General features: G+C 36.7%; 1 protein-coding gene and 2 pseudogenes across 1 annotated transcript; all 3 read right to left on the bottom strand.

The window, feature by feature from the left end:
- Positions 1-23,646: 23,646 nt before the first annotated feature.
- LOC149220442 (cullin-1 pseudogene) lies at positions 23,647-24,253 on the bottom strand (annotated as a pseudogene).
- A 250-nt stretch (positions 24,254-24,503) lies between these two features.
- On the bottom strand, positions 24,504-25,277 carry LOC149220443 (cullin-1 pseudogene; annotated as a pseudogene).
- A 6,622-nt stretch (positions 25,278-31,899) lies between these two features.
- Positions 31,900-32,316, bottom strand: LOC149220444 (cullin-1-like). The gene has a single exon (XM_089387099.1). The coding sequence runs from the start codon at positions 32,314-32,316 to the stop codon at positions 31,900-31,902; it is 417 nt and encodes a 138-aa protein (XP_089243225.1).
- Positions 32,317-72,089: the final 39,773 nt, after the last annotated feature.

Consider the following 72,089-nt stretch of genomic DNA (forward strand, 5'->3'; position numbering starts at 1 on the left):
TGTTTTGCTTTGTTGTAATCATGTTGCACATAACATAAGTGTTCATCCCAAAGCTTAGGATGTTTGCTGCAATATCCTCTCAATAACTGGATCACTATCCTATTAACTACTTCTGTTTGGCCATCTGTTTGTGGATGAAAAGTTGTGCTTTTCTTCAGTTTGGTGTCCATCAGTTCCCACAGACTCGACCAAAACTTCCCCACAAATTGGGTGTCTCAATCAGATACAATGGAAGTGGGTAATCCAAAATGAACCCATACATGTTCAAAGAACAATTTTGCAGTTTGTTCAACTATAATCTGTTTATTACAAGGTATCAAAATACACATTTTGCTGAACCTATCCATAACAACATATAGATAATCATGACCTTTCATAGATTTAGGCAGTCCTCCAACAAAATCCATGGAAACACTTTCCCAAGGGTGAGAAGGAACTGGAAATGGAGTGTACAAGCCTAGTTTTCTATTGCTGGGCTTGCTTTTAGCACACATGGCACACCCTCTTACATATCTAGAAACTGTCTCATTCATTTTCAGCCAATAGCAGAACCTTTGTAGCTATGCAACTATTTTACTTACCCCAAAGTGACTTGATATTAGAGAAGTGTGTGCTTCCCTAATTATCTTTATCCTCTAAGTTTGTGGAATGCAGATTTTCTCACAATGATATAAGAGTCGGTCCTTCACACGGTAATCTAATTCTTCTACTCGTTTGCCTTGACTCAAAGTTGCATATACATCCTTAAAGTCCATATCCCGAGCATATTGTTTTATGTAGCTTTCATGTAGCACATAATTATGCTTAAGTATGGTAGATGCATTTATAATGGGTCTAGATAACATGTCTGCAACCTTGTTATGTATGCCCTTTTTATATCTGATGACTAAGTGAAGTTGTTGTAGAAACCCCATCCATCTGTAATGTCTTGATTGCTGCAACTTAGTTTGGGAATGTAGATATTGAAGTGGTTGATGACAGTATGTATTACTATCTCTTTGCCCATTAAGTAATCTTTCCACTTTTTCACACTTTGAACTAATGCATACAATTCTTTATCATAGGTGGGATAGTTAACTACTGCAGGATTAAAAGTCTCAGAATGATAACATATGGGTTTACCGTGCTGTGTCAACACTGCTCCCATGGCATAGTCATTAGCATCAGTTTGAATCTCAAATGGTCTTTGTAGATCTGTCAGTGCTAGTACAGGTGTCGTACTAATATTTTCTTTCAAGGTGTCGAAGGCTTTCTGATGTTTCCCTCCCCACTGAAACACCTTATTCAATCCCGTTAAAGCATGTAAGGGAGCTGAAATTGAGGAAAAGTTAGAAATGAACTTCCTCCAACATTGTGCTACTTCTAGGAAGATTCTCACTTCTGTAGTAGACCTGGGTTTAGGCCAGTTCACAATGACTGCCACTTTAGAGGGATCTATTTTCAATTCACCTCCCCCTACTATATGACCCAAGTAGTTTAGAGATGTTTTGCCAAATTCACATTTTGAGAGTTTAACATAATTTTTTTCTCTTTTCAAAACATCTAATGTCTGCTTAACATGCTTTAAATGTTCTTCCCACATTTTACTAAATATCAGAATGTCATCCAGGTGCATAATAACAAAATCATCAAGAAAAGGTCTGAGTACATCATTCATTAATCTCATGAAAGTAGTAGGAGCATTAGTTAAGCCAAAAGGCATAACCAGCCATTCATACAATCCCTGCTTTGTTTTGAAAGCAGTCTTCCATGCATCTTGCTCTGCAACTCTGACCTGATGGTATCCATTGTGCAAATCCAACTTGGTGAAATAAACAACTTCCTTTAATTGATCTAGAAGATCATCTATGCGAGGAAGGGGATAACAATTTTTGATTGTTATCTTATTCAGTGCTCGGTAATCAATGCACATTCTCCACGAGCCATCTTTCTTTCTCACCAAAACGATTGGTGACCCACATGGTGATGTGCTAGGCCTGATGAACCCTTTCTTGAGCAACTCCTGCACCTGCTTCTTGATCTCACCATTCTCTAAAGCAGACAACATGTACATCCAAATGTTAGGCAATGGAACATCTTGCTGCAAAATAATACTATTCCATTTTTGGGTGGCATACCTTTAGGTTCTTGAAACAAGACATCATACTCTGAAACAACCTTTTCTATATCAGCTTTCTATTCAGCATTACAGCCCTCAAATACATTGGTTTTATCAGGTTTCTTTTCCTTTACAACCATTAGTAAAAATTGTTTGCATGAATTTATCATTCTTTTCATCGGACCTGAGTTTATGAGAGTATAATTATTCTTGAGCTTATGAGCTCTTACAAAGTATTCAATTCCATCTTTAACAAGTAGATACTTGTTCTCATCTCTATAGAACATAGCCTTTCTATCATACAAGTAAGGACTCCCTAAAACAATTCCACATATATACAAAGGAATTATGTCTAACTCAACCACATCTACAAATGCTGACCCAAAAGAAAACTTGAGTTTGCACTGTCTAGTCACTTGTAGTTGTGCTTTATCATTCAACCATCCTAATGGGTATGGTTTCTTGTGAGGTGTAGTTGCTAATCCCAATCTCTTTACAATTTCTTCAGAAATTATATTTACTTGTGAGCCACTATCAAACAAAGTATCAATCTTTTAATTTTTGGAAATAACTCAAATATGGAAAAGCTCATGTCTTTTTCTCTCATTTTCTTCATCAATAACATATTGAGCATAATTACTAATATATGCTTCAGAATTCTTACCTTTTATACTTGTGGCTGCTATAGTTGTTTCATCTCCTGAGTCCGACCCTAAATCTTTCTGAATAGATGCAGCAATCTTATTCTTCTTGCTGTCTGACTTCTTAGGTCTCATCTCTGGATGTAGAATCCAACAATGCTAATCATCATGCCCATCCTTTTTACAGTGAGTGCATGAAGCTTTGATTTTCTGTGCAGTGTTAGCCTTCCTTGCTTTCCACTTCTGCTTTCTTTTCTCCTTGCTCTTGCTTACAGTGGGTTGGGATGTTCCCCCAACTTTTGGATTTCCATTTTTTCCTCTAGCTTCTAGATGAGTAGCCTGTACAGATACCTCATCTATACTAGTGGGATTAAACATGAGGATGGTATGCCTCATGTAGCTGTTTAGACCACCAATGTACTTCAAAAGAGTCTCTGGTGAGTCTAATGAGATACCCAACACCAATGCTCTCTTTCTGAATTCTTGAGTATACCATTGCACACTTTGCCCTTTCAACTGTCAAAGAGTTTGCCAACTCATCATGGCTTGTTGCATGTAGGCCAATGGATAGAACTACTTTTTGATTGCAACAACAAATTCACTCTAGACATAGATGATCTTACCATGTCTTTTCATATCAACTTGGGTTCTGCCTTCCCACCAAACCAAGGCATTGCCTCCTAGGCATAGGCTTGTTGGCTGAATCTTACTCTTGTCTGAATCTATGTTCTATACCCTGCAATACACATCAATTTGTCTAATCCAATTGTCCAACTTTTTAGCATTTAGCTCTCCATCATATATAGGAAAATCAAATTTAACATCTAGGTTAATCAAAGATGCTTTCTTATTATGCACAGGGATATTAGGAGGTGTGAGAAAGCTTTCCTCATTCCCCTTTCCTTTGGAGTGGTCATGGAAGTGAGACTCATATTCTTCTTTATCTTGCACAGAACCTGATGAATCTTCAACCTTATTCTTTCTAAAGTCCCTATACATTTCTTCTACCATAGAATTTATAGCTAGGAAACTTTCTATGAATTGAGGGTCTGACCCAACAGAACCTTCCTCTGACATTGTCTTCCGAGGATAGACTCTCCCAATTTCAGGATTAGCTTCCACCAACTCTTCTTCTCCTAATTTTAGCTTTGATCTAGTGGGCATTCACTACTAAACCAACATAAGCTTGTCTAACCTTACAACCTAGAGCTCTGATACGACTTGATCTGATAATCACCCTGTGAGTGACATCAGTTAAATTCAAAAAGAGTCAAGGGATCTCTACTTGAATGGTTCATGAGGCACAATACTTGCTAAGGTTTTGCAAATGGGGTAGCAAGCTAAGTGGGCTTGATTGTGGGGAAAACTCCACAGTTAAGCGCGCTTGAGCCAGAGGAGTTCTGGGATGGGTGACCTCCTGGGAAGTCCTGGTTACCGGGTGAAAGCCCCGGAAGTGATGATTGATGCTATGTGATTCATTTCACTAGTTTCAATCCCACTTCTTCACCCTTGTGAGCATCACCCGATGCAATGAGTGCTAAGTGAACTATTCAAAAATCATGAGAAATTAGTCAGTTACGACTACCTCTCATGGAAATGGTCATACGTGAATGACTTACTTAACGCAGTTGAATCCCAAAATGATATCTAATATAATGCACTGCGTAAACCCCCATACTTAAATTCAAAAAGAGTCAAGGGATCTCTACTTGAATGGTTCATGAGGCACAATACTTGCTAAGGTTTTGCAAATGGGGTAGCAAGCTAAGTGGGCTTGATTGTGGGGAAAACTCCACAGTTAAGCGCGCTTGAGCCAGAGGAGTTCTGGGATGGGTGACCTCCTGGGAAGTCCTGGTTACCGGGTGAAAGCCCCAGAAGTGATGATTGATGCTATGTGATTCATTTCACTAGTTTCAATCCCACTTCTTCACCCTTGTGAGCGTCACTCGATGCAATGAGTGCTAAGTGAACTATTCAAAAATCATGAGAAATTAGTCAGTTACGACTACCTCTCATGGAAATGGTCATACGTGAATGACTTACTTAACGCAGTTGAATCCCAAAATGATATCTAATATAATGCACTGTGTAAACCCCCATACTTAAGTTAAAGATTTGTTAAACAAAGGTATTATTGTATCATGTGCTGGTGTGTGTCTATGTTATTTGAGCAACAGATTGATCAGATTGACAATACATAGACATTTAAATGGAAATACAACAAAGAAATACAATAAGCAAACACAAAGACACAAGAAATTGATAAGGAGTTCACCTTATTCTCCAGGGCTACATCTTCGGTCTAGCTTTCAGTGGTGGCCTTGTTTTATTGTGTCTTAAGAAGAGAATTACAATGCAGGGACTCAATGTGAGTACTCCTGAAGCAAGTTTGATTGGCAAGGTGGTTCTTGGATTCCCCAAGCCACTTGAGTACACAAACTTCTTCTTCCTACCAGCTTTGTGACCTTCTGGTCTATAGTGGAGAGCCCAATGTGGTGCTCAGCTCGGACGAATCCTCTCTGGGATGGCTTGAATCTCTCAAGCTCTCTGGTGCTCGATCCTGCCTCTGGTCAGCTCGACACTATGTCCTCTTTCTTCTTTTCTTTACTGCCTTCTTTCTCTGTTTTCTGTATCTCTATGTTCAGTCCTCCTCTTGGGGTTCTCTGACTGACTGACTTCGCTTGACTCAACTGTATATTTTGTCTCTGTTCATGGCTTTGAAGCCATTCGTTTCCATGCCTGTTCGGTTCCTCTTCTGCCTCTGTTGATTCGCCTTTGCAGCTGCACTTGGAGTTCCCTGGATCGATGTCATCATCAGCTGTGTAGGGTGTGGCTACATGTCCTCCTATAAACAGCGCTAGCTTTCTTTGTTAGTTAATTTCTTCAGATACATCGTGGATGAATCTTTCCTCCATTGTGGCGGTCAAATGAACCTCAAATCTTTACAAATTGCGGCATATTCCCTCGTCGATTCCGCTTCCTCCATCGGGCGCAATCTCAGCCGTCCAATCTAGGGCCTCCAGATCTAATGCCATACGCACGTTTCGTGTGGTTGACTTGCTCAACCTTTAGTGCACGATCAACGATGGTTTTCTCTCACCTCCACTTGCCATGCGTTGATCGTTTATTGGAATCGCTCCGCTTTCGTCTAGAACCACTTACAGTTTGAGGGCACCCCAATCAATACCGCCAGTTTCCAGAGCGCGGGTCCTGCCTTTGTCCTTTTAGCGCTTTTGCCTTTTCGCCCACAGTTCTCCAACTCCCCATGTGTCCATGTGCTCGGGGCTTCCCCATTTCAGCCCTGTTCGCCCAGCGAAGTGCTAATCGCGCATCAAAAACCTCCTTATTTTCCCAATCTGGGGCTCCCAGGGGCTACTTTGACCTCCCGTGCAGTCTCCATGGGCCTCGGTCAGCGCAATTTGACCGAGGTCCTCGTCGTTCCATGCTGGCTGCCATTTCCACTGGTTCAGGGTGTTTTTGATCGCTGTTTTAGAATTCTTTGATGTTTGTCCCGACTTGATATTGTCATGGTTCTTTGACAGTTCTTTATGGATCCAATTCGGATCATGTATTGAATTCAATTGTGATCACACATTGAAATTCATGGATTCCAAGAGTTTATGAATGGCTCAAAAAATTTCACATGTCTCAGAATATGGGGAATTAATGGAAGAGTATAAAAACAAGCCAAGAAACGTCTATGTTCATCCCTTTTACACTGTGTTTCATGGTTTCATTAATCAAAATACATGAACCACAAACTCAAGTGCACTTGGATTTGTGAGTTCATGCTCCGCTGCAAATGCATCGACTCCCCGGTCCTCACATTTTGGTATCCTACCACTGTCCACCGATTTGCCTTCCCATACCACCAATTTTCATTTTAATACTGTGTGTGAGTAACATGGCCTGGCAACATAAATTCCTCACTGTTGAATATGAAAGGAAACGCTTCGATGAGCAGAGGAAACGCTTTCGACAGGAGAGAAGTGGAAATGATAACAAAATCGTCAGGGTGATCTTCTTCGTCCATATCATAATGAGAAAGGGGATGGGGCGGAGGCATACTCATCTCTATCTTTCTTGTTGGACCCTCAACCACTGACTTCGGATTTAGCACCACGACCGATGCATCCATTGTCACCTTACCTTGCCTTTCCATCGCAAAAGCCATAACAGAGCCAAGGTTGTCTTCACCAAAAGGAAATTTCCTCAAATAAACAAATTGAATGGTATTGTTAGTGCTAGTTTTGATGGTTGAATGTATTGGATTGCATACATTCTCAATATATTAAAGAGAGAACTCAGAGAGTTTTGAAGAGTTGGATTGTGAATGACGCAAAGCAATGCAAGTACTTATAAATTTGTGGCTGGTACGAGTAAATGTGTTCACTGTTCAATCCTCATTTCATCTCAATATCCATCATCCATAATTTTCATATGTGGAAGAAGTCAAGGGTTTGATTGGTATGCACATTGTTCACATGCTGCTGTGCATTGAACGATTTTTTTGAAGGCCAATATTTACACCACTTCATTGACTGAAAAGACTATGTAATGGCTTTGTATTAATGGCCATTGTGAGACCATTTTCACGAACAACCTACGAATGAAGCATTGCGTTGAAGAACCATGAATGCTATGACTAATTTAAATTGGTATCAAATTCGTGTGTTGAAATTCATTGACTGGAGAGATGTATTAATTGAATGTTGCGTATGAATGTTTGCATGGGGCATTGAGTTATTTTGAAGGCCGTTTCATATGTGTTCGTTGAGTTTTAAAAAAAAAAGGGCTGTATGGGATACAATGTAGATGGAATATATAATTCATTTGTTGAATTAGTGTTCATTGAATTTCTTAAAAAGGGGTAGCTCTCTATATTTTTATATCCCAGGCAATGATCTCTAGTGAAGATTGGCTATTCTTTTTCACAGTGTGAGTAGTTTGAATAATTTGAGTAGTAAGTGCATTGAAGAGGCGAGTTATTTGCTGCATTGAAATTGGTACTGCGTTGTCTACTATAGTGACTTGGTGATATTGGTATCCTGCTACTTATCTAATAGTTGCAACTATTTATCATTTTATAGGTCAATTTGTAGTTGAAGATAACATCATTTCTCTAATTATATTGGTTTGAAATTGATCGAATGGATGATGTATTGAAACTACTAAATAATTTAATACATTCCATTGTTAATGAGATGCTTAAGATCAACAAAACCCCTCTTTCCAATATTAAAATTTGTCTCCAAATGCACAGGAGAATATTGAGTTTTTGTAGCTTGAGACAAAGATACAACAAGAAGAGCTACAACATCGTAAGCATCATTATGTTCAGAACATTGAGATAGACTCCCATTAGCAGCAAGTCAATATTGTTGAAGTTCATTAAGATCCAGTACCTAATGAAGCAACATAATTACATGCAGATGCATAAATTCAAACTACACTTCCCAAGCAAATCATCAGACCTTGGGAAGAGCTTGTCCACAACAAGCACAAAACAAGTCTTGGATATGATAAGGAGGTGTCCTTTCACATTCCAGAATACTCCAAGCCAATCCAATTTCAAAGTGCTGGATTTCTTCAGGACGGTTCATCTTCACCTGCTCCTCCTCTAAAAAAACAAATTGTTAAATGCCAACATTGTGATCGAGTTGGCCATCTGAAATATCATTGTTTTGATCTTCATCCATGTGAGCACTTTCATAGAACCACTCATTCTTCAAACAAATGCTTAAAAAAAAAACCTCTGCATGAACAAAGATTCATCTGGGATGGATCGCTTCTTGGCAATGGGTTTCAACAACCAAGAAGATATTTCAATCATACAATAGGATTTGTTCTCAAATATTGAAAATTCTTGTAGTTGAGATCACTTCATCTTCTCACCTTGTATCTGAGGAGGGGGGGGGGGAAGTGATGGTCATCTACAAGCTTCAAAGCCACATCAAGTGAGCCTGAGCCACAACCTGCCATACCAGATTCAGAGCTGTAGCTAGAGACAAAGATGCCCCTGAGCATGCCTTCAATTGGTGATGCCTCTTCAAATAACTGGGGACACTTCCTCTAGTAGAAGACTTCAACTTCTTGCCATTTTTGGAAGAGTTCCATGAATTGCATTAAGAATTCCAGAGTTGGTGGTCATCCTTAAACCATCATAGGTTGAGACCTACCTTTTAAGGTTGAAGGTTTCCCTCTTCAAAACATGAAGAGCACTTACTCTAGCAGAAGACCTCAGCTTCTTGCCAGACCTGGAAGAGTTTTGGGAACTGCACTAAGCATTATAGTGTTGGTGGTGATCCTTAAACCACCCCCTTATACCAACATTTAAGAGAGCACATTCAACCTAGTGTTGCCATGCATTTTTACACGTTTTGTATTACAACTCTCTTCTTGGACTCATACATAACCCTTCGGATTAAGGGGTGGAATGTTGGACATCTAATCTAATGTTTATCTTTCATATTGCCTCTGCCATGTATGTGTTTAACAAATCAAGTAGTGAAGATAGTTTTTGGACTTGTTCCCTATTGTAGGAAGGCCTAAAATTGGTTGGCTCAAGGCATTTAATGCCTCCTCCTATTGTTGAGGGGTGTACCAAGAACAACATCCTCTTTTCTACAGCGTTTTCAAGGGAAATGCATTGATCCTTTGAAGGAGGATGCTAGGTATAAATAAAAGGGTTAAGTTAGTCAAAGGGAGAAGTAGAAAGTCAAATTAGAGTTTTCATATTTTCAAGAAAGTTTTGCAACCCTGAAATGTAAGAATCATTTTTCAGTTAATGGAAATAGTGTGTTATTTTAACTCTTAGCTTGGTTCTCCTTTGAGAACATTGAGCCATTAGAGAAATTTTGAGGTAAAAAATGAGCCTCAAAACAAAAATGTATAAGAAAATTCAACTTTATAAGAACTAATAAGATTCAAAATGGTAATGTCAACTATGGGGAACATTTGAGTAAAATAGTAAAGAGATAAATTGAAAATACAAAGTGTTAACAATTGTAAGTGATCTTATAATATTCATTTATATATAAAACCATTAAGTCTATACAATATTATTTTAACATCAAACCCTAATTTTATAGCATTAAGCTCATTAGAGTATGCATCTTTCACTCTAATTTTATAGCTTTACAGTATGCATCTTCAGGAAAAAGTTTAACCTTATAAGATTAAGGTCATTAGAATATGCATCTTCATATTTCTTTATTATTATTACTATTTTTATAATTATATTGTTACTTGAAAATGTTATTACAAATATAAAATTTAATTAAATATTACTCTATATAATTAAAAAAACACCCTAAAAATATGATAAATACAAATTAATTTTTTTCAATAAATAATAAATTTTAATAAAATAAATAAATTAATTAATAATATAAATTTCGATGGTAAAACTGATTTTTTTTTAACATAAAAATATCAATTATTTATTATTTTATAATCATCTTGCAATATTTTGAAAAACCCCAATTTTCCAATCTCACATTTTAAGTGTACCATCCTTTTCGCTACTACCTTCATAGGCTTCAAGGTATATATCTTAACAAATCAACTTCTGTTTTGTCTCATTCCAAGAACTCTCTTTCAATCAAATCTTCAATCCGCCTTTTAATTTCCATAAAATATAACTTAAATAGCCCTTCAAGTTCCTGAGCAAATTCACTCACAAGTATTTTGTAATGTAAAAACTTTTTGGCATTCATAATCCTTACTATCGATGCATCAATGTGAAAATGTTTATCCTTGTTAATATCCTTAGGTGATTTTTTCTTCTCATTCAGTAGTGGCATGGGAAGTTTTTTCTTCTGCCCAGAATGTGGCGAGCTTCTTCCTGCTGGCACTTGTCAATGCCATGGTCTTCTCATCAAGGTGTGAAAAAATGTAGTTGATGACATTTGCACAAGGGAAGGAGGGATACCTGCATGCAACCTTTTATAGCCATGATTGTCGAATGCTGAGATAAACCAGTCAGTCCTCTAAGTCTTCCTCAAATTCCTTTGCAAAATCATCTTTAATTTGTTGCCATGTTAGTGATGATCCTTTCTCTATAAACAATTGAGTATCTACATACACTGACAAATAAATTGATGTTTACTCAACTGCTTCCCTAGTACTGCTCTAAGTGGTTTCCTTTGATGCACCTCTCTTAGATGCCATGGTAACAATGACTGCTGGAGAGGTGCTCAACAACTTCTATACCTATAGGACAAAAGGATACTCATGGTAAGAAAATGTCAGTTTTAAGGAAAGCAACTTACAAGGCAAGCTCAGGTAGTAAACTGGGCACTAGATGGGGAGGATTGTGTAATTTTTTCTAAAAGGAGGGATTGGCTTCTTGTTTGAACTACTCACTGCGTAGTCCCAACAGCCAAGGTGGAATCCTGATGGTTGAAATTGCACAATGCGTAGTTCAGCCTAGGCAGGCCTTGGAGATACTGCACATTGCACAATCTCAATGTCCAAGCTGACAACCTGGCTCCTGAAAACTGTGAATTGTGTAGTTGGAGTCAACCTAGACTTTGAACTATGAAATTTTAGAGGCCAAGCTTGTGGCTTGAGCCTTAGGATTGTGCAGTGCCAACTGGGCAAAGTGAACACTAGCGAAGGGAAACCCATATTTTCCCAAGGGAAGTATGGAAAACGAGCAGATATGAGAGATAGTGTGAAGATCAGTGTAGGTATGACTAAGTGTAGATAAATTCATGTGGATCAAGTGCAACAATTAATCAAATGGAAGGAAAATGAAGGATGTGAGGAGAGTTGCCACAACGACGACCATTGGTGCAAAAATAGGAAAACTAATGTGACACTTGGGAAAGGAAATCTAAAACTTAAGAAAGCACTTCTACAAGTTGAAAAAAGTCAAAACAGTAGCAACTATGAAGATAAACAAGTGAAACAACACTCACACAAGCCAAACAACAAAAAGTGACAGAAAAACGACAAAAGAAAAACTCACCTGGAAAAGTTTCGATGATCACACTGAAGGTTCCTTGATCTCCTTAGGAATTCTAGAGCTTCAAGATTGAATGCGCAAATGAGCTCTAGAGGCATTAGTTAACTAGATTTGAGCAAATGAGGTTTTATGACACGCATGCCTAAAATCAAGGAAAAAGCGACACTTGGTAGAAACTTCTAAAAAAAACAATGTGCCACCTTCAGGAAAATAATAGTAGATCCATGCTTTATAGGGATGTTTTTATATTTTTTTAGCTTTTCTTCTTTTCCAGGAAACTATTCATGCACACTGTCGGGAAAGACTACGTAATTCTGGGGAACTGGGCATTTTTTTGGCTTGGTGCACTGTGCATTTTCTAAGCTTAGTGAGGGATGCACAATTTTTGGGCTCAGTGCTTGGATACCTTCCATGACTATGTAGTTTATGAGCTCAAGGTTGACTTCGAGTTAGGACTGCACAATTCCTATCATCAAGGTTGCTTGCCCTAAAGGATTGCATAGTTTTGGGAGGCAAGCCCATAACTAATGTGAGACGAAGTTGGGAGATCATCTTGTGACCTAGAAAGATAAGCCAAGTGAGTAAACACAAGAAAAAATGAAAAGGTAAGTCTCAATCAAAGCATGAATATCTGGATCAACGCAAGAGGAGATCCTACAGATAAGAAGGGAGACTGCAAAATCGAAGCATCAACAAACTTTTGGAGGGTGGTTGTAGTCACTACAACAAGTTCCTTAATATATCTAAAGGTTATGGTGTGCGCAATCACTTTCACTCTTACTCTTGGAATCATGATCCTTCTAGAGTTTTCGGTAATGATAATACAATTGTAGCTTATAGTACCATAAGTTATACACCCAATTTCCAATTGAAAAAAATATATTTATTAAGACAAAAAAATCATATGAATTGGAGCCCTTGATGTGCAGTTATTATTGATTTAAAATTATTTGTTTTAAGGGTTTTATAGTTATGGCCATATATATTGTAGATAAAAAATATTTTGATAGAGTGATTAAATTTTAATAAAACTAGTCCCAATAGATGCAAATTGGTTGTGGTGTTTCACAATTGGGGTCATAATAGATAGAAAATATTAATGCACTAAATTATGATTTTTTACATCATTTGTATCAAACCCTAAATCCATTGAAAAATAATTAAATTTTAAAAAAATCCTAATTTTTAATTTTTAATTTTTACAAGAAATATGAATATTATAGGAAAATATAATGGCCTTTTTATTGAAAATTTGTAAAGGATTTGAATTCCTTATGAAAATATATTTGGAAAATTTATCTACATGTTAATTTAAAATTCAATGTAGCCATGTGGTGGAATGTTCTTAGCCATGACACGATAAAAGCACTTTTAGGTCGAGAATATGAAAAGGCATTTTCAAAAAGTGGCAGCATGTTGGGAGCAAGAATAAAAGGAGCACCAAGAGATTTTTTTCATGCACAATATTTTTATTATAGGTTCATGAATGTATCCGGAAAGAAAGGGTTAAATTTTTTCTATTAACAATAGTTCCAAGATAAATTCCATCAATATTAACTTGGCTAAAATATTGCATGTTGCTACAAAACATAGTAATTGAGGGTAATGTTCAATTTTTTAAAGATTTGAAGCTTAACATGGATATTGTATGTTCCATTTAGATTTTCATGTTATACCTATATATGAAATATATCTAAGCTTTTCTTATATATTCTTGGTTTGAATATTTTAGTACATTCAATATTAATGCAAAAAAGGAATATATGATCTTTTGTATAAGAAAAAGGAAATAACACAACAAGGTATGTCTCTTAGTTAACAAGAAGGACCAAATGGGATCAAATGAGGCACATGGAGAAGAAATTACATAGATAATAATTTTAATACCTACTAACATATTATATGTAGAGTCCAAGGTTGAAATAAAAGAATAAATTGTAGAACAACATGAAGATAAGCTCTAGGAAGGCAATAAAAGGGAAGGAAAAAACAAAGGAGCTCAATTAGTCAAAGGGAACCTATGTTGAAAATTCAAGGAAAGAAGGCTTAGGAACTAAGTTTGAAGTATATCACGACCCACATCACTTGGAGAAACAAGAGTCATTTATGAAAAATCCTAACCACCCAAAAATTACTACGGACCAACACATAACTAGAAAGGAAATCAATTAGGAGGCACGTGGAAGACTACAAATATGCATAAATATATCGGAATTAGACAATTACAATATCAAGGTGAAAAAGAAGTAAATGGATCCTATGTTCATATTTCACTATGTTTGATGGATATTCATGCTTCGTATTGGTTGGATACATTACTTAATGGATGATATTTTATGGATTTATCCCATGTTTTGATGATGAAGCATATGAAAGGGGATGTAATTTAATGTACCTAGGGATGATGATATTATAAATTTTGGGAGGTACCTTGGAGGGGTAGTGATAGATATGTGGGTACATTGTATGAAAGAAATGATTGTATAGAGGCTTACTAGTAGGTTCCTTCACTAGAAATTTCCTAGGAGGTTAGATAAAACTAAATGGAAGAAATTTAATGAGAATTATTATGAAGAATATTATAATTCTAGAAAACATTGTTTATGGAATGATTTCCTTCCTTAAGGAATAATTAATGGTGTTACCCTACTTGAATAGATTTTTGTACAATTCCTATGTTTATTACTTCATTTTCTATTGTGTGGATTTTTCATTTTTTTCAAGTTAATGTCTATCTTCCTTTTTTAAACCAAGGGATACCCCAATGTAGGGATCCCACATCGAAATCATGTATTTCTCCAGATCTCCAAAACGTTTTGGACAATCATTCCAAGGTATTTGAGACTCCCAAAGGCCTTCCACCTATTCGTGATCATGATCATGCTATTCATTTGATTCCACGAAGTGTTCCTCCAATCATTAGGCCTTACATATATCCATATGCCCAAAGGAGTGGGAACTCATTCAAAAGTTGCAGAAGATCCTAATTCAAATAGTATTGCGAGAACTTGACAAGGAAGGAAAAATCATATTGGAACCTGAAGCAGTCACAGAACCGAGAAATCAAAAGCTACGAAATACATCAATTTCAGAGTATCTCTTCAAGTGGAAGAACTTACTCGCTGAAGATTCCAAATGGGAGGACAAGAATTTATACAGAAGAATCAAGAACTACTCAAGCGTTGAAGACAACACTTTTTGAAGGAGAGGGGCATGTTAGGTCCCTATACTACTAGTGTAACCCCTTATTGTTATTAGTACAACCCCCTTAGTATATTGTTGTGCCCATGTAGTCCCCATATTGTTATTATTGTGCCCCATAGAAGCCCACTATTATTATTATTATTGTGCCCTTACATTATTATTGTTATGTCGGCTCTGAGTATGTTATGACCCCTTAGACTCCTATATATAGAAAGGAGGTCTTGTCATTTGTATCATCCAAGAATTGTTCATTTGTGTAATATAAAGGACGTTTCCCCCTCGAAGAGGCTTATTTCTAAGGTGTTCATATATATTTTCTATCTTTTTGTGAGCTGGTTTCATAACAGGGGTTTAGGCAATCCTTCAAATGAAATGAATAAATAGATAGTTATATTTTTTGCTCTATTTATTTTTTTCTTAGATTTCAACAACAATAATATTCTAATGTATTAATCATTGTGATTCCATATATTTTATTTAGAACTGAAATTTTGGATATTTTGTAGGGGAAATATGTTTATTATTCATATCTATTTTTGGAAGCCAATATGCAGTTTATGTCTAAAACAACGTTCATATATAAGGTATAAAATTGGGATATGCTATAAAATAATCCCTTCATTTCCTTTCCAACATTTTTTATAAAACTATATTCATTTGAATTACTATATGTATGGCTAGAACAAACATATAAGGATTTCTAGATTTTATAAATAAGGGGTTTAAAATTGACTTGTACAAATTAAATAATTATAGTCAGAATATAAGTTTCATAATATAAGTTTCTTATGAAACATATAGGGCTCCCTTATATTCCTTCTTGATGGGCCTCCAAAATAGGTAAAAATTAAGGCCCACCAATATTCTCCTAAGCACATAAAACTATGTTTGAGTCCACCTTCTGCACTTAATGACATATTTGCCTAAGCTAATGGGTTCTTAGAAGAGTTCAATGCAATTTTCATATTTTATGTGCCTTAACATGTTTATTATGCAAGATTTGAAAAGATATTGAGGAGATTCCAAAAGATCAAGTAGTGAAGATATTTTTTGGACTTGTTCCCTATTGTAGGAATGCCTAAAATTGGTTGGCTCAAGGCATTTAATGCCTCCTCCTGTTGTTGAGGGGTGTACCAAGAACAACATCCTCTTTTCTACAACTTTTTCAAGGGAAATGCATTGATCTTTTGAAGGAGGATGCTAGGTATAAATAAAAGGCTCAAGTTAGTCAAAGGGAGAAATAGAAAGTCAAATTAGAGCTTTCATATTTTCAAGAAAGTTTTGCAACCCTGTAATGTAAGAATCATTTTTCAATTAATGGAAATAGTACGTTATTTTAACTATTAGCTTGGTTCTCCTTTAAGGACATTGAGCCATTAGAGACATTTGAAGTAAAAAATGAGCCTCAAAACAAAAATGTATAACAAAATTCTACTTTATAAGAACTAATAAGATTCAATATGATAATGTCAACAATGAGAAACATTTGGGTAAAATTCTAAAGAGAAATATTAAAAATACAAAATATTAACAATTGTAAATTATCGTATAATATTCATTAATATATAAAACCATTATGTCTATACAATGTTATTTTAACATCAAACACTATTATTTTAAATGAAAACTCTAATTTTATAGCTTTAGAGTATGCATCTTTAAAGAAAAAAGTTCAATTTTATAAAATTAAAGTCATTAGAATATGCATCTTCATATTTCTTTATTACTATTATTATTTTTATAATTATATTGTTACTTGAAAATGTTATTAAAAATATAAAATTTAATTAAATATTACTTTATATAATTAAAAAAAATACCCTAAAAATATGATAAATACAAATTATTTTTTTCAATAAATAATAAATTTTAATAAAATAAATAAATAACTTAATAATATAAATTTCGATGGTAAACTGATTTTTTTTTTTAACATAAAAATATCAATTATTTATTAATTTATAATTATCTTGCAACATTTTGAAAAACCCCAATTTTCCAATCTATAAGTGTACCATACTTTTCGCTAATCCTGAGCACATTCACTCACAAGTATTTTGTATTGTAAAGCCCTTTTTGCCTTCATAATGCGTACTGTCGATGCATCAATAACAAAACGTCTGTCCTTATGAATATGTTCCCTCTTTTATCTGCAAAATTACAATTGATTTTAAAGTCATCTGATGTCGTTACCGTAGTTGTGTCAGGAATCTTGAGAAGAATTTTATATTTGTCACAGGCCAATGAATATAGAAGTCCATCAATTTCTTCCTCGGCCAAATTCAACTGCTTTTTGATGTTGGAATAACTTAACTTTTCAGATGCATTGAACAACAATAATATTGCTGTTTGGCAAGTTGTTGCTATCATTTTTATTGATCTTCTATCAAACTTACCAATTATTGTACAGGATCCAAGGAATATATCCATTTAAGTTGTTGATGTTGGGCTTCTGCAGAATAATAGTCTTGAAATGCTTCAACACATCTAACCATTTCTGAAGGTAAATTAATCTGAGGACGGTTGTACGTTGGCCAAAATCTAGTGGTCAACACTGTAACATTAAACTCTATTCCTGCAAGATGGATATTTCTATTATTTTTATGATAATTTTAGAATTTACTTTATCCCTCGTGCGATCTTCTCCAATCCGTAAGCATGCCAGCAATCTTTGACGTTAATTGACTACCACATTTCTGTTTTAGCTTTGACAATATGCTCTGCTCATGACCAACGTTTGCACTTTTGCCGAACAGAATTCTACGAGTTAATTTTTCCCTGTAGAATTCAGCAAACAGATCTTTATCCCAGATATACTTTACAAATTCCACCATATTTTGGTGATTGTTTGAGGAGTTTGATTCAAGTGTGTAGATTGTACTTAGTTGATGGGATAATGTATTGTTTGAGGTTGTGTTACAGAGATTGTGTTGGAGAGCTTGCATTTAGTGTTGGACGTATGAGTAGGTGGATTGATTGTGATTCAGTGTGTTGAAGGGCTTTTATATGAAAATTGTGGATTGTAGGTGTTTGATTCAATTTCTGATGAGTTTAATGTATGATGAGCGTAGTGTTTGATTGTATTAGAAAGTTTGGGTTTCCACACTAGTGAATCAAATGCAAAAGCATTTTTACATAAAATAAAAGACAACCACAAACACTACAATATCTGAAGTTAAACAATTGAATGATGTATGATTTCAATAACCATTTTCATATGAAAAGAAGGAAAAACTAACATGTGTGACAATAACAACAATAAAATAGAATAGTTTGAGATTGATCACAATGAACACTATTTGTAATTGCCTAGATGATTATTATTCAGATTTGCTATCATCCATTCAAAAAATTTATTTCATCATTCAAGTTATTAAAAGCCTTGATCAAATTTAAAATTAAAATGACCATTATCCATATTTAACATATTTAAAATGATCAAAATAATTACATATTCAACAAATTTTGTATGACTGCACACAATTGAAACCAGTCTAGATCCATATTAACTCTGGATCTATCAAGCATCGATTATAACACGAATTATGAAATGCAACAATGTCTCTATTTCTAATGCCACAAAATCCTACTACAATATAATTCAAAGATAAAGAAATATGATGCCACAAGAGCTCCCCATGAGATTTTGAGTCACAAATTAAAATCAAGCATTGAATTTAAAATTCCATGACCACATTTTCTCTAATAATACTAACAACATATAATCATGGAAACTAGAAAACTGGATGGGAGAAATTATTTCCACATAGAAAATGAAAAAATAAAATAAAACAAAACAAAATAATAAATCGTTGTTGTTCTTTTTTATATTTCCTAATAATAAAATGAATAACACAAAAATTATCCAATAATATTATAACCTCATAATCCAATACAATTACAATATGTGATCTATGTGAATTACTCCATATAGCATTCTCATAAACATTAATAATATACCTACATAAAACTGTTTAGAAACCTTGAAAGAACACTAAATGATAGAAAAAAGAAACTATATCCAACCTTTTCCCTTCTACTTGCATAGGCTTCATGGTACATATATCAGCAAATCTACCTCTTCTTCATCTCGTTCCAAGAACTCCCTCTCAATCAAATCTTCAATCCGACCTTTTAAATTCCATGAAATCTAACTTGAATAGCCCTTCAAGTTCCTGAGCACATTCACTCACAACTATAATCTGTACTATTGATGCATCAATAAGAAAACGCCTGTCCTTGTGAATATCCTCACATGATTTTTTCTTCTCGTTCCGCAGTGGCATTGGAAGTTTTATCTTCCTTGTTCTATCTGTAAAATTAAAATTCTTTTTAAAATTATTTGATGTAATTATGGTGGTTGTATCTGGAATCTTCACACTCTTCATCAATAAGAACAATCGTTGCATTCTTCACATTCATTCACATTCCAAGAAAAACCAAATCTTGGAAGTACAGGATTCCAACTTTTCTTACTGAAATAACAAAGGGATTCCTTTGGGTGAACCAACGATCTAAATATTCGAAGAAAACGTCCATCCAATGTAGCATCATCGCCTTGTAAACTTTCAACCGTTTCCCAAGTTCTCTCAACAATAATTTGTCATCATCATTATGTTCCCTCAAAGCTGGTGAAACCTTTGAGGTGATGTACTCTTTAATGGAATCCCCGTATCTATCATAGATTTGTTCACAATGGGATGGTTTATTACTAAGGCGAAGGTATAGATAATAGACAATACTGTAACTAACCATTCTCTCTTCCAAAGTCACCTAAAAGTTGAGATCTCCCTCCAACCGGGTTCTTAGCTGTAGGATAGCTTTATAAATAAAAGCCCAACCTTCTTCCAGATCAACCCTATTGTCTTTCACGGCCCTTTTGACAATAGCGCATCCTTCCTCCACGTTCAAGATACTTCCACTGCTCCTCGTCATTTTGAAACCAAAGCCGCCAACTGTTTACTTAGTGATCTGAAGGTTTCACAACACTGCGCGCTGAACCCCAAATGATATGATACGATATAAAAGGCTGATCCCAACCTTCTTGTATTTATATTGTGTAAGGCTAGGTTCTGGGGCCGCGCATATGAATGCAGTGCTAGTTGGGAAAAGTGAAAACCAGCAAAGGGAACCCATATTTTCCAAAGGGAAGTATGGAAAATGAGAAGATATGAGAGATGGTGTGAAACTAAGTGCAAGTATGATTAGATAAATGCATGTGGATTAAGTGTAACAATTAATCAAATAGAAGGAAAATGAAGTATGTGAGGAGAGTCACCACAATGATGACTATTGGTGCAAAAACAAGAAAACTAATACGACACTTAGGAAAGGAAACACAAAACTTAAAAAAAGAAAACACTTCTACAAGTTGAAAAAAGTCAAAAGAGTAGCCACTATGAAAAGAAAGGAGTGAAACAACACTCACACAAGCCAAACAACAAAAAGCGACAGAAAAAGGACAAAAGAAAAAGTCACCTAGAAAAGCATCGACGATCACACCAAAGGTTACTTGATCCCCTCAAGAATGCTAGAGCTTCAGGATGGAATGCAAAAATGAGCTCTAAATGCATCAATTAACTAGATTTGAGCAAATGAGGTTTTATGATGCACATGCCTAAAATCAAGGAAAAAGCGACACTTGGTAGAAACTTCTAAAAATAACAGTGTGCCACCTTCAGGAAAATAATAATAGATCTTTTTTTTCTAGGCATGTTTTTACATTATTTAGCCTTTCTTCTTTTTCGGGAGATTGGCCATGCACACTCATGGGAAAGACTCTGTAATTATGGGGAACTGGGCATTTTTTTGGCTCAATGCACTGTGCATTTTCTGAGCTTAGTGAGGGATGCATAGTTTTTGGGCTAAGTGCTCGGCTACCTTCCATGACTGTGTAGTTTCTGAGCTCAAGGTTGAATTCCAGTGAGGACTGTGCAATTCTTGTCATCAAGGTTGCTTACCGTAAGGGATTGCACAATTTTAGAAGGCAACCCCAGAACTCCTGTGAAACTAAGTTGGGAGATTATCTTGTGACCTAGAAAGATAAGCCAAGTGAGCAAACACAAGAAAAAATGAAACGGTATGTCTCAATCAAAGCATGAGTACCTGGATCAAAGCAAGAAGAGCTCCTATAGGTAAGAAGGGAGGCTCCAAAATTGAAGCATAGGCAAAATTTTGGAGGGTGGTTATAGTCGCTACAACAAGTTCCCTAATATCTCTAGAGGTTATGGTGTGCACATTCACTTTCACTCTTAATCTTGGAGTCATGGCCCTTCTAGAGTTCATTGTAATGATAATATAATTGTAGCTTCTAGTACCATGCTACTTCCACATGTGGAGCCCCACAATAAATTTATAGTGATGAGGGAATCCTTGGGGTTTAGGAAATCCTTCAAATAAAATGAATAAATAAATAGTGATATTTTTTGTTCTATTTTTTTTCTTAGATTTCAACAACAATAGTCTTCCAATGTATTAATCATTGTGATTCCATATCTTTAATTTAGAACTGAAATTTTGGATATTTTGTAGGGGAAATATGCTTATTCTTCACATCTATTTTTGGAAGCCAATATGCAGTTTATGTCTAAAACAACATTCATATATAAGATCTAAAATTGGGACATGTTATAAAATAATCCCTTCTTTTCCTTTCCAACAATTTTTCTAAAACTATATTAATTAGAATTACTATATTTATGACTAGAACAAACATATAAGGATTTCTAGATTTTATAAATACAGGGTTTAAAATTGACTTGTACAAATTAACTAATTATAGTCAGAATATAAGTTTCTTATGAAACATATAGGGCTCCCTTATATACCTTGTCGATGGGCCTCGAAAATAGGTAAAAATTAAGGCCTATCAGCATCTGTCCACCTTCTGCAATTAATGACATATTTTCCTAAGCTAACAGGTTTTTAGAAGAGTTCAATGCAATTTTCATATATTATGTCATTAACATGTTTATTATGCAATATTTGAAAAGATATTGAGGAGATTCCAAAAGATAAAGTAGTAAAGATATTTTTGGACTTGCTTCCTATTGTAGGAAGGCATAAAATTAGTTGGCTCAAGGCATTTAATGCCTCCTCGTGTTGTTGAGGGGTGTACCAAGAACAACATCCTCTTTTCTACAATTTTTTTCAAGGGAAATGCATTGATCCTTTGAAGGAGGATGCTCTTGACTTTAGGTATAAATAAAAGGCTCAAGTTAGTCCAGTAGGAGATAGAGAGAAAAGGGAGAAGTAGAAAGTCAAATTAGGGTTTCATATTTTCAAGAGAGTTTTGCAACCCTACAATGTAAGAATCATTTATTAATGGAAGTAGTGTGTTATTTTAACTCTTAACTTGGTTCTCCTTTAAGGACATTAAGCCATTAGAGAATTATTGAGGTAAAAAATGAGCCTTAAAAGAAAAATGTATAAAAAAATTCAACTTTATAAGAACTAATAGGATTCAATATGATGATGTCAATTATAAGGGACATTTGAGTAAAAATGTAGAAAGATAAATTGAAAATACAAAATATTAACAATTGTAGGTGATCCTATAATATTCATTATTATATAAAACCATTAAGATAAAAAAACATCATACAACAATTTAATAATAAATAGTAAACCTAATGACCTGTCTCTTTAAGATAGAAACCTTCACACTCTAATAAAATAACAAACTTAATATATTCCATATAAAAAAATCCATTATTATTGATAGCTATCTCAAAAAACATATATATAACATTATTAATATAAGTTGATTAATAAAACTTCTTAATTGTATTAAATGACAACATTTTAGTAAACCTTAATTAACCTTTTGATACCACGAATTGCTTCATTGTTGGTAATGAAAACATACTTGATACTCACTATAAATAGCTATATTTTGAAGACTAAGATATTGAAATTTAGTTTAAAATAGTTTAAAATTTTTTTTCCAAATTTAATATTGCTCCATATACATATTTTAATATTTTAGTGTAATATGCATACTCTAATGAGCTTAATGCTATAAAATTTCATTGAAAATTTCAACAACCCTATACAATATTATCTTAACATCAGAAAAAATATTATTTTAAGTACAAACTCTAATTTTATAACATTAAGCTCATTAGATTATACATATTTCCATCTAATTTTATAGCTTTAGATTATGCATTTTGAAGAAAAAGTTTAATTTTATAAGATTAAGGTCATTAAAATATGCATTTTTTGAAAACTGGGGTGAAATAGTAAAATCATATTTTTTTATTATTATTACTATTTTTATAATTATGTTGTTACAAGAAAATGTTATTATAAATATAATATTTAATTAAATATTATTCTATAATTAAAATATATAGTAATTTTCATGAAAATAGGGGTGAAATGGTAAAATCATATATTTTTTAATTCTTAATGCTATTTTTATAATTATATTGTTATTTGAAAATGTTATTAAAAATATAAAATTTAATTAACTATTATTTTATATAATTAAAAAAATCCACTCTAAAAATGTGATAAATATAATTTTTTTTTAATAAATAATAAATTTTAATAAAATAAATAAATAACTTAATAATATAGATGTCGATAGTAAAGCTAAAATAATAAATTAACATAAAAATATCAATTATTCATTATTTTATAATCATCATGCAATATTTTGAAAAACCCAAATTTTCCATTCTCACATTTTAATCATACCATCCTTTTCGCTACTACCTTCATAAGCTTCAAGGTATATATCTTAACAAATCAACTTCTTTTTTGTCTCGTTCCAAGAACTTAATTTCCATCCAATCTAACTTGAATAGCCCTTCAAGTTCCTGAGCACATTCACTCACAAGTATTTTGTATTGTAAAGCCCTTTTTGCCTTCATAATGCGTACTATCGATGCATCAATAACAAAACGTCTGTCCTTATGAATATCCTCCTCCTCCGATGATTTTTTCTTCTCGCTCAGCAGTGGCATGGGAAGTTTTATCTTCCCTCTTTTATCTGCAAAATTACAATTGATTTTAAAGTCATCTGATGTCATTACCGTAATCAGGAATCTTGAGAAGAATTTTATACTTGTCACAGGCCAATGAATATAGAAGTCCATCAATTTCTTCCTCTGCCAAATTCAACTGCTTTTTGATATTGGAATAACTTAACTTTTCAGATGCATTGAACAACAATAATATTGCTGTTTGGCAAGTTGTTGCTATCATTTTTATTGATGTTCTATCAAACTTACCAATTACTGTACAGGATCCCAAGGAATATATCCATTTAAGTTGTTGATGTTGGGTTTCTGCAGAATAATAGTCTTGAAATGCTTCAACACATCTAACCATTTCTGGAGGTAAATTAATCTGAGGACGGTTGTACGTTGGCCAAAATCTAGTGGTCAATACTGTAACATTAAACTCTATTCTTGCAAGATGGATACTTCTATTATTTTTAAGATAATTTTCGAATTTACTTTGTCCCTCCTGCGATCTTGTCCAATCCGTAAGCATGCCAGCAATATGTAACGTTAATTGACTACCACATTTCTGTTTTAGCTTTGACAATATGCTCTGCTCACGACCAACGTTTGCACTTTTACCGAACAGAATTGTAGAATTCAGCAAACACATCTTTATCCCAGATATACTCTACAAATTCCACCACATTTTCAATTATATCGTCCCCTCTCAGCTTTTCGTTAGTACTATTTTCTTTAAGTACAGTATCACATAGTGTAGCCAGCCATTCTGCACTAGTGCCTCCTGCAATTCCTTTATTACAGAACACCTCAAATACTTCTTTCAAAACCCTGGAAAAAACAGTGTTCTGCTGAAAGAGATTAACAACATTTTTGGTATATTGGTCACGTACTTCTATAACCTTCCTCACAAATGCAGACACTTCCTTCACCAATAAACTTTTATCCATTCCCCCTGCATTCTGCTTTAGCACAGCATCTTCAACTTGTTTAACAGGCGGTGTTACTTCACTAATAACATGCTGCTTAAAAAAATTGGCAATTGTTTCCCAGCCATTGGGCACTCCATCCAGTAGCCTCCCCATCATCGAAAGATCGATATATCTATGTTCCCTTAGCAAGGCGAGGCATCCTGAATGTTCATCCTCAAGAAGATGTGTCATGTAATGGGAAAAGAGTACATTTTTCACTTTGTCTAATAACTTGTGCTCGCTGCTCCCATGCAAATATCTGGCAACTCTGTCCTTCTCGAGTATGAGAGATTCATCCACCCTTGACATATAGTACGTATAGCTGGAATCATCTAAACTCCATGAAGCAGCCTTCCGAGAGTAGAAATGTGCAGTATGTTCCAACATGGCCACTTCAAAGTCATTTGTATAGAAATCCATGTCAACCTCCACGAAAATGGCCTCAACATCCTTCAAAAGAGACTCATTCCTTGGCTCTCCTTCACGCGCTTCTGTTGAATTTGTAATTTCAACGCAGGCGAACAGCGCCCGAAACCGTTCAGCAAACCCCCCTGAAATATTTCGCACCAGCTTTTCGGCGAAGGGATATTCCGGCGATCAACTCCGATAAAATTTAGTGTTGACGCGTGGCTCTCCCCATATGTCAGCGAACGTAATATTTCGGGAGGTAAAGTTCAACTCAAAATTGGCTTCCGAAATTGATCTCCGTCGTCCGATCTGCTCCGCCGTCGATTGCCTGAAGCTGCATACGAGCCTGCATTGAATTAAATCATGCGTGAAGTAAAAGTCAAGTTTTGGGTTGACCGCTTTCAAGTAATTAAAATTATTTACTCCGGTTGGCAAAGCATTTAAGTTTTTTTTATACGGCCTATATTATAATCGTTTTCTTTTGTTAACATAGGTAAGATATATGTAATACGTTTTTTTTTGTTGTTATTGTGTGGTTGACCATTTTGAGAAACGCATTGTGGTGCCTGCGCGTGTTTTTTTTGTGGTATGTATTGAGCGCACAACAGTGCGAGAAATCATATACAACAGGGATGTATTGTATTGGTTTGCCATCGCAGAACCAAGAAATAGCATGAAATTGTTTTGTAATATCCACAGCAGTGGAAAACAAGAAGTGAAAGAGCGCATGGTGTGAGTTTGTTTTATATAAGTGAATGTAATGAAATTTTGACTGTGTATGTAAAAATTTGTTTTACAGCAGTAATTTAAAAAGGGTTTTACAGCAGTAAACCCAGCACAGTAAATTCTCAGGTGGAGAGAGAGTTGTTTTGGTTGAATGTTGTTTTTGGTAAATCCCTCTCAGTAAAAGAGGAAGAAATATGTTGTTTCAGGTATTTTTATTTTAAATGAATATCAATCATTTTATGGTGGTGAAATACTCTGTTTCTCAGTAAATTTTTTTTTAAGCTTCCCTGTGCACAAAAGATCCTGGAGTGAAGGAAACAGAGCATTGACTCTGTGGAGTTTATTTTCTGTGTTTTTGGGATTTTATTAGAAAAATCCCCAACAGTGGTATCAGAGCAGGTTTAGGCTCTTTGAAAGTGTTCAAGAAGCTGAAGGGAGGAGTCTTTTGTTGCAGCAATAGATCTTCTCCAGCAGAGTGAAGGCTCAGTCAGCAAAATACTCAGGTATTTCACAAAGTTTTTTTTATGTTTTGCTGAAAAAGCAGTCAGTTGTTTTAAAATACACAGTCAAGAAATTGAAGCATAGTTGAGGCTGCAAGAATGGCTGGCACAAGCACCAGTAATAGCATGGGAATGCAGCTCCCATTATTTGATGGTAAAAACTATGACTATTGGGCAATAACATTGAAAGTCTTGTTTGCTTCCCAAGACTTATGGTAAATAGTTTAGGAAGGTTTTGAACAACCAGCAGATGAAAATGAGTTTAATGCATTAACTCAAAGAGAGAAGGATCTGCTGAAGAGCTGCAAGAAGAAGGATTCAAATGCCCTTTTCTTCTTGTATCAAGCAGTGCATGGAAGCGTGTTTCCAAGATTAGCAGCAGCTAAGACATCCAATGAAGCATGGCAAACCCTCAAGACAGCCTATCAAGGCATGGAGAAAGTGAAGACAACAAAACTACAATTGCTGAGGAAGGATTTTGAGAATCTGTGCATGAAGGAGTCTGACAACATTGACTCATTCTTCACACATGTAATTGGTTTGGTCACACAGATAAGGACTCATGGAGAAACCCTTGAAGATAGGAGGATTGTGGAGAAAATATTGAGGGTCTTACCCTCAAAGTTTGATGCAATTGTCACCACCATTGAAGAGACAAAGGATCTCTCAAAATTTTTAGTTGATGAGCTTCATGCATCACTGATAACACATGAGCAGAGGTTGAGTAGGAATGAAAACTCATCTCTAGAGCAAGCCTTCAAGACCCAGATGTCCTTTGGAAGAGGAAGAGGTCAAGGCAAAGGAAACAAAAGAGGAAGAGGCAGAAGCCAGAACAGAGGTGGAAGGAACAGCCCAGCAAATGCACAAGGAAGAGGCAGCAATCCAAATCAGAACCAAGGCCAAGGCAGCAGCCAACAAGGAGGACAACATCATGTTCAAGGACAAAGGTATGAAAAATCCAATGTCCAATGCTATTATTGTAAAAGATATGGGCATTATGCCAGTGAATGTAGGAAGAAGCAACATGATATGAGTAATAGACAAAATGCAAATGTCACTAGAGAAAACATCAGCCAAAATAATGTGTTGTTAGCCTGTAACATGGCTGAAACAAACAGTGAGGACATTTGGTTTTTAGACTCAGGTTGCAGCAACCATATGACAGGAAACATAGCCTTCTTTTCTGCCCTAGATAAATATGTGAAATCAGAAGTTACACTAGGAACTGATAGCAAAATTTCTGTTATGGGAAAAGGAGAGGTAAAAATATTTACAAAGCAAGGAGAAAGGAAAACCATAGCAGATGTATACTATGTCCCCGGAATGAGATGTAACCTCTTGAGTATTGGACAGCTTGTCCATAAGGGGTACAATGTTTTCTTTAAAAATGATGTATGCACCATCATGGATATAGCACCCAGCAAAAGATGCATTGCTGAAGTAAAGATGACAAGGAACAGGATGTTCCCTCTCCGGATCAGGGCAGATTTGAAAAACAAAAATGAAATTGCAGCAGTCACCCAAGAGGCTTTCCAAAGCGTGCCAAAGGATGAAAATTGGTTGTGGCACTTGAGATTTGGACATCTCAATTTTGGAGGTCTAAACTTGTTGAGTAGGAAAAGAATGGTAAGAGGATTACCATTGATAGAGAAACCGGATAGCCTATGTGAAGGTTGCATTTTGGGGAAACAACATAGAGAAAGTTTTCCATCAAGTAAGAGCATAAGGGCAAAGGCACCCTTAGAGATCATCCACTCAGATTTATGTGGACCGATGCAAGCTCCATCATTAGCAGGCAGCCAATATTTCCTAACATTCATTGATGACTTTACAAGAAAAACTTGGGTATATTTTCTTAAAAACAAAAGTGAAGTGTTTGAGAAATTCCAAAATTTCAAGGCATTAGTGGAAAACCAAAGCGGGTTGCATATTAAAGTTTTGAGAACTGATAGAGGAGGTGAGTATATCTCCAAGGAGTTTCTACGATTTTGTAGAGAAAATGGAATTCACAAACAATTTACAGCTAGGTACACCCCACAGCAAAATGGAGTTGATGAAAGGAAGAATAGGACCATCATGGATATGGCGAGGAGCATGTTGAAGGCAAAGCATTTGCCAAATGATTATTGGGCTGAAGCTGTAAATTGTGCAATTTACATTTTGAACAGATGTCCTACAAAAGCAGTGATGAACAAAGTGCCGAAAGAAGCATGCAGTGGGAGAAAGCAAGGAGTCACCCACATGAGAGTTTTTGGATGTGTGGCCTATGCACACATACCAGATCAGCTAAGGAGGAAGTTGAACAGCAAAGGGGAGAAATGTATTTTCATTGGATACAGTGAGGAATCCAAAGCTTACAGGTTGTATATCCCATCTACCAAGAAGTTTTTTGTCAGCAGAGATGTTCAATTCATTGAAGAGGAAGCTTGGGATGGAAGCATAGAGAAAACAATGAATGTTAAAAACTGTTTGTCTCATGATGAAGATGATGAAGAGGTGGCTGAAATGCATCCCCAAACAGCAGCGCCAACACAAGGACAACAAGGGACACCATTGAGGATAAATGAGAGTGCTTCTCCAAGCACACCACAAGGAGGAAATTCAAGTGCATCTTCAAGCACTTGCACACCAAGTGAAAGAGGCAAGAAATTTAGAAATCTAAGTGATATTTATGATGAAGAAATGAATTCCTTATTTGCCTTGTATTGTCATGTTGATGATCCTATTCATTTCGAGGATGCAATCAAAGATAGGAAATGGATAGAAGCTATGGATGAAGAGATAAATGCCATAGAGAGAAACAAAACATGGGACTTGGTTGAGCTACCGAAAGGCAAAGAAGTTATTGGAGTCAAATGGGTTTACAAGACCAAGAGCAATGCTGAAGGCAAGATAGGAAGGCACAAGGCAACGCTGGTTGTCAAGGGGTACAAGCAGCAGTATGGGAGAGATTATGAGGAGACTTTCGCACCGGTTGCAAGAATGGAAACCGTGAGAGCAGTGCTGTCCATAGCAGCTCAAAACAAATGGAAAGTCTACCAAATGGACGTGAAGTCAGCATTCCTAAATGGAGTGTTAAAGGAAGAGGTTTATGTTGAACAACGTCTAGGCTATGAGAAGAAAGGTGAAGAGCACAAAGTGTGCAAATTGAAGAAGGCTCTTTATGGGCTGAAGCAAGCGCCAAGAGCATGGTACAGCAGGATAGATTCATATCTATTGGATAATGAATTCGACAAGTGTGAGGGAGAACCCACAGTCTACATCAAAGAAAAAGATGGTAAAATTTTAATTGTTGTCTTATATGTTGATGATGTTATTTTCACAGGTAATGATGATCAGCTTATTGAGAATTTTAAATCAGTCATGAAGGAGGAATTTGAAATGACTGACATGGGTTTCTTGAGATACTTCTTAGGCATAGAAGTAGATCAAAATGAAAAATGATTTTTTATCTCACAAACTAGATATGTAAATCAAGTGTTGGGCAGATTTAACATGCAAGAATGCAAAGCAGCGATCACTCCCACAGTAATGGGATTAAAACTCAGCAGAGAGGACAACATCAAGGATTTTGATCCTAGTTTGTACAAGAGCATTGTTGGCAGCCTTATGTATTTAACAGCTACTAGGTCTGACATTATGTTTGCTGTTAGTTTAATTTCCAGATTCATGGAGAGGCCAAAGGAGGCACATTGGCAGGCAGCAAAAAGAATTTTAAGGCATGTCAAAGGTACCAAAATGTTTGGAATTTTATATAATGTCTCAGAAATTTCAGATTTGGTTGGATACACTGATAGTGATTGGGCTGGAAGTGTAGATGATCGGAAAAGCACTTCTGGTTATATTTTTCATATGGGTTCAGGAGCCATTTCATGGGCTTCTAAGAAGCAATCCATTGTAGCATTGTCTACAACAGAGGCTGAATATGTGGCAGCTACAGCAGCAGCATGTCAAGCAGTGTGGATGAGAAGAATGTTGAGAAGCTTAGGCCAAGAGCAGATAAAAGCGACAGTGATCTTTTGTGACAATAGCTCAGCTATTGCATTGTCAAAGAATTCAGTGTTTCATAAGAGAACGAAACACATTGATACAAGGTTTCACTACATCAGAGAATTGGTGAACAATGGAGAAATTGTCCTAGAACATTGCAGGACTCAGGAATAGGTTGCAGACATCTTGACAAAGCCACTGGATCAGAAAAGCTTTGAATTCTTGAGGAAGTGTTTGGGTATGACCGAATGCCCAGCAGTTGAAATTAAAGGGGAGTGTTGAATTTGTAATTTCAACGCAGGCGAACAACGCCCGAAACCGTTCAGCAAACCCGCCTGAAATATTTCGCACCAGCTTTCCGGCGAAGGGATATTCCGGCGATCAACCCAGATAAAATTTAGTGTTGACGCGTGGCTCTCCCCATACGTCAGCCAACGTAATATTTCGGGAGGTAAAGTTCAACCCAAAATTGGCTTCCGAAATTGATCTCCGTCGTTCGATCTGCTCCCGCGCTCTCCGCCATCGATTGCCTGAAGCTGCATACGAGCCTGCATTGAATTAAATCATGCGTGAAGTAAAAGTCAAGTTTTGGGTTGACCACTGTCAAGTAATTAAAATTATTTACTCCGGTTGGCAAAGCATTTAAGTTTTTTTTATACGGCCTACATTATAATCGTTTTCTTTTGTTAACATAGATAAGATATATGTAATACGTTTTTTTTGTTGTTATTGTGTGGTTGACCATTTTGAGAAACGCAGTGTGGTGCCTGCGCATGTTTTTTTGTGGTATGTATTGAGCGCACAGCAGTGCGAGAAATCATATACAACAGGGATGTATTGTATTGGTTTGCCATCGCAGAATCAAGAAATAGCATGAAATTTTTTTGTAATATCCACAGTAGTGGAAAACAAGAAGTGAAAGAGCGCATGGTGTGAGTTTGTTTTATATAAGTGAATGTAATGAAATTTTTACTGTATGTAAAAATTTGTTTTACAGCAGTAATGTAAAAAGGGTTTTACAGCAGTAAACCGGTGGAGACAGAGTTGTTTTGGTTGAATGTTGTTTTTGGTAAATCCCTCTCAGTAAAAGAGGAAGAAATATGTTGTTTCAGGTATTTTTATTTTAAATGAATATCAATCATTTTATGGTGGTGAAATACTCTGTTTCTCAGTAAAATTTTTTTTAAGCTTCCCTGTGCACAAAAGATCCTGGAGTGAAGGAAACAGAGCATTGCCTCTGTGGAGTTTATTTTCTGTGTTTTTGGGATTTTATCAGAAAAATCCCCAACAGCTTCATCAATAACACCAATTACCGCATTCTTCAAATTCAGTTGCCGAAAAAACAGGTCTCGGAAGTACATGAATCCAGTTTCTGTGACTGAAGGAAAACCAAGCAGCAGCTCAAAGGTGGCAGAACGTTATAAACAACCGAGGAGAACGACCATCCAACGGAGCATCGCCTTGAAAATTTTCCAGCGTTTGACAAGTTCTCTCAACAACAGCTGATCATCATTTTGTTCCCTCAAAGCCGGTGAGACCATTAAGGTGATGTACTCTTTAACGGAGTCCCCGTATCTATTATAGAGTTCTTCACAACATGGTTTCTCCGGAAATTTTTGACTGCACAGATAGTAGACGATAGTGTAAATAACCACTCTCTCGTCGGTGTTCACCTGAAAGTTGATATCTCCCTCCAGCCGGCTCCTTAGCTGTAGGATAGCTTCGTAAATAAAAGCCCAACCTTCTTCCAGATCAACAATATCATCTTTCACGGCCCTATTGACAATAGCCCATCCTTCCGGAAGGTTTATGATATTTCCACTGCTCCTCGTCATTTTGAAACCAAAGTGGCCAACTGTGATGAGAAGCTTTGAGAAAACAGTGCCACCGCAAAACAACAAAAATTCAAATTTGATCCCTTTTATTAGATCCATAATAATAAAATTCAAAGTTCAATGAATATACACTTAAATGTTCATGATATTAGGTATCACGCTTTGATATATTTTTTCAATTATAATAAAACTGGTAAATTGAATAATAATAATAATGCAAACACAGACGTAAAAAGTGATGGCGTTATGTTTCTTTTAAACGTAGACGTAAACTATGATGGTGTTATTTTTCGTTTTCGTTTCCCCTCTTTTCATTTTTTTTAATCTATCTTTTTTAATGCTATTATGGGATTGTGTTTATTTTATTTTTGTGTAAATGAGATTATCTACACGGTATTATAACTCTAAGGAGTATTGAGTTGTGTTATAACTATGTAATTAATAAGGGGTTGCATTTTATTTTATAGTAATTAAGAGTGGATAGGGATACATAACATAGAGAGGGTTTGCGTATTATAGTAGCTTATAAGCCACAATTATCACTTCTTTGTACCTACACTCGTTTTTCATTCAGAGAAAGAGAATAGAGCAACCTCACTTTCTAGAAAGGGTATAATTCCTAGGTTATATGTTGTCTCAATTATGGTTTTTGAGTTTCATTTCACTCCTCTCTATGTTCTACATATTTTGTCTATTTCATAGATAAGCATAACAAAATAATAAACAAATCTAGAAATATAAGGAGAAATTAACCCTCATACCATAGATTTTGGATTTCAAGTATAATTACTTATGCAAATTTTTACAATTATTCATATTGTAAGATGAAATTTTCTAATAGAAATGTGTTTTTGAATTTAGTTTGTCCAATGTTTCAAGAAATTTGATTCATTTTCAATATTTTTTTAATAATTTACTCAAAATTTTTATAATGGCTAATTTCTTTCCCATTTTGTTTATTCTCCTCGCGACACCTATTCATGTAATCTCAAAGATTTGATGTCCCTAATGATGGGTTGAGTGTGAACCCAAAGCATTGGACAAACTAAACTAAAAAATGACAGTTCTCTTCCAAGAATTCATCTTAAAGTATAATTTCATTACATCTATTGTAATCAACTATCGAGTGGGATATCCACAACAATTTATAGATCATATTGGTTTGAGAGTGGGTTTCTTTAGGTATATTGTGGGGATTTGCAGGAAGTCCATATTGGCTAAGCTAAAATTGATAAAGTCCCATTGATGGCCAAATATCTATTAATAACCCTCAAGATCTCGCAAAGTAGAGGTTTGTGTGACTAGAAGGACAAGGTGTAGATATAAATTGTAATGCAATCCTCCTTATGTCAACCTTGAATATTTTTCTCAGGCTATTTGGAGAATATTGGGGCTTTAATACTAAGGTCAAATTGGAGTGGAAACCAATAGATCAAGAAGAACTAGAGAGGAAGTATAAGAAAAAACTTGAAAATAAGAAACCCAATTCAAGCATCACGAACCATTCATAGTCCCTATTTAAAGTGGAAGCAAAGGTTGACATAAAGCCATATTAAGGTGATATTGATTCCATAAAGTTAAATCACTAGTTGCAACAATTATAAGTTTATTTATGTGTTCATCATATAAGGGAAGAACACACAATTTTCTTTTCTCAATTAAAATTAGAATGTCATGCCCTAATCTAGTGGGAAATCAACACTGAGACCTTGAGATATTAGGGAGATCACTTAGTGGCTATGTGGGAGGAATTCAAAACCCTCATAAATTCCTAATTTTACCCTATGAAGTATGTATAATACCATTGGATCCAATGGCATTACTTAAGGCGAAGGCATGGGTAGAGTGTGTAGGAGTACACCACATAATTTACAAACATGGTCATAATAATAGGTATCTACTCAAAGAACCCATAGAAAATTCTCAACTATATTGGGAGTTTCCATAACCAATTATGAAAGGAAGTGATGATGTGGAAGCTCAGATCAATGGATATTGAGGCATGTGTACATGCAAAAGTCTTAGAGAACACAGGCCAAAAGAAAGGGAAATCAAGTGGGTCAAAGTGGAAAGAGCACCAACAAGCTTCCCGGGAGGGGGGAGAAAAAGTAGAAATGGGGGTAGGACAAAAGGATAATAGCCACTGAACACCAGTGTGAATATCATAGTGTCATTGCAACCATTGTAAGATTGACAATCGTACACAAGATAAGTGTTGGAAGTTGAATCTAGGATTTAACTTAAGAATGAAAATAAGGATACTAATATGAAAAATATCATGGCCACATATTTAAGTAATTCAATGGAAAGAAACTTGAACATGGATCAAAATATTGTCTATACATCAATATAGAAGGGATGGATTTGAGTAGCCTTTGGTAACATGAAGAGAACAAAAATACCAGACTCTTCCACATAGATATAAGTAAAGAAGACAAATATTGATGCTATGTTTCATTCAGTATCATAGCATAATCTCATTACAATAGAGCTAGTCAACAAATTGGGATTGGAAGTTCATGATCATCCATTCCCATATCCATTAGCATAGGTAAATAAGGATGTAGAAATAAAGGTAACCAAATAGTGGAAAATTATATTTTCCATTGATATTGATTTTATTAATGAAGTAGAACTAGATGTATTCCCTTTTGATGTATGTGGAGTGGTGTTTGGAAGTCCCTACATGTATATGTAAGATCCAATCTTCATGTAGAGAGACAACCCATAAAACCTCATCCAGGATGGAAAATCCTTCGCCATCAATTCACATAGGGGAAATTCCAAATTCTCATTGTTAAGTGCCAACCAAGTCAATAAACTATTCATTTCTTGAAAGAAGTATGTTTTACTATTTTGAAGAGAAATTCAGTCTATAGAAGAGTTAGTGAGAGAAAAATCATCCTTGGAGGGGTGTAATAAAGAATAGAAACAATAAATGGAAGGGATTCTATAGGTATAGATGGGTGTGTTCTAGGAGCCTTAAGGGATACCATCCAAGATGAAACTGAAGCACAAGATCCATATTTTTCTGGACTCCTCAAATGATGCCAGTGAGGTGAAGAAGAAGTTGCATCATTTGAAACAATGTGTCATTCAACCAAGTACCTCACCATGTGGCTCACCCATCATAATTGTGCCAAAGAAGGATGGGACTTGGTGGATGTATAGTGATTAAAAAGAATTAAACAAAATTATTCTCAGGAATAGGTACCCCATGCCTACGATAAATGATCTACTAGATCAATTGTAGCAATCTAAATACTTCACCAAGATTGACTCAAAGTCTAGATATCAAAAGGTTTTATTTTAAAAGGAAGATATTAGAAGACTTACTTTTTAAAATAGGAAAGATATGTAATAGTGGTTAGTCATGTTGTTTCACCAATATAATTCACTAGCTACATTTATGAGGTTATTGAATGATATATTGCGCCATTCTATAGATCCATTTATCGTTATATTTCTGGATGATATAATTCTATACAATGCTACCTGAGAGGAGTAAATACCACATTTGATATAGTTTCTAGAAACATTAAAGAAGCACCAACTACTAGAATATCTCATGAAGTGTGAGTTTACAAAATAATGTTTGGTGTATCTAGGGTGTGTGATAGGTGGATGAGAGCTAAATATATACCTTTCCAATATTGGGGCCATCATGCAGTGGTTAGTTCCTCTTAAATATTTTGAGGTTACGAGATTCATTGGGGAATTATAGTACCTGAGGGAATTCATATTGTCATTTTTAGTTGTATCGACACCAATCCACACCATCAAAATGATTGGAAATAGTTTCTATGAGGGACAGGGTGAGAAAATGACATTTGAGGAGTTGAAGAAGAAGATTAGTTAAGCACTAGTATTTGAAATTACAAAAATTGGATCATCCCTTCGAAGAAAAGATAGATGTGAGGGGGTATTCTATGGGAGTGTCCTTAATGTAGTGAGGAAAGCATGTCTGATATTATTCTAAGGTTTTTCATGGGGTGGTTCTCAACTACCCTACATGTGACAAGGAACTCTATGCCCTTGTGCAAGTTGTAAATGAGAGGAAACACAATAGGATGAGAAAGGGGATAGTAATCCACATAGAGCACCAACCCCTATGATACTTGCAGGCCAAGAGTATTTATAGAAAACTGAGAATTACAAGTGGATAGGGTTTCAACAATAGTTTCATTTAATGATCAAGTGTCAAAAGCGCAACACAAACAAGTTTGATGATATGCTTTTAAGGCCACCCAAATAAAAGAGCATAGCTTTGGAAACTCTGGTTCACATGGATCCATTCATTCATGATGCATACAAAGATGCATATTTACAGGATGCATACTTCAAGGAGGAGTTTCAATGGTTGTAGAGCTAAATTGATGCACATAATGGTGAGAACACAATAGACTACCATCTCTAGGATGGGTTACTATATAGCAAGGATATGTTATGTGTTCCTAATGGTGAGTGATTGTAGTTGATTAGAGAGTCTCACGCTTCCAAGGTGATAGGGCACATTGGTGCAGGGAAGATTTAGCGAACTTGCAGAGGTATACCTATTGGCCCAAGATGCAAGAACACATATCTAGGTTCATAAGAGGATGCATGCATTGTTATACTAGCAAGTCTAATAACATGAAACAAACTCTATATCATCACTTTCCTATAACCCACTCATCCTTGGGAAAAGTATTTCCATGGACATTATCGGAGGTTTACCAACAACTAGGAAGGGACATATCTACATATGTGTGTTAGTTGAAAGGTACAACAAGATGTGTATTATGATGTCTTATAAAAAGACCATTAGCAAAAAATAAGCAATGAATGTTGAAATATGGAAACATTAATATTCCAATTTAATTTGTCCTTGAATTAGATTGTGAATTAAAATCAAATTTAGTCTTAACAGCTACTTGGAAATAATTAATTAATTTATTTTAAATTAATTAGTTGGAGAAATTCAAGTTAGAAGTCTTTTTGAAGTCATGCAAGAGTTATCCCTTAAATTAAGGAGATAAGATTGAGTTATATTTGAGTTGTAATTAGTTAACTCAGTTTACTGAGTTAAGTCCAATTAAATTAGTTCCAAACTATTTGAGCAACTAATAGTGAGTTAATAGTCAGTTGATGCATTAATGCACTCAACTAGTGCTACTCTAGTTAAATAAAGATTCCCTCATCATAAACTCATGCATGTCTCTTTTGAGAAAGACCCAATTGAGATTAATGTTCAAGGATGGTGTACTATCAGTTGCATGTGTTTTCTCATGGAGAAAACTCATGCATGCAGTCAAGGATTCATCCTTGAGGATTGCACACTTTTGAAGGCTTGTTTTTCCACTTGGTAATAGGCTAATCATCCACAATGAACAACGCAAGGAAATAGGAGCTTGGAGGGCAGCGATGAAGGCTGGAGAGAATCCAATATCGCGTGTGAGCATCTGTGAGGATTGTACTGAGAGCTGGCTAGCTGTGAGAGCTAAGGCTTTGTATAATTCCTATGTATTTCCACCATGTATGATAATGCAATAGTGTGGGGTTTTTAGCTGAGGCTTTCCCCAAAGTATTTTCATGTGTATTGTGCCATTTATTCTTCCTCTTTTGGTTATATTGTTCAGCTCGATCTTTAAGCTTTCAAAAATTGATAGTAGAAGTAGATTATAGTATTCTGCTTTGATTTATGTTACATTATTAGGTTAACCTATCACATATTTTCTACATGGTATCCGAGTTGTGAACAATATACTGAGAAGAGAATTTGAAGTTTGAAGTTCGGGGTTGCAGGTGAAAATCGAATTCATATCATACTTCAAGGTTGGCCAATGGCGTTCTATGGCTTAAGACTCGAGTATGCCTTGGAAGGTAGCTCGAATTACATAGCATGGAAAGATAGAATGGAGGTTGTATTAGAAGACAATGGCTTGAAGGAATTCATTGATCAAGAAATCCCAAAGCCAACTTCAACTAATGCACAAGAGTTGGCTGAGTGGAAGAAGTGTGTGGCGAAGGCGAGATGGATCATCCTTGAGGGAGTTCGAGACCATATTGTCTCGAGTCTCCATGGGAAGGATACTCCATTTTCAATGTGGAAGACATTTAAGGACCTTTACGAGAACAGTAGTGACCAGAGGAAATTAGCACTCAAGGATAAGCTTCAAAGAATCAAGATGGAGAAGGGCGATACTATTTCCACATATCTAAACAAGCTCACCACCTGCAGAGATGAGCTTGGCAGTGTGGGAATAACTACTGTGATGATGATATGGTGAGCCTCGCTCTCTTTGGCCTTCCAAAGAGTTGGAATAGCTACCAAGACTCTCTAAATGGAAGGGAGAAACTACCAGATTGGGAACGACTATGGTTAGATCTTATGTAGGAGGAGATCAGGATGAGCACAAGAGATGGCTCTTCATCCAAGAATGACGATGAACAAAATCTAGCCTTAGCAAGTAAGGCAAGGAAAGGGAAGGGGAAGGCTTCCCATTTCAAATCGAATTCTTCTCATGGAGGGAAGAATGGTGACATGTCTAAAGTAAGACACTTTAATTGTCACAAGATGGGGAATTATGCAACTAATTGCCCATCGAAGAAGTCTAAGAAGGGATCTTCGAAAGGATCGGAAGGTGAGGCATTAGCCTCTTAGTTCGAAATGGACTTTACCCTCATCGCTTGCATGGTGTCATCAATGATGGGTTGTGTCTGGTATCTTGATAGTGGAGCCTCATTCCACATGACCGGTGATAAAATTTATTCAGTGAATTGGAGGAGAAATACCTCAAGATGTGCATAGAGATGGGTGATGATAGAAGGTATAGTGTTCCAAGAGTGGGCACAGTTTCTTTTCAGAGGGAGAACGAAGCTCCTCTCACCTTGAAAGGTGTGATGTATGTGCCTGGATTGAAGAAGAACTTGGTACCGGTCGCGGTGTTGGAGGAAAAAGGCTACAATGTTGTATTCAGTAAAGGAAAGTCGTTCCTAAGACACATAGCCATGGGTCAGACCAAGAGGATAGGGATTCGGGTGATGAATCTCTATAAATTAGAGGTAGATGATTGTGAATCATTGAGTACAAAAGAAGAATTGGTACAAAGCCAAGACATTGGTGAGTTGTGGCACAAGCAGTTGGGACATTTGCATCATGGGGCTTTAAAGATAATGCAGCAAATATCTATAGGACTTCCCAAACGTAAACATGCGCAAGTTGACACATGCAAAGGTTTTACCTTAGGAAAGTACACCAAGTCTTCCTTTCATGATCAAGACAGTCAAGCAAAGGCTATCCTAGAGTGAGTTCAAAGCTTTGGTCGAGAAAGAGTTAGGGAAGAAGATCAAGGCCTTCAGAAGCAACAATAGTGGGGAATATGTCTCTCAAGAGTTTAAGGACTTTGTGCAGCGGAAGGAATTAAATGAGAGTTGAAGGCACCTCATAACCCACAGCAGAATGGGGTGGTCGAGAGGAAGAATAGAACTATTCTAGGGGCAGCACGGGAAATGTTGCATGACCAAGTCCTACCACTTCACTTGTGGGTTGAGGAATGCAACACAACAATCTATTTGCATAATAGAAGCCTACATCACATACTTGGGATGAAGACACCAAAGGAAGCTTTCTCTAGTAAGAGACCAAATACAGTGGGTCACTTCACGATCTTTGGCTCATCGGTATATTGGCATGTGACAAAGGATGCATGGAAGAAGCTTGAGCTGACAGCAGAGTTGGGGATATTTGTGGGGTACACTAATACACCTCACAACTATGGGGTGTACTTGCCTACCAGTCGAAGGACAGTGGTTCACAAAGATCTCAAGTTTGATGAGCAGAAGGCCATGTGAGTTTCCCTTGAGAGGGAGCTCCAACTACAAGCTATGGAGGAACTGCTGGTTCTTAAGGAGGAGGAGCCTCATACTGACATGGAGCAGCCGCATGCAGAGGTTCCAGGAGTGGAGACGTCCATTGAAGAAGAGTCTTCCAGAGATGGACGGAAGCGCACAAGAGAAGCTGATAGATCGTTGGAGGATGCGAGAGAGAATGTGGGAGCACCATCTTCTCAGTGTTGACAGAGGAGGTCACCTGACAGGTACATAGTATACATGGCCCTTGCTAGGGAATGTGTTGAGACTTGCATTAGCCGATTTGGGTTGATGCTATGGTGAAGGAGTATGACTCCATAGTTTGTAACAGTGTTTGGGATGTGGTTCCGAGACCGGAGAACAAGTCAGTTGTGAGTTCTTGTTGGAATTACAAGGTAAAGCAAGCTACTGGTGGTAGTGTGGAGAAGCATAAGGAAAGATTCGTTGCCCGTGTCTTTTCACAGGTCGAGAGGAGAATGTTTTTACAATATATTTTGACAGAGGATCAAGATGTTGACATTTTGACAAAGGCATTGTCAAAGTGTAAATTTGAGTTCTATAGAGACAATATCGGGGTGGCAGATAATCCTTTTCTTGTTGAGAGGGAGTGTTGAAATATGGCAACAAGAATATTCCAATTTAATTTGTCCTTGAATTAAATTGTGAATTAAAATTGAATTTAGTCTTAACAGCTATTTGGAAATAATTAATTAATTTATTTTAAATTAATTAGTTGGAGAAATTTAAGTTAGAAGTCTTTTTGAAGTCATGCAAGAGTTATCCCTTAAATTGAGGAGATAAGATTGCGTTATATTTTTGTTGTAATTAGTTAGCTCAGTTTATTGATTTAAGTCCAGTTAAATTAGTTCCAAACTGTTTAAGGAACTAATAGTGAGCTAATAGTCAGTTGATGCATTAATGCACTCAATTAGTGCTACTCCAGTTAACTGAAGATTCCCTCATCTGAAACTCATGCATGCCTATTCTGAGAAAGGCCCATTTGAGATTAATGTTCAAGGACAATGTACTATCAGTTGCATGTGTTTTCTCATGGAGAAAACTCATGCATGCGGTCAAGGATTCATCCCTGAGGATTCGTAGTTTTGAAGGCTTGTTTTTCCAATTAGTAATAGGCTAATCATCCACAAGGAAGAGCACAAGGAAATAGGAGCTTGGAGGGCAGAGAAGAAGGATGGATAGAAGCCAATATTTCTTGTGAGAATCTATGAGGATTGTACTGAGAGCTGGCTAGTTGTGAGAGCTAAGGCTTTGTATAATTCCTATGTATTTCCACCATGTATGATAATACAATAGTGTGATTTTTTTAGCTGAGGCTTTCCCCAAAGTATTTTATGTGTATTGTGCCATTGATTCTTCTTTTGGTTATATTGTTCAGCTCAATCTTTAAGCTTCCGAAAATTGATAGTAGAATTAGATTATAGTATTCTGCTTTGATTTATGTTGCATTATCGGGTTAACCTATCACAGATTTTCTATAATGAACTTGTTCTTTGGACAATTTTTGGTGCAATTTGTGATACAAAGGAGCATTATTTCAGATAGGGATAAATGATTTCTTATTCCATTTTGGGCTAAATTTCAAGAGAATATGGATGCAATGTTGAGGAAGTCTACAACATTTCATCCAAAAACAAATGGGAAAATAAAAGTACTGAACAAGACCTTGGTGCAAATTTTGAGGGTGTTACAATTACAAGCATCCAAAGACTGAAGAAAAAAAATTGGTATATATAAAACAATCTTATAACAGAGAAATTCACAGTTCTGTTGGTAATTTCCCACTTGAAACTTGTTTTGGATATCGTCCACCTTTACCTTTGGATATTTCAAGTGGATAGCAAGGAGAAGTGAGGGAAGATCTTACATGGGATGCCTTAGTGACATAAAAAGTTATTGAGAAAATTTAAGAAAATCCATCCACAAGTATAGGATATGTTGTAGAAGTTAGAATAAAATTACAAGGACGGACATAATCAACACAAAATAGAGAAGTCCTTCAAGGTGGGAGATAAAGTATTAATATAGTTGAACACATAGATACTATAGGGTATTGTTAAGAAAATAAAGGATTCGTGATATGGTTCCTTGGAGATACTGGAAAATACAGGAGATAAAACATACATAATTATCCTACCCCCATAAATGCTCATTTACTCAGTGGTAATTGTTGATAATTTAAAACTCTATGAGCCCTCCAAGCTAGACAAGGTAGAGGAATGTGTCCTGCCTTATTTAGAGGATTTTGCAACATATGCTCAGGAAGGGTTGATAAGGATACAATTTGTAGATGAATTATATATGTATAACATAGGGAAACATTACCTTTTCAATTTTGTGTTAAAGGACAATTTCCAAGAAAAGGTAAATGTTACACCTGAGAGAAGGTGGAGAACAAACTTCATCACCTCATTAAGTATACACTTTTGGGGACCATAAGCATCACAAAATGCATAGGTTTGATATATATTGGATCATTATACTATTTTTCATCCTTCTTGATGCTTTCATATTGGGAAATCATGGAGGAATAACCTCACATGATAAGTTTTACTAGTGGCACCCATTTTAGAAAATTGAGGTTTGAAATATTCCAGAAGTAATTTGAGGCATCAAATAGGATTTTTTGGGTGTAGAAATTTGATGAGCCCTAGAAATGGGTAACTATATGGGCTCATTCTGCATATTATTTTCATTTAATCAACCATTCTCCATGGTTTTGTGCATGTTTTTGAATATATTTATGTCAAAAGAGTGAATGGGGATAGTCACTTTGCCACATAGTCTAATGAGTGTTTATTGCAGATTTTTGGACATTTTTGGACAAAGACCAGGAATTTATGAGCAGATTGGCAGTCAAACTTGAGGAAACATGGCTGAGGACTTATAGGATGGGTGTCTCCTTCATTAATGACCCATTCCTTGAGTTCTCCATCAACAGCTCGAAGTACAAAGGCCCACAATGATGATTCCAAGGGGCAGCCGAGCAAGTCTAGTGAAGTTGTTGTTATCTTCAGTTTTATGCAGCTGAGTTCCTAAAGTTTAGGAGGACTGTTGGGAGTCCTCACTTGTATAAATAAGAAGGCTTCAAGTCTCAATAGGTTATCCATTTGATAGTCTATTTTTTCACTTTAGTGCAGCCTTGTACTCAACTCATTTTCGAGCTCTTTTTGCAGACAGTTTGGTGATGTAACTATCAATTTTTTTTGATCAATGAAGAAGAATCTAGCTTTCAACCAGCATTGATCTTTCCTAGAGGGCTACAGCTCTTGGGTTTGGGCCCAAACGAAGTGCTCAGCACCTCCTTTGTGTATTTATATGATTTTTCTTGCATTCATGAGATAATTTCTGTTGTTTAGGTTAAATCTTGCTTTGTTAATTAGGTTGCTTTTGATGGTTAGAATAATTGTTCTTGTTTCAGGTTGATTAGATAGTTTGCTATAGTAATAGAAAAATATCCAAAAAGGCTACCAAGCAGGCCTTGATCTCCTTTCTTCCTCCTTGGGACCATGATTTAAGATCAAGGCACTATTGCTGCCACCAAAAATACTATTTTTGCTTTCTAATGCAATTGCTAGTGTGAGATTTTGAGTTGGAGAAGTTGATATCAGTTGGATTCACATGCTTAGATAATTTATTGTTCATTTACCATTGATTTCTTGCATAATTTTCTATTCATGAAGTCCTGTTCAACATTTCTCTGGTTTTAGGTCAGATTGTAAGTCAAAATAAGCAAAACTCTATTTTTCAGTCCTTGCTTGGGTTAGTTTTGAAAAGTAATTGTGCAGCTCACTTGTAGAACACTCCAGCTTATCATTTTTCCATAACACAGTTTTCTCCAGTTCATCTCTCAAGATTTCCCCACTCATTCGCCATACTTCTCCAAACTGCCCTAATTTCTGCATTTTTGTGCAAAATTGCTTTCTTGACCTTTGAACAAATCCAACCATCTCCTTCATTCCTGATCTTCATTAACAAAGTCCTAGACCCCTTAACACCTCCATCCAGTCCTCATTTCCCTTCTCCCATCGTTTTCCACCTTCAAACCTCCAAAAACCACTTTTGGTCTCCTCATGTAGATCCTCGTGTAGAACATCATGTAGATCCCCTGTAGCCTCCTGTAGAAGTTGATGCGAGTGATTTTTCGAAGTTTGATCGCAATGGGCGTATCCAGAAGGGTACTAGGGACTTCTTAGGACCTCTCCACACCTTCCTCACCTCCTGTGAATGCCAAATCCATCTCCCTTTGCCACCAAACCTCTGCACAGTCACAACTAGTTAAAACACAAGCATAATAATTCTACATGAAAATGCTCAAAAGTACAAAAAGATGATTTCTTCTCATTTTCCTTTAGAAGTAGCTTGAATACATGCATTATACCTTTTCAGTAGTTAATAGCATCCATTTCAATAGTTTCCATCTCTTTTCTTGCAAAAGTAGGGTTAGTGGGTAAAACTAGGGTTTGCTAAGGTTTGCGTTTTCTTTCAGTTTTCATTCTCTTTTTGCAGGTAGAATATAATCTTTCGAGTTATCTTTCTTCCATCATAGTTAAAAGATTCTTCTAAGAACTCATAGAAGTTGGCTTAAGCTCTTAGCGAACTTGTGCTAGCTAATCAAGTGATAACCTGTAATAAGAGCTAGTAGTTGTGCATATAGCACCGTCACTTCCAAGTTTGCTACGAACTACTGGGTTGATAAAAGTAAAGTAGGGAGTCCCAGAAGTTACAACATCATTGCTACAATATTGGAGCTCACCATATTTTTGGCACCATTGCCGAGAAAGTGTCAGAATATTTTGTGATTACTGCTTTTCTTCTATTTTCTACTGCAAACATTCTGCTAAATAGTTTATTTCAGCAAGAGTAGAGTAGTTGTTTCATTCCAATTCTGCAAAAGTAGATTAGACATTTCCTGCTTTCATTTTAGTTATGCAATTTCATTTCAGCAAGTGTAGATTAGGAATTTCCTATTTTCATTTCAATTCTGCAATTTCCATTCCAGCAAAATAGATTAGTCGTTTCCTGCTTTCATTTCAATTCTGCAATTTTCATTTCACCAAGGTTTATTCTAGTTAGTTGCAATTTGCTGTTCAATTCATTTTAGTTTTTACAGGTACAAGCAGAAAAAGAAACACAAAAGTCACCTAAAAGGAGATTTCCTTTCATGCCTCATAGGAACAAAAACAATTCAGGAAAATTCCTACCCAACACCCCCACCACATCACTAAGTCACCCTTCTCTCTTTTTTGGTGGCAGTGATCGAGAAGAACCTATAGGTGAACCTCCAGAGATATACGAAGATCCTATAACAAAAGAAGAGCAAGAAACCATTCCTCTTGAGACCATGGTTGAAAACGGAAACGTTAGAGGAAATGGGGAAAGAATAGAAGGTGCCTTTCCTATCTGAGAGACCAATGGGGACACAAAGATGAAAAACATAAGTCCTTCAGCCTTACCTCACTTCCATGGATTGACTACTGAAGATCCTAATACCTTCCTGTTTGAGTTTGTTGTTCTCTATTGAACCTATGAAAGTTATGCAGAAGACGAGCAGAAGTTGAAACTCTTTCCCTCTACCCTCAAGGATGCAGCATTACGCTGGTTCATGGGGTTACCTAGAAACAATATCACAACTTGGGCTCAGATGCAGCAAGCCTTTAACAACAAATATCGGGACTACTGTAGGTCAAAGGATACAAAGGAAGAAATTGTCTGAATGACCATGGGAAGTGATGAATCTTTAGAAGACTATGAAGAGAGGTTTCAACTCAGTTATAAAAGGGATAGGTGCACACTTGACCCCGAATCTATGAAGTTGGTTTTGCTCAGAGGAGTCCTTGAAGACCTTCTAGATACCCTCCATTTTCTGGCTGGGGGAGACATCTACCAACTACCTTAGAAAGACTGTGTTTAGAAACCATTCTAGGGTAGCCAGAAAGAGAGGTAGGGGAAGTCAACCTTTAGCTAGTACCCCCTTATCCATTTCATCCCTTAAAAACGAACTTGCAAATCAGATGGAAGATTTCAAAAGTGAGATGAGGCAGACTATTTCTATGCAAATGGATACCTTGCAAATCTAAAGGAAGCAAGAGGAAGCCAAGAGGGCCTTGGCCATCTTTTGTCCCAGGTGCACTAGAAAGCATCTTAGGAACTAGTGTCCATTGCACTCTGTAGAAGTGTGTTTTGTCTATGAAGAAGACCATCCTACAAATTAGTGCCCTTCCTTGCTCGGATTCAAAGCTATGTACCAAGGGGTCGAAGGAGCCACTGAACCACTCTATTTCATGAACCAAAGGAGGCCACATGGACCCAAACCTTACCAGCAAGGAATGCAAGGGACATCCTATATTTATTACAACCCCAATCAAGCCACTTCCATGCCTTCTTGGGGTCCCCCTGCTCATCCTTCCTGGTCCACACCCCCTCCTTGGTCATATCCATCTCAATATCATACTCAACTAGCTGCTCATTTGTTTCACTCTTATGCTCAGCCACAACCTCAGTGGAATGCACCTCATCAAGGGTGGAGTCCCCGATACAACTCTCTTCCCGCTCTTTTGTCTCCACCACCTACTCTTCCACAACCATTACCTCCTGCTCCTCCAAGACAACCCCAAATACCTGCTCAACCGAACCCGAACCCCAAAAACAAACAGGCCCAATAGGTATATACTGGAGAAACAACATGCCCTACCTATGCTGTGGAGATTCAGGAGATCAACCTACGATCTAGGAAGGTTATCCCAGATAGCCAACCTCCTCCAAAGGAGGATGAGGAATAGAAACAGGAAAGTGAACCAAAAACCATTCCACCCTTTCCTGAGCGACTAACTGGAACCACACAACTAACCCCAGAAAAAACTAAACTTCTGGGAGAGCTAAAACAATTATGTGTAAAAATACCACTTCTCCAAGCCATATAAGATGTACCAATCTACAACAAGTTGATTAAAGAGAAGTGATTCAGGCACCTAGGTAGTGCAAGAGAGATGCCCCAACTATCAATGTCATAGGACAATTGTTTGACCTGATGTTGGGCTAGGTAATCTATCCGGAATATTTGGACCTTGGGAGTCCTGTAGTCAATGTCCACATCAATGGCACCATAATCCCCCACACCTTGATTGATCTAGGGGCTGCCATTAACGTAATGACAAGGGACACTATGCTCAAACTCAACCTTCAGGATTTGCTAAGAAAGACCTCAACAGTACTGCAGTTCGCAGACCGCTCCATCACAACCCCTGAGGGGATTGTGGAAGATGTCATGGTCTCCATTGATTCCTGGAAGTACCCTGCTGACTTCTTGGTTCTTCAGCCAAAGGCAAAGCTCACTGGGTATCCTCTCATCCTGGGAAGACCTTGGTTAGCTACTGCAGATGCTTACATCAATTTTCGAGCTGGGAGCATGACCATCAAGAATGATCATATGTTCAAACAGCTAGTCCTATATCCTCCTGCCCAACCTTTGCTAGAACATGACTTACCTCTCTGGTTGGAGGAGGAATATGAGGATGAAGTCTACTCTGCACCATTGTTCACAGTGGAAGCTACCAAGGGGGGTCCTCAAACCGAGGATAATATTATTGAGAACTTGATTCAAAATCCACCCCCTAGTGTGTTCCATTAGAAGAGTTGGTGGAATAAATCCAAGCCAATGCTTTAGTTGATCTCTGTGTGGCTGATATGACCTCTCTCCGAGTTAAGAATGTGGAATTTGGTCCAGAAAAAACCTTGAAGATCAACTCATCCCTATCCACCTCTCAAGAGAAGGAACTGTGTAGCTTATTGAACAACCATTTGGATGATTTTTCTTGGAGCTATAAGAGATGAAGGAAGTCCACCCTTCAGTCTGTACTCATCACATTTACATTAAAGAAGATTGTAAACTAGTTAGGCAACCTCAAAGGAGGATGAATCGAGCCCTTAAGGACATTGTCAAAGAAGAAATGCAAAGTTGCTGGATGCAGGATTCATCTACCCCATCTCTGACAGCAAATGGGTTTCTCCTTTGGTGCTAGTGCCAAAGGAAAACGAGAAGTGGAGAATCCGTGTAGATTATCGAGAACTAAACAAGGACACCAAGAAGGACCATTTCCCTTTACCTTTCATAGATCAAGTGTTAGATGGATTGGCAGGGAAGAAGTTCTTTTCCTTCCTAGATGGGTTTAGCTAGTACAACCAGATCCAAATCAGCCCGAAATACCAAGATAAGATGACTTTCACTTGTCCATGGGGTACCTTTGCCTACCGGGTCCTTCCCTTTGAGTTGTGCAATGCTCCCGACACTTTCCAGAGAGCAGTACTGAGCATATTTGCTGAACTGGTTCGTGATTTAGTGGAAATCTATATGGATGACTTTACCCCTTATGGTTCTAACTTCCAGGAAGCTTTGACTAACCTGAGGAAATTTTTAGCCAAGTGTATTGAAAGGAACCTCTCCCTCAGTCCTGATAAATGTGAATTCCTGATGACTGAAGGGATCGTGCTAGGTCATACAATTTCTCAGCAAGTATTACAGGTTGATCCCAACAAGATTGCTATCATCCAAAGAGTTCCACCTCCTCAAAAGGTAAGAGATGTTTGGAGTTTTCTAGGCTTAGCAGGGTATTATAGAAGATTCATTAAGGATTTTAGTAAGCTAGCCTCTCCATTGTTTGGTCTTTTGGGGAAAGATGTTGAGTTCATATGGACTGACAACTGTCAAGAGGCTTTGGATGCCTTGAAAGGTAAGCTGATAACTGCCCCAATCTTGAGAGGTCCAAACTAGGCCCTACCTTTCCACATTCACACAGATGCCTCGAGAAACGCTATAGGAGTAGCCTTAGGGCAAGTTGAAGAGAAGCTAACATATGCCATATATTATGTCAGTAAAAACCTGTCCAAGGTAGAATTAAACTACATTGTAACCGAAAAAGAGCTCCTAATTATAGTCCATTCCCTAAACAAGTTCAGACAATACAACATTGGCTATCAAACATTTGTACACACTGATCATGTTGCAATTAGGTATTTGATGAATAAACCTGATGTAAATGCTCGTATCATTAGATGGTTAATTTTATTGCAGCAATTTGATTTGACGATTGTTGATAAGCCAGGTAAGGAAAATGTTGTTGCTGATTTTCTATCTAGACTAGATTTGCCTACAAGTGAAGAAGGAATGGTGGATGATCAAATGCCAGATGAACACATATTTTTTATTTCAATACTCTCTCCATGGTTTGCTGATATAGCAAATTATTTGGTTTCAGCACAATTTCCACCACATCTATCCTCAAAAGAGAAGAGCAAGATCATGAGGAAAAGTGCCCCATTCACTTGGATTGGGGGAAATCTGCCCAGATCAGATTTTGAGGTGATGTGTCAGGGAGGAGGAAGTTTTTGACATCCTCCTAACCTGTCATGATGGGCCCCGTGGGGTCCACTTTGTAGCAAAGAGAAGTGCCTTCAAAATTTTGCAGGTAGGTTACTATTGGCCCACTCTTCATCAAGATGTGAGGAGATACGTTAGCCAATGTGACCGATGTCAAAGGATGGGGAAACCTACTCTAAGGGATGAGATGCCCCTGCAGCCTCAAGTGACTTTCGAGCCATTTGAGAAGTGGGGCATGGACTTTGTGGGTTCTATTAACCCTCCTTCAAAACATAAGTCTTACATCATTGTGTGCACGGATTACCTAACAAAATGGGCAGAAACAAAGGCAATGAAAGCAAAAACAGAAGAAAAAGTCATTGAGTTTTTGAGGGAAAATATCTTCTACAGAGAAAAAAACAGAAAAAAAGAAAAAAACTGAGAAAAAAAGAAAAAGAACAGAAAAACAGAAAATGGAATAAAAGATCCCTGGGTGAAAAATTCTTGGAGGAACTGAGGGCAGGTAGTGAGGGTGAAAACCTCCAGGAGGCACCCCAGCTGTCTTAAACAAAAAAAGAAAAAAAGAAAAAAAGAGAGAAAAAAGAAAGAAAAAAGACCTTACTTCCATTGAATAAATTGCAGGTTGTAGGAGGGTCACACAAGAAGAAAAATACATGGCTAGGCTACATACACCCTTCATAGTCCATCTCTCTATCGCCATTATCCTTTCCCAAGCCTTGGTCTCATTTGTTTTGAAAATTTCGCATCCTATAGGAAACTCTGTGTATTCTACAGGAGGATCCTGTAGAAACTACAGAAAGGCCAAAATCAATTTCAAAGAAGGACCCGAAGGTTGGAAATTTGTCTAGAAGGCCTGTGAGCCTCCTTGCCACCATTCATCTGCCTAACTCTCCATTTCACCCCTGCACACCCACATTTCCACTCATTTTTTCATCCTGCATAAACATATACAAAAATTCTGTTTCTCTCATTCTGTAAACCCAAAAAACTTGATGACAAATAAAGTAGCAACGTTCTTACTTATTCCTACCTGATACTTTCTAGCTACTATTTATTTTCATTCAAGACCTTCTTCAGCAGTTTTTAGCCCTACTCAAGCATTAGCCTGAACTTCAGAAGGAGAAGCAGCTATAGGAAATCCTACAGGATTCCTGTAGTAGCCGATGCCTTTGAAAAACATACTCCAGAGATAGGGCCAGTGCAGCAGGATGCATGAAGCATGCAAGGAGCAGAGCTTGAATGAGAAATCATTAGCATAAGCCAAAGGTTGAGCATGCAGAGCACAAGTAGCAACAACAATGAGGAAATGAAGTGCCAAAGTCCAAAGCATGCACATCACAACAGTGACTAAGCAGGTAAGTTCCTAAACCTATTCAATTGCATGAATATTATTTCAAAACTGCATGAACTGTGGGAATGGTCACGATTAAACAGAATCAGTGACCAGCTAGTTGGACACCCTCGTTCAGTTACACACCCTCGTGGAATTCAAATGCGCCTCGTCAAATTAAAACTACCGATCAGATCCACAGTCAGCACGTGTGGCATGTCAACTCAGGAAGGAAACATTCGGAACTAGTAGTGGTGGCGGCGTATAACGACAGTAAGGGAGGTGATGGTGGTTAGGCGACATGAATAACAATAATGACACTGGTGTATGACCAATAGTCTAGATGGGGATAACGTATCCATCTGGCAACCTCACCTCCTCGCCGCAGATTACGCCATCAGTTAAGTACAACACGGTCTAAGCCTCCGCCACCCTTTGTTTCATTCTTCATTCACGAAGTTCTCGACTGCAGTACTCACCTACCACCTTCTAAATAGCAAACCAATTGTTTTCTGGCAGTTTTTTTTTCCAATTTTTCAAAACCCTCCCGCCTATTGGGCTCTATAGGAGCACTACTGCGTTCTACAGGAGCAAGAACACCATCTACAGGAAGATTTCTACAGGAAGGGAAGAGAGCAGCTCTGCAGAAGGAAAATTTGAGACTTTTGTCAAAATTCGAGCTTGAAACGAGGTAGGCTTGGGAAACCTCTCTGCATATGAACTATTTGTATAAAGTGGTGGATTAAAAACATAGTATTGGGTTGAAAGAAAGGAAAGTGAAGCTTAAAAGTCTACCTATATTTTTTTTTTTGAGTTCTACATAGTCTCTATGTTTCCTTCTCTGCATCCAAAATCTGTCTTTTTCTTCCTCACATTCTGCTGTAAAAAATAGATGCAACCATAGAAACTAAGTGTGTGTGAAAAAATGAATTTGCAAGACTGTCCACTCTCTGAAAGAAAAAAACCCTGTGTTATTTATTCTCTGTTCTGTAAAAAAATTGATTTCTTTTCAAAAAATGAGAAGCAAATTCAGGTTGGAAACAGTTTGAAGAGAGAGAAAATTGCAAATTGATGCTGTGAAGAGAAAGCATACAGGAAAATTCCCTCTCTGGTTTCAGAGAAAGACAAAATTCAGCTATCCCTCTGTTTTCGGTTTTTCCTTCTTCCTCACCTGAGTATTTTTAGAAACCACTAAACACCATGCCAGGAGGTTTCATGAGAAAAGAACCTTTGAACTCCAACAAATTACATGAGCACCCCGAGGTGGTGGCCCTCTTCACCAGGGCAAACTAGATGTCCTTCTTTGAGAGAATTCATGGATATGATGAGGAGGTGACTGAAGAATTTTTGATGTCCTTAAGCCCCCATTCGAAAACACATGCTACAATCAGTTTTAGGGGTCTGACCCTAGAGCTTACACTTGATTTTATTAGCAAAATCACAAGTCTTCCACTTGGGCTCCCTTGGAGCAAGGAGGAAAAAACATTGGGATAGGTTGGTAAGAAGGCATTTTTTCAGCTTGAGGAGCATCTTGTAAAGGATAAAAATGGGGTCAGAAGGACAAGCTTACCTCCTCCATGGAGTAAATTCAGCTACCAGATAATGAAATATATCATCTGCGAAGGGAGGTTCAACATAATTTATGGTTATCATTTCAGGTTATTACATGAATTGAGATATGGGATGGACCTACCTCCAGCTAGAAAACTCAGTCTCCCATATTTCCTCCTCCAGTCTTTGATAGAATGTGGCACCAAGCTAAATGCAGGGGTCCCAGACTAGCTAGCCCACCATGGGCTCATCAAACTATTGGTAGAAGATGCCCTACACACATATACCATCCCCATAGCTTGGGAAATTTTCAGGAATATGTCCAGAGAAGATGACATCAAAACTTTGACTGAGGACATTAGCCCATCTAGTAGTGAAGAGGAGGAGCAGACAGAGGAACTTGAGAAGAACAGTAATGAGGAAGCACAAGACATTCAAACAGAAGGAAAAATAGAGGAGAAACAAAAAGAAGAGGAGAAATTTGACAAAACCATTGTTGAGACTAAGGCAAAAAAGAAGAAATCTTCAAAAACAAAGAAGAGGAAAAGGACAAAGGTTGAGAAGAAAAAGCCCAAGAAAGCCCAAAAAAGGACTGCTATAGGAAAGGTAGGGACTCAGCAAGAAAAGGAGAAGACACCACCAGAGATAGCAGAGACACAAGAAAGAATAGTACACACAAGAAAGACTGTAGGAGATGAAGGAAAAGAAAAACAGGAAGAAACATCCCCTGAAACATTGGCAAGGGAAGCAGTAGTTGTGCTCGTTGCATTAAGCACTCTAGCAAAACAAAAGGGAAAAAGAAAAAGGCAAACCTGCATGTATTTCAAAGCCAGAAGGAGCACCAGGATTAAGGCGGGCAAGCCCTAGCCACCATCAAAGGAACCAATTATCATTGAGGATGAACCTACTAAAAAGAAGGCATAATTTCCCTCCAAGATCTCTATCACCTACGAGAGAGGAAGTCCCAAAGCAGTTCTACATGAGGCACAATCCTCTCTACAGGAGACACTGGCCAAGCTGAAAGAAACTGAAAAATTAGAAGAGAAGGTAGCAAAACAGTCACAAGGGGAAGGCAAGGCCAAAGAAATACCTGAACCAAGCCCTCAACCTAATTTAGGCTCCTATTACAATCTGCTAGAAGGTGGGAAGATCATCCCACAAAAATTCGTTGTGCCTCTTTTCTTTGAATTAGAAAAAGAAAGGGTCAGAACCCACACCTGGATGCAAATTGCTAAATCTAAAGGAGTTGAAGATATAGGGCACATGGAAGACAAGTTGAAAGAGTTGAGAGGGGAGTTGGCCATGGTAAGGCACATAGAGAGCAGTAGAAGAGCCCAACTACAGGAAGAAAATAAACTGCTGAAAAAGCAGTTACAGGAATGGGAAACTCAAAAGGGAGACAAGTTGCCAATCTTGGAAGGACAACAATAGCAAGAAGGTACCCTAGCAGATAATGGAGCAGTAGAGAAACAGTAGCAAGAGGAAGAGCCACAGACTAATGTTGAAATGCTAACAAAACAGCTGCAAGAAAAAGAGTCTCAGGCAGCAACTGAAGTGCAGATTTTGAAATAGCAGTTGCAGGAAAAGGAAGCCCAAATGGCCTGCATGGCTAGCTGGGAAATGGAGGCCTTGCAATGCAGACAACCAGCTAGATCTTATGCACTATATCCCAAAGACCAATGGCTCTAATTCCAAATTAAAACATTGGCCCAAAGGGGCACACTCCCATTCTAAAATTATAATCATTTTATACATTTATGTGATAGTAGTTCAGTAGAGGATAAAGCCAAATTAGCAGAATGTTACCTACACAATATGGAACTCCCTGCTATGAATTTATGGGATCCAAATGCTACATTGGGAGATCTATAACTCATGGCTATGGCTTCTTGGTTGAGCCATGAAGAAAATAGAGCAGTGGAAACTTAGAAGATCATGACAAAGGAGTTAAGTGAACCCCTCATGGTAAGGGCAGAACCAACAGATCCATTAGCTCTCATATATGCCCACCAGCACCTTGCAGCCAATCCTCAAGTTGCCCTTGACTATGTTGAAAGGCAAGCACAAACTATTGCTCACTTTGAAGATATGGAGAGATTATTTGGCGATAACTGCCTTCATGCTTGCATAAGAAGATGGAATACATTGTCCCATAGCCTAAAGATCAGGGAGTATCACTCCCCAACCAGAATGAGGGAAGCTATGAGGAGAGTGCCCTTATATAAATAATCAATGCAAAACTTGAAGGCCAACTGGATTGGTCTCAAATACAGTCCTCCACTAGTGTTAGACTGTTGGAAGGGGTTAAGGAGGAGGAAGAACAAAAACAATGGGAGGAAGTGGACAGAAAAACTAGTTTTCATGATAGAGAAGACGACATCACCTCAGAGGCTTGGGATGCTAGGGAAGCTGTTAAAGCTATTAAAGATGAAGAACTATATTAGTTGCTCAGAGGATGAGCAACACATTCAGCAGGGGGTGATGATGAGCCCCAGAAATGGCTAACTATATGGGCTCATTCTGCCTATAATTTTCATTTAATCCACCATTCTCCATAGTTTTGTGCATTTTTTTGAATATATTTATGTTAATAGAGTGAATGGGGATAGTCACTTTGCCACATAGTCTAATAAGAGTTTATTGCAGATTTTTGGACATTTTTGGACAAAGACAAGGCATTTATGAGCAGGTTGGCAATCAAACTTGAGGAAACATGGATGAGGACTTATAGGATGGGAGTCTCCTTCATTAATGACCCCTTCCTCGAGTTCCCCATCAACAACTCGGAGTACAAAGGTACACAATTATGATTCCAAGGGGCAGTCGAGCAAGTCTAGTGAAGTTGCTGTTATCTTCAGTTTTAGGCAGCTGAGTTCCTAAAGTTTAAGAGGACTGTTGGGAGTCCTCACTTGCATAAATAAGAAGGCTTCAAGCCTCAATAGGTTAGCCATTTTATAGTCTATTTTCACACTTTAGGGCAAACTTGTACTCAACTCATTTTCGAGCTCTTTTTGTAAACAATTTGGTGATGTAACTATTTTTTTTTGATCAATGAAGATGAATCTAGCTTTGAACCAACACTGATCTTTCCTAGAGGGCTGCAACTCTTGGGTTTGGGCCCAACCAAAGTTCCCAACACCTCATCTGTGTATTTATATGCTTTTTCTTGCATTCATGAGATAATTTCTGTTGTTTAGGTCAAATCTTGCTTTATTAATTAGGTTGCTTTTCATGGTTAGAATAATTGTTCTCGCTTCAGGTTGATTAGATAGCTTGTTGTAGTAATAGAAAAATATCCAAACATGCGTTGATATCCTTTCTCCCTCCTTGGGACCATGATTTGAGATCAAGGCACTATTGCTGCCACCAAAAACATTATTTTTGCTTTCCAATGTAATTGCTAGTATGAGATTTCGAGTTGGAGAAGTTGATATCAGTTAGATTCACATGCTTAGATCCTTTATTGTTCATTTACCATGGCTTTCTCACATAATTTTCTGTCCATAAAGTTCTGTTCAACATTTCTCTGGTTTTAGGTCAAATTTTAGGTCAAAATAGGCAAAACTTTGTTTTTTTGTCCTTGCTTGGGTCAGTTTTGAAAATTAATTGTGCAGTTCACTTGTAGAACACTCCAACTTATCATTTTTCCATAACAAAGCCTACTCCAGTTCATCTCTCAAGATTTCCCCCACTCATTCACCATACTTCTCCAAACTGCCCTAATTTCTGCGTTTTTGTGCAAAATTGCTTTCTTGACCTTTGAACAAATGCAACCATCTCCTTCATTCCTGATCTTCATTGAAAAAGTACTAGACCCCTTAACGCTTCCATCCAGCCCCCATTTCCCTTCTCCCATCATTTTTCCACCTTCAAACCTCCAAAAACCACTTTCGGCCTCCTCATGTAGAACATCTTTTAGATCCCGTGCAACCTCCTGTCAAAGTTCATGTGAGTGATTTTTCGAATTTTGATCACAACGGATGTCTCCAGAAGGGTACTATGGACTTCTTAGGACCTCTCCACACCTTCCTCACCTCCTGAAAATGCAAACTTCGTCTCCCTTCGCTACCAAACCTCTGCACAGTCACAACTAGTTAAAACATAAGCATAATAATTCTACATGAAAATGCTCAAAAGTACGAAAAGATAATTTCTTCTCATTTTCCTTCAGAAGTAGCTTGAATACATGCATTTTACCTTTTCAGTAGTCAATGGCATCTGTTTCAGTAGTTTCCATCTCTTTTCTTGCAAAAGTAGGGTTAGTGGGTAAAACTAGGGTTTGCGTTTCCTTTCAGTTTTCACTCTGTTTCTGCAAGTAGATTAGCCTCTTTCAAGTTAGATTTCTTCCATCACAGTTAAAAGCTTATTCTAAGAACTCATATAAGTTGGCTTAAGCTCCTAGCGAACTTGTGCCAACTGATCAAGTGACAGTCTGCAGTAAGAGCTAGTACTTGTGCATATAGCATCATCGCTTCCAAGTTTGTTACGAACCACCGGGTTGATAAAAGTAAAGTAGGGAGCCCCAGGAGTTGCAACATCATTACTACAAACTGGAGCTCACCAAAATTTGTTGCTTAATAATCCACATATTTTCATTATTCTACACATAGATTCCTTTTGCAACGGTGCAACAGTTTCCTCATTAGATAATATATGAAAAAATTATGCCACTAAAAAGTTGACCTTGCTATTTTAACCACCATAATTTGAGAGGATTCCACATCAACCCCAATTATTGATGGAAAATGGGCTAAACATACAATAATTATGAAGAATACTCTAGAAGAGAATACTGTAACAATAATTGAGAGTGAAAGGAGTTAAATTTAACCACTAGTAGGCTATCCGTTTGCGTTATAATCAATCCTATGGGAGGAAAATAGGTTAAATTTTGTTCAAGTTTCTTTTGTTACATAGTTAAGAAAAGTAGCTAAGATGGGAAAGGAGAGAGAAAAAAGAGGGGGTTTGTGCAAACTAGAAACTCAAAGGCCACATGTCTTAATTCTTTGTACTTACATCGATTTACATTCAAAGAAAGAGATCAACGCTACCTCACCTTTTAGCTGGGTATTCTTCCTAAAGGGTTTCCTATGTTATGTCTTGCTTCAACTATGGTTTCAAATTTTTTAATTTTTAATTTCCCAGTTTTATGTATATTTTATTCACTACATACATAATCATAGCACAATAATTAAAGAATCTAGAAATATATGGAGAATTTAACCCTTATAGTATAGATTTCATATTTTAAATATAGTTTCATCAGATTTGTTATGAAAAACTAGCCAATGGAATATCTGCAATAGTTTATGGGACCAATGGGAGATACAACCATTATATTTCAACTTTTAGATAAGGAATTATTGGAGTATATGTTTGTCTGTATTGATTTCTAGAAATACCCAACTGATTTCATTATCCTACAATCCACATCTAAAATTAATGGGTTCACTATTATCCTAGAGAATACTATGGTTGGAAACAAAAAATCCATAGAAATTATATATAGCCTAAGAAGTGTGACTATTACCAATGGTTAATCCCAAAAATACCTTATCATTTATCCCCATACTTTTCCATTAATCATGGGACAATTCCTCATCTAGGTGGAAGATGAAGAAGAAGAGTCAATGCAAATATATATATACTCTCCTCAACATTAACACAACATTAGCTACGAAAAATTACTTTCAATAGGCCTTTGTTTATATTTTTCTACAAAGCATGTTTCCTACTTCAATAAAAAATTATGATTATTAGGAATAGGAATCGTAGCCTCATTCAGGACATCCCACTAATTTAGAAATAAATCTATGGAAATATTAAAAATAGTAGAAATATGTCCCTCCAAAACCTCAAAAATTTAGCACTCATTTGGACCATGAACAAGAAAAAGAATGGCTAGCCCTTCTTACAAACCACACTACAACCATTTCATGGGATTATAGAGACATGTGGTGGATCCATCTAAGCACCTATACCCACAATATCTACATTAAGGAAGACAAAAACCCATTATAGAGTCTAGGAGAAAGATGAACACTACCCTCACAAATATTTTGAAGGAAGAACTATAAAATATTGTTACTTCATAATTCATATATCCTACCTCTAAAAGTGAATGGATCTCATCCTTTCTCACTATCCCTAGGAGAAATGGAAAACAAAGGGTTTTTGTGTGATATTTGAGGTTTGTGAAATAAGGGTATTAGGAAAGATTATTTCCCCTTAGGATTTTGTTGACAATGTTGGATGTCACCAACATACAAGGGAGGTCCTCATTATGAATTTCCAATTAGACCTCACAGCATTTGCTATAAGAGTCTCATCCAGTTATATGGTCCAACCACTACTGCAAGTGGTTTAGAGGCATGCCTTGGCCACAAGACATGCACAAGGGATCGTAAACATAACTTTGGGGCAGCAAGTATGTAAGATTTGTGTGACACCAAGTATAGAGTGTAAAGGTAGCTTTCACATCTAAGAGAGAGAGACAAGACTCTAATAAGAAATTAATAGTACTATCCTAGGAGAGATATGTGAGAAAAGGAGAAAAACTTTTTCATTAACCTATAAATTAGTTCTCAAGATAAACAAAAATCATGAAATCATAAACAACACTCATTCAACAAGATCCATATCCAAAGCAATGAAATAGTTAATTATCATTACTATGTATTACATCAACATATACCGCAAGGATATAATGAATAGTATTACTACATTCATGATACATGAATGAAAGAGTGATGGCTCTAAGAGATTTTAATAATCAATGAAATATTCCAAGAACATTGTTACATCGATGAAACACTAGCTGCAGTGGTTGAGCATGAAGCTACAACTTGCCTCTCCAAAGAATGATTACCTCTCCTATGTACCACTAGAGAAGCCAAGGCCAAATCTCTAAGAGTCTAGGCCCTTGTTCGAGTTATGAGGACCTATTTATGATAAACGAAAATGGCTCTTGAGTGTCCTCATGACTTTTAACCTTCTACATGTCTCTTTAGATTCCACATGTGTCTCTTCACATTCTACATGTGTCTCTTAGACTTATTCACATGTGACTTATTATTTACAAAAGATGAATTACATATAAGATGGTGGCTATATAAGAAAAAAATCTATTAAGGCACGATATTCTCAAATAGGAGAAAGAGTCAAATCAATATCTTCATCATGGAGTTCATTTGTGATATATGAGTGCCATTCTCTTAACTTTGTTGCAATAACTTTGACTCGGACATGTAGCTCTCCAATGTATCACATAATTACCTCCAATGCCTCTGACAATATGGATTTGGAGCTAGATTGTACACTATTCCATATTAAAGATAATTTAATGTGAAGCTTAGCCAGTATAGTTACATATTGTACAATAATGTTCTTGGTGATTTCCAAGCCTTCCTGTGCAGATGTTTGCTCAATTTTCTCAATGAACTGATCCATCTCATGCATGATGACATCCTTGCATCTTGTCTCTCCAAGTGCACCCAAAGGAGGCATTCCATGTTTCTACATTAGGGACTTCAAACCACTATGCAACAACCATAAGAAGATATAGTGTTTGTCATTTTTTCACGGAGATGGGTGTAGTTGTGAATATGGGGCCTTAGCTACACTTTCTCCATCTCAATAGTAATTATGTACAAGTACAATCAGGCTCCCACAAGGTGAGGAACTTGGTCATATGTTCCATTTTCGCAACAACTCCTGAATTTTCCATTTGATCCCTTCATTTTCCAGAAGGGAGCGATGGCATATCAAACCATTGGGTAGAGGTGCTCTAGGAGTTAGATCAATCGAATGCTTGACCTGATAGTGTAAGGGTATCCCTCTGGGTGAGGAGAAGATGTCCCGATATTATTCCACGAACGTATCCACCTGCTTATGCTACCTGGGGGAACGGCCTTACGAGGAGCCATGGATGTGGCGACGATCTTCCCCTTACTTTGAGAGAAAATCAGAAAGAAAACAAATTTCCCAGTTTGGGAGATAATCTTACTGCATTACTTAGTAGAGATCAAAGAGATGGCAGTAGGCAAGGCTACCTCCGATATCTTGCATAGCTTATTACCCAAAGAAATTATAGTAGTGTGAGGCCTTGACTCATATGTAGCATGACACTTCCACAAGTATGTTTGGCCTAATACTACATCACAAACTTCAAGAGGAGAAAAATCATACAATAACCCATCCATGAAGGGATTGATCTTGTAGGGAATGAGGAACTGTTGGCTGACGCAAAGATCTCGTCCTTGTTGGATGGAGTTGTGGTTTGGTTGGTAGGCCCAATTGCTTCACAACCCCTGCTAAAATGAGGTTCTTTTGTCTTCCACTTTCGACAATGAATTGGATCAATAAACCCTTCACCCACATCTATGAGTGGAAGAGACATTCCCCCTCCTCTGGATCTCTGGTCTCAATGTTTTGGATCTTGGTGGTGGCAATAGTCGTCTTGGCATCTACATCAGTAATCTGATTCCCTTTCCCATTCCACTTGTCAAGTTCTGACGCAGAGTCGAAACATGTGTTTGATCATGAATCCTTCAACTCTGCCACTACTGACTTCCAGGTTCAACACTCACTTGTGTTGTCAGTTGGGCGCTTATGGAACTCACATGAATTTCCTGTTTCCTTCTTTGTCTTTGTGGTGTTGTTCTTTTCTTGTGTCTTCGAAGGGTTGTCCTGGATCACCCCGCCTTAGATTTGTACTTTTTTCTACGGGTTGGCAGTGCCTTTCCCTTGCTTTAGGTTCATAGATCCAAAGTCTTTGTTATTTTTTTTTCTCTATCTTGACAATGTCTTAGTAGGGGGTTCCAAGCGAGGAAATGTATAGGAACTCCATCTCATATTGGATGTATTTATGCATAAAACCAGAGTATTTGAGTACCAAGTGCCTCTCATAATCCTTGTTACCCAACTTCTTGCAAAGGGCGTGAAAAATATTTGTGAACTCTGACACGTCTTGGTCCCTTCCCTACCGTAGTGTAGTCCACTTTATGTACTTATATTCATAGCTCCCGACAAGGTAATACTGCTCCTTTAAGACATCTAGTAAAATGTTCCAAGTGGGTGCAGATGAAAATAGTGAGGGTCCCCTCTTGTCCTTCTACTCAATGTATGTTTCCCACTAGTCCTTGACATGGGGGGTGTCTTTGAGGAGTGCAAAAGTAATATTTTCCCTATTGGAAAAACCATGAACCAAAAAATACCCTTCTAATAGATTTATCCATTTATCTATGGCATCTGCATCTATCTCACCTTCAAATATGGGAATAACAAATTTCACGTGTACCTTGAAGCGAGTAGTGCATCCAAAGTGGTTGCCAAATGAAGATGCGTCACCTGTGGGCATCCGTCAAAGATCTGGGCAAAGTTGTCCATAATCATGTTCCTTTGTCACTCAAGGGCTTCTTCGAGAAACATTTTGAAGGGATCTCCTACTCCCTTTTATTTCTTTTCATCTTCCATGGGAGGCCGTCGAGTTTTGCGAGGCTAGTCTTGCAAGGTTCAACCAGTTCGAGCCCTAACTCCTTACACCATGAACTCGTTGGGGACAAGCAAAGAAAAACAAAGAAAGAGTAGACTCACTTTGATACCACTGATCTAAACTTGTGTAGGAAGACAAAAAAATACAAATATAAACATAAAGATAGAGATGAAACAAAAACAAAATTTCATTTCATTAATATCACAGAACCAAAATATGCTTACATAGAGAATCAAAATAAGCTAGCTCGGTCGATGGTAGCTTATCTCTAAGAAGAGATGTGGCAGTCACATGCCTCTGAACTATGTTACAATGAGGCTCAAAGGCCTATTTATTATTGAGAAATAATGGAAAACTATAAACATCAAAAAATCTAACCCTAGGAGATGAAGCGCCAAAACCATGGGCCCTGTTCGGGTAAATTTGTACATCAACTTCTCAGGGTCGTAACTTTGGCATACGATCTATGTTTGATGCACACAATGGCTCATTAGAAATATCTATCAAAGGAATACAACTTTCGGATGAAAAAAATCAATTAACTCCTCCTATTTGCCCCTTTTTCCAGTAAAAACTTCGTTTAAGGCCTCAAAATAGTTTTGGAAGTTCAAGAAATGAAAAATTGCAAAGAATAGTAAGTTGTGCTACAATTAAGGAAACTGGAAACTGAAAGAAATAGTGGTGTGGGTCCAAGTAGAATAGGCGAGTGGCCACCAATATCCACCTAGATCATAACTCCTCGATCATGGAATTTGAATCTCTTATTATTGGTTTGAGGCATGATTTCATTTTGTAACTCCTCTCCTTTCACATCTATTTATGCAAGAGCAAGTGAGAGTTGAGGGTAGCATGTTCATTATCAAGAAGGAGAGTAAGTGTTGAGTGTGTGGAGGAGAAGGAGGATATCTTCAAGTAAAGAGAAAGAGAAATTAAGCTACAAGGTGATCAGAAATTGGTGAATTGATTCATTCTCATTCTCTCTCTCTCTCTCTCTCTCTCTCTCTCTCTCTCTCTCTCTCTCTCTCTCTTGAATTATTGAATAAATCTAATAAAATAAGAATATTGGGTTTTCCCCTTGAGGGGTTTTGTCCTAGTCATTGGACATAAATCTTAGTGTCTCATATTTGCACTTGGTTGTATTCATATGATTCTTATGTTTATGTGCTATCTACAATTTTTGATCTAAAGAGTTTTGAAGAATAAATCTTCATTCTAAGTAATTGTAACAACATAGAACCATTAGTTTTTTGCAAAGTACTTTCAAGTCCCATCATAGAAAATTTAGTTTTCTGGAATGTATTTTCAAGTCTCAGCATAGAAAATTTAGTTTTATAGAAAGTACATTTAGTTTCCTGCAAAGTACATTCAGTTTTGTGCATAGATATTTCAAGTTTTTGCAATGAATTTTTATGTTTCTACATCGAACTCCTATATTTTTAGCATGGTATAAGAGCCTTGGTGAAGACAAGTCCAAGGAAACCATGGATTACCTTAAGAGATTCCACTTGTTGCCAATGTTTTCTAATCGGGATTAATTTATCTTAATCCCACGCAGAGGAGAAGTTGAATGACGCTTCAAATGTTGGCCCATGGAAAGAAAAGCTAGATATCACTCTTGAGGAACACAAGTTCTGGAGTATGTTGAAGACATGGTAGCTGCTCGACTAGAGAACGCAAGTGTTGTTGTCAAATATAAACATAAGAAAGGGTGAAATCAAAGGTAAAAAAAGGATCTTCGATTCTCTTGGTGATCATCTCATTATGTATGTGTCTGGTTTGAAGAAAGCTAAAGAAATTTATGACAAACTAACTAGCATGCTTACAATTGTTAACGTGAACAAGATTTCCACCTTGAAGAATCAACTAAAGGACATCAATATGAACAAAGGAAATACGATTCAAGCGTATTTCTTGAGAATGACCAAAATCAACAATCAATTATCAACAGTTGGAGAAGTTGAACTTGCCAAATAAATGGCGTTGATTGCACTTGGAGGCCTTTCTTCTGTTTGGGATACTTTTGTTACCATCATCAACTTGATATCAACACTATTCCCACATTTGATGAGCTCCTGGGAAAGTGTATCCAAGAGGAGGTTGGAATGATCATCAGAGGGAGAATTTCACATCATGAAGGAGAATCTATTGATTCTCAGCGTATGACAAGAGAAGGAAAGGTAATAAAATGAAATTTTCATTCAAATCAAATAAAAGTAATCTAGACATGTCAAAAGTTAGATGTTTTAACTATGAAAAGCATGGTCACTTTGCTCATGATGGTAAATAAAAAAGAAGAGAATCTAGATTAAAAAAAAAATTGATTATAGAAAAGACACTTATGAGAATCAAAGAAAAAAACATCGTAACAAAACAAGAGATACAAGGTATAGAAATAATGGATCGCAAACTCAATCATAATATTTTCTTGTTTATTTTCTTTATTGTTCTTCTTCTACAGATTCATTTGATATGTGGCTAAGTGATAGTGGCGCTTCCAAAAATTTAACTCATTACAAATAAACACTCTCTAATCTAGTTGAGAGGGATACTAATTTAAATGTTATCCTAGGAGATATTTCTACTTGCCAAGTTCAAGGTTATGGTTCAATTTCATTTCAGTTAGATTATGGAAAATCTATTTTTCTGCAAGAGGTTTTGTATGCACCTAGTTTGAAAAATAATCTTGTATCTATATGTACTCTAGAAGATAGTAGAATGAAAGTTTCATTTATTAATGGAAAATTTATAACCTGACCTTTTAACTCAAGTATGAGAGAAGCCTTCACTCTTGTCTCAAGGTGTGAAGGGCTTTACAAAGTCACTATTAAACCTATTCATGCACTGGTCCATGATACTGATCTTCAATGTGAGCTATGGCACAGAAGATTCACTAGCCTACACTACAAAGCCTTACCTCATGGTTATTGTAAAGTAACACATATTCCTGAATGAGATGAGTTAAAGGGACAATAAATAGAGTGAGTTGTAAACCAACATTGGAAGAAGTGGATGGAACAAGTTCGAGGCGGGGATAGAAAACCTGAGAAAAGTTAGGGTGTAGACAATATGTCTGGAATCCCTATTGTCTAAAGGGTGGATACATTGATCTATGGAGACCCTTTCTTATCAATGGGTGGGGGTATAGATCTCTAGAATCCCTAAATTGACTAGTGGTCGAGAAATACATCTCTATAATCTCTTATCAACTGGTGGGTGGAGATATATATCTTTGGAGTCCCACATAAGCTGTAGGATGGAGAAAGATTGCCTCTTGAATCCATGGAGGTATGTGCATTGGGAAAATATTCATAAACCAGGGGGTGACAACTACATTGGTAGTTTGTCAATAGTTGGGAGGAAACTTAGTAACTATGTCCCAATGCCCATCCTAATTCCCACATTATTGAGTACCTTACCAAATGTGATATACGATTATCCCTAGACTATCTGTATGAGAATTAAATTTCAGTATTGTGTAACTTTCTATATTACATTAAAGAATGAGCTAGGAAGATGTTTATCATTATTGTATTATGTGTGGATTGAAAGTTAGATTATTGTGTGTTTCAGTGCAGCGGTCAAGAATAATAACCATATGACATATAGAGTTCCTATGTAGTAATCATAAAACATTAGTTTCCATAAAACTCAGATTATAGATGTTGCAGTAATGATCTAATACTTTAAAGGATTGGTGCATAACAAAACATGACATTCACATGATATTTTTCTATACATCATGAGAAGAATTTTCATTGATACAATAAGTAATTGGAGTTTTGATAACCCTGTGGTCATTGCCCATGCCACCTAATATAATGATTTAAGTCTATTACTCCTTTGTTATTGACTTTTTATATGCATAAATTCAGTTGATGAATGTGCCCCATGCCTATGTATTTTGTAGATTCCCTTCTCACCTCACACCCGTATTCAGTTAGGTAAACGATTGTATGACAACATTGTGGATTGTTTTCTTATTTTGGCCATATCATCATATTATGTCCTTGACTATGTTTCAAGAAATTATAGTATCAAGTATATTTGTTGGGATTATCGATTTCCTTGTTTTCTCCAATTTTTTCATGCATAATTTTTTTCTTTATGCCAAGAATTTGTTTGGCCAAATGGTGCTTACACTAGATCTGTTCAAATTGTTGAAACTAGTGGGATCATTGTGAAATGAAAATTAACACAATGGTTACATAAGAAGATAACATTAATTCCGAATTATTATCTAAAATAATTTAATTCATGAAAAGAAATATAGGAAGGGATATTTGTAAAACTCTACAATGATTTATTTTCTCAGGACGTATGGAAAGAATGGATAGTGGAAATAAATTATAAAGAAAGGTAGGTAGTTCATAAGTAAATATATGGCCACATAGTGCTTTCATAGAAACTATTTGACATTCACATATAACATTTTGTTCACCCGCACTTAATTGAATGCTCCCATATTTAATAGATTGAATTATAGAAATATACATGAAATCAAAATTGTCACACAATTTTTTTTTGAAATGGGAACCATATAGGGGATATTCTTCTTTTTGGTCAATTTGAGAATGTCCTTAATCGTAGATTCTAGCATTGACAATAGTATAATTTTTCTGAAGAATAGTTTGGACAACATTTGTTTCTTTGTAGATTAATCTAATATCAATGATTTCACATATTTTCATTTTTTCAAATTCACTAATGGTGACTAGATGTATGTATCACTTTCCATCTCAAAGAAACACAAATTTGTAGCATGGTGTAATCCTTGAGACTCCAACATAGGACTAATTTTTTTTTTTTTTTTTTTTTCGCAAGGAAAACTATTGGACTGTGCTAGTGGTTTTTAGGGTTGACGAACGTAAATTAGAGAAAAGGTTGAGAGTATTGTTGTTTAATTAAATAGTTGTTCATTCAAATTGAGATGTTAGGAGTATTGTTGATCGACACCACCTTCTCTAATGGTTGGAAACTAGAGAAAAAATAATTAGTATGCCTAGAATTAAACAATGACATAAATCACTCTTAGCAGAATAAGTAGAGAAACACAATTTAGTACCACAAATTTATGTACACAGTTACAATTTCAGATTTATCAGCTAATAAAGAGACACAAATTGGATTCATTAAGGATCTAGGGGTAGGCCACAAGCCTACTATCTATGAAATTGGTTATTTATTTCAAAAATACATGGTAAGTTAACCTGTAGAATACACCGGTTCCAAAAATAATTGCATTGCCATGATAGGATTTCAACCATTTTATGTAGATGAGTTGAGCATTTTACATGAAAAAAAGATTATGTAACAGAGATCAGGACAAACATACTAGTGTGAGGATTTTGCAACTACTAGGCTACGATCTTGTCAGATTCATATTCATGGCATATTTTGGAAGAAATCATGAAAATTTCTTCTTGTTGTCCTTGTTAAGTTTTGGCGTGTGACTGATACGTTCTACACATATACAATTCTTCTTTACATATGACCAGTTTTCCTATAAGGAATTGTTTGCATTGTATAATTTTTTATAGGATTGTTTGATTATAGCCGATAATTATTATGTTTGGTGTGTTCTAAATAATATTCCATGTTGTAAACTATTTCGAAAAGAAAAGGTCAAAGCCTTACGAAAAATCAAAGTTACTTCAAAATCGTTAAAGTGCGAACATTTGGAATTATTTGTCCAAAGTTGGAAACCTTATTGTAAAATTATATGCACGACAGGACATTTTTCCATTGGCACTTAAAAGGCACACATATCCCCTCTCCCGATCAGATCGTCTTATTCATCAAATGACTCCCCCGCAATTTTTTTTCCCGCCATGTCTCCTTTTATCGGTGTTGGGGGGGCATATGAAAGGCGGGTTTCTCCCTGTTGATACCACTGATACGTGTCCCTCTTACATTATTTTACAAACCCCCTTTAGAAACCACTTACCACTTCGACCCCACTCCGAAATCCCCCAACTTTTTTCCCCTTTACTGCTAGCTCTTCACGTGCGCTCCCCTCCACTCCTATCCCAACACCTGGCCATGTTCGTTACATAATCAACATTTGACCTCAGTTTCACTCCCGCACCACTCACTGCCTACCACCTGGACTGTTTTCCACACTCACCTCCACGTCATGTCTCCACATCATCGCCCACCTGCATGTCACCTCCCGCATCCACGTCATATGTCTATTTCATGGTCAATTAAAAATATGTTTTTTCATATACAACATAGTCATTTAAAACATGGTTTAAAAACATCTGAGGACGAATTTTTAAAAATGGAAAGAATTTTTTTTTTATAACATAATCATCTACAAAAACCTCTCTTGAGTTTCTAACGGCTGTTATGGTTTTGGTGATTCAGATAAATATTTGTAGGAGTAGCTTCCCAAATTTCCCTGTTTTTAGTCAGTGTTTTCAAATGCAGTTTCCGAGGAGGTGGAAATGAATTTTCAAGAACGGAAAGAGGCTTTTGTTTCTAACATCATCATTACAAAAAAAATCTCTGTTTTCTAAAATCTATTATGGTTTGGGATATAAAAATGGATTACAGGACCCTATTTTTCAGAATTTCAGGAGGAAAAAACTCAAAGATAGTTAGCGACTTGGATGCCACCTCATTAAATAAGAGTTGCTATCGAATTCGAATTTCTCTTCTTTCTCAACCAAAATTATCAAGGATAGTTCCAAAACTCTTCAAATAGTTTTAGTTTCCTTTATTTGTGTTCTATTTTTGTAATGCAATTTTCAGATATTTGTAACAAATCTTGATATTTTTTCAAGATATTTTAGTTTAGGATTTGTATAAATACTTCATAATTTGAAGTAAGAAATGTTGGATTTTGTATAGAAGAAAGATATTGTATCTTTCTCAAGCCTCAGTGGACTTATTAGTAATAAAAAGGACATTCTTCACAGGATTTAGGTGTTGGACTATTTGGTGAAGTGCTCCTCTCATTGTCTATGTGTTATTCCTTTGTTTCCGTGTTTATGTTTTCTTAAAACCAAATTATCTCACAGAAAGTTTACAATTAGAATTTGTTGAAAAATACACTCTCATTCTGGTTGTATATAATGTCAATGTTTTCCTCTGATATCATGTTAAGGAATTCTTAATTGCTCTTTAACTTCTATTGAACTTATATCTCTTCCTCCACTCAATGTAATTTTAATATAAAGGGTCCAGTTAGTTCAACTACCTTGCCCTCTGAAACTCCTTTGAAAAACTGAGGCAACTCCGTGTTATGTTTGTAGACTCCATTTCCCAATGTCTCTTCCCTTGCTATTCCAACCAACCCAATTCACAAACCAAACTTCTAACACTCATAAATAGCCTAATATCTAATACAACAAAGTGAAATCTTACAGAGAGAGCCCTCTATGAAGCTGGTAGGGTTAGATCCTAGCTTTGAAAGTATGTTTGTGGTTACCCTTGTTATTTCCTTCTGCAACCTCGGAAAATTACAGAGTGCTAACATTCTGGCGACCATACTGGGAATTAAAAATAATCCTTCATTTCATTTTCATAAAGTTAAATTCCCTAGTTTATACATCTTTATTTCAAGAAGTCTAATAATCAAAATATTGGAAATAAAGGATTACAGGTTGTTTTTCATTTTTAAAGATATGGCTCCAAAAGGAATTCATACCCGAGCCAATCCTGATCTAGAAACACCTAGAATTTTAGACAATCCTAAAAAGATACTAAGAAAAATAAGTTTAGTGTTGGGTGTGGATCCTGATTAGCTTTTGTATTCAAAGGTTTCAGCCAGATGTATACCCCAGGAAGACTATACACCCCTCCATGCTGGGGGGTGCGGGGGGCACTTGTCGCCCTCGTGGGGGTCCGGGGGCAGTGCCCCCGAAGCTAAAAATAGATGTAAAATTTCCTTGTAAAAGTCTAGTAATTTCTAGTCAATCTGGGCCGTTCATTAGGTGGATGATCTGACAGTAGAAGTTATGTTTAATTTAGGGTTTTTGCCCTAGAAGACAATCCCTCACTACATATGAGGGAATTATATTGCGTCTATGTATATCTATCTTTTGAGTGAGGAAGAGAGAGGAGATTGAGAGCAAAGAGGGTGTTACAGCGAATCTGTTGTAGGTTGTATCTTTTCAATTTTCTAGGTAATATAAAGGGAAGGACTGGTTGTTTCTCCGTGGACGTAGTGCAAACTGGGTGAACCACGTATATCCATGTCTCTCTTGTTTTATGCATTTTTTGTGTTTATATTTCTGCAATATTTTATGTGTTCCATTGCTCTGTAATATATAATTTTCTAACAATTGGTATCAGAGCTGAAGGTATATTTGGCTGATAAACTCACAACAGAGAAGGGTTCCTGGTTCAAGTGGGAGCAATGGCAGAAGATGGTAGGTTTAGGGTCAAAAAATTCAATGGCCAAAACTACCAGCTGTGGAAGATGCAGATAGAAGATTATTTGTATCAGAGAGTTCTGTACCTACCATTGAGTGGAAATACAAAGAAGCCAACGAGTATGACAGACACAGAATGGGATATTTTGGACAGAAAGGCACTTGAAACAATACGGTTGTGCTTAGCGGCGTTGGTAGCGTTTAATATTTCAAAGGAAATGACAACACAAGGTTTAATGTCGGCATTGGCCAAACTGTATGAAAAACCCTCGGCCTGAAATAAGGTATTTCTTATGAAGTGTTTATTTAATATGAAGATGTCAGAAGGTGGATATGTTACAGATCATTTAAATGATTTTAATACAGTTACAAGTCAGTTAAGTTCTGTAGGGGTAAATTTTGATGATGAAGTTAGGGCTTTGTTATTTCTGTGCTCATTGCCAGAAAGTTGGAATGGTTTAGTTATGGCCATTAGTAACTCTTTCTCTGGATCTAGTACTTTAAATTTTGATGATGTTGTTGGTGCAATCCTTAGTGAGGAAATGCGACGGAAAAGCTCCGGTGAGACATTAGGTAATGCTTTGACTGTAGAGACTAGGGGAAGAAAAATGGAAAGAGGAAGGAGCCTAGGATATCGCAGTAAGTCAAGAAAAGGCAGATCCAAGTCCAGATTGGGGATAGTGTGCTGGAAATGTGGGAAGAAAGGACACCTGAAGAAAGACTACAAGTCTCGGAAGGGAAAAGAAGGAGATGTGCAGCAAGAAACTAATCATGAAGCGAATGTAACAGGTGATGTGTTGCAAGATGCTTTGATTCTTTCATTAGAAAATATTATTGATGCATGGGTGATAGATTCAGGGGCCTCATTCCATGCCACACCTGATAAGAAACATTTTCATGTTAATGTTCAAGGAGATTTTGGACAAGTTCGATTGGGTGATGATAAACCCTGTAAAATCGTTGGAATGGGTACAGTTTTAATAAAACAACAAAATGGAAATTAGTGGCTATTGAAGAAGGTAAGGCATGTTCTAGATCTGAAGAAAAATCTGGTTTTAATAGGGCAGTTGGGAGGTGAAGGTTGCATAACTACTTTCACAAATAAAACCTGGAAGGTCACTAAAGTATCCCTGGTAATAGCCAAAGGAGAAAAGGTTGGTACATTGTATTTATGCAATGGTATTTCTAATTCTGCTAATGTTTTAACCTCTACAGGAGAAGATATGGCATTATGGCATAATAGGCTCGGGCACATGAGTGAGAAAGGGATGCAGATTCTTCATTCAAGAAATTTGTTACCAGGTTTGAAGCATGTTGATTTAAAATTCTGTGAGAATTGTGGTTATGGAAAACAGAAGAGATTCAGATTCCTTAGAGTTGGGAAAGAAAAGAAGAGCGAAAAATTAGAGCTTGTGCATACAGATGTATGGGGACCTGGTTAGGTATCATCTCTTGGTGGCTCTCATTATTATGTTACTTTTATTGATGATGCAACTAGAAAAGCTTGGATTTATTGTATTCGAAATAAATTTGATGTATTTGATACTTTCAAGAAATGGAAAGCTTTGGTTGAAAATGAGATAGGAAAAAGATTGAAGTGTCTCATATCAGATAATGGAGGTGAATATTACAACAAAGAATTTGATAGGTACTGTTCAAAGAATGGAATTCACAGAGAGAAGACAGTTCCAGGAACACCACAAGAAAATGGTGTGTCAGAAAAGATGAACATGACAATCATGGAGCGTGCAAGGTGCATGAGATTGCATGAAGGAT

This window comes from Pinus tabuliformis, chromosome Q, assembly GCF_031772625.1.
Source record: "Pinus tabuliformis cultivar Carrire ecotype Pingquan chromosome Q, CPIR1, whole genome shotgun sequence".
In the NCBI taxonomy this organism is placed as follows: Eukaryota; Viridiplantae; Streptophyta; class Pinopsida; order Pinales; family Pinaceae; genus Pinus; species Pinus tabuliformis.

Coding starts and splice junctions, on each gene's coding strand:
- LOC149220444 (XM_089387099.1), bottom strand. CDS start 32,316: ATGACGAGGAGCAGTGGAAATATCATAAACCTTCCGGAAGGATGGGCT.